Source organism: Dipodomys merriami, unplaced genomic scaffold, assembly GCF_024711535.1.
Source record: "Dipodomys merriami isolate MVZ:Mamm:240054 unplaced genomic scaffold, mDipMer1.0.p SCAF_2158, whole genome shotgun sequence".
Lineage (NCBI taxonomy): Eukaryota > Metazoa > Chordata > Mammalia > Rodentia > Heteromyidae > Dipodomys > Dipodomys merriami.
Window position 1 is genome coordinate 1 of NW_027203558.1, and position 69,257 is coordinate 69,257.

General features: G+C 39.8%; 1 non-coding gene across 1 annotated transcript; it reads right to left on the reverse strand.

Annotated features, from left to right (window-relative positions):
- Positions 1–40,453: 40,453 nt before the first annotated feature.
- LOC138834466 (small nucleolar RNA SNORA8) lies at positions 40,454–40,591 on the reverse strand. Its single transcript, XR_011374131.1, has one exon. It is a non-coding gene; the product is annotated as a small nucleolar RNA SNORA8 (small nucleolar RNA).
- Positions 40,592–69,257: the final 28,666 nt, after the last annotated feature.

Sequence of the window (69,257 nt, forward strand, 5' to 3'; positions counted from 1 at the left end):
TTTCTTTCAACACTTTATAAATATATTTTCTTTTTGTGTGTTAGTCATCATTCACCTCTGATATTGTCAAGAATGACTGTATTCCTTTTAGACACTGTACATCAAATTAGTGCCATATTTAATTCCAATTTTTAAAACTTCTATATTTTTTAGATCATGTGCCAATTCATAGGTTTTTTTTTTCTCTATCCTTCTTGTGGTGGTCATATTTCACATTTTGAGGGATCATCTTGAGCATTCCTTAAGCCTTTATCCATTTACATCCATCCTTCCATTAAGGCCTATTAAAATGCAAAGCTGATTAAGAAACATTTTATGGTAATAAGTAAGTATTTTATGTGGTAGGAAGTAGTCGATGTTCAGAAATGTTCATGCTGGAAGTTCGTTTTTACATATGAAGGAAACATATGGATATCTATGACCATACTTTTATATCTAGAAATTTAATAACAAAAATGATTAACATCGGGTATTTTATTGTGAGAACTTAGTCAAATCTTATGAGAGCCAAATCATTCATTTACTATTTTTTGAGTAATTTTACTCCTTTTAACATTCACCTGGATGCTGTGCTTTTCATAGATCTACTAATGTGTTATGTATTCCATATGATGTAATGACTATGTTGTGACTGTTTATGAGAGCACTATTTAATAGAAAATCTAAATAATATTGTTAATGAGGCAGAATATGAAAATACAGAAAACATATTTGTTTACTTCATTGTTACCCAGATATGTAGTAAATATTACCAAAATAAGCTAAACACACACTTTCAGACTCATACTTACTGTTGTCTTGCTAGGTTATTAGCTTCTTAGAACTGTTTTCTTGTCTTTATTGCTGGAACCAGAAGTGTGTTCTGATGTATTAGAAAAACTTTGTATGTGTAATTACCAAGTTAATATGGAGGCAAATCTTTCTACTTTGATTATATTTTCTCTCATTTTATACATAACACAGAAAGTACCAACCACAATCTGTAATACAAAAGCATACATGTAGAAGAATGAAAGTCTAGCTTTGGTGTTCTCATGACTCAGGGATAATAAATTGATAGAATGTGCCCTTAGAGAATCTGGTGTCATTTGATAATGTGGCTGTGGAATTTAGCTGGGAGGAGTGGCAGGAATTAGATATTTCTCAGAGTACCCTGTATAGAGATGTGATGCTAGAAACCTATAGCATGCTGGTGTCCTTAGGTGAGCCAAAAATAACACATTAACTTGAAAAGTTAAGTGGGGCTTGACCTCTGGGCGTTGGTGCAGTGCCTCAGCTCTTCAGTTCAAGGTGAGCACTCTATCATTTGAGCAACAGCTCCTCTTCAAGCTTTCTGGTGGTTAATTTGGAGATAAGTATCTCACAGCTTTCTTACTAGGGCTGGCTTTGTATGGCAATCCTCAGATCTCAGCCTAATGAGTAGCAAGGAATATAGGCGTGAACCATTGGTGCCTGGAAAATGATTTGTTTTCAGTAGCTATGTGAATATTTATCGAAATTTCAATGCTATTTGGATGTAAAATTCCAGTCTGTGGGAATGTCATTTGTTTGGAATGAAAGCTTCAGGTAGATTATGTACATTCTGAGGCAATTTTATTTTCATTGTTCAAGAATAAAAAAAAGCAGTTTGACAAAAGTTCCAAACTGATAGGTATCCCATTGAATTTGTAGATAGCCTTGGGAAGTATTGCCATTTTCACGATGTTAATCTTCTAAATCCAGGAGCATGGGTGGTTTTGCCATTTTCTAAGTTCTGTTTTGATTTCGTTTTTCAAGATTTTAAAGTTTTCATCATAGAGGTCCTTCACTTCTTTGGTTAAGTTTATTCCTAGGTATTTTATTTTTTGTGGGGCTATTACAAATGGAGTTGATTTCCTAATTTCAGTCACACTTTTCTCATTGTTGAAATACTGAAAAGCCATTGATTGTGGGGGGTTAATTTTATACCCTGCTACTTTGCCAAAGTTTTGAATCAGCTTGAGTAATTTGGGAGTGGAGTCTATGGGATTCTTTAAATACAAGATCATGTCATCTGCAAAGAGGGAGAGTTTTATTTCTTCTTTCCCTATTTGGATCTCCTTTATGTCTACATCTTGTCTTATTGCTGTAGCTAGGCATTCTAATACTAGATTGAAGAGAAGTGGAGAGAGTGGACATCCTTGTCTTGTTCCTGAGTTCAGAGGAAATGGTTTTAGTTTTTCACCATTAAGTATAATGCTGGCTATAGGTTTGTCATAAACAGCCTTTATTGTATTGAGGAATGTTCCATGGATTCCTAATTTTTCCAAAACCTTCATCATAAAGGGGTGTTGGATCAAATGCTTTTTCTGCATCTATTGAGATAACCATGTGGTTCTTATCCTTGCTCCTGTTTATGTGATGAATAATATTAATTGATTTGCATATATTGAACCAGCTTTGTATCCCTGGAATGAATCCTGTTTGATCGTGTTTTATGATTTTTTGGATGAATTGTTGAAGTCGATTGGCAAAAATTTTGGTGAGAAGTTTTCATCAATGTTCATCAAAGAAATGGGTTCATAGTTCTCTTTCTTTGATGAATCCCTATCAAAATTCCAACCTTATCCTGCAAGGAAATAGAAGAGGCAATCCAAAAATTCACATGGAACAATAAAAGACCCAAATAGAAAAAACGCTCCTCAATGGAAAGAACACTGGTGGAGGAATATCAATACCAAATTTCAAACTCTACTATAAAGCCATAGTAATCAAAACAGCTTGGTACTGGCATAAGAACAGAACTCAGGACCAAAGGAATAGAATTGAAAACCCAGAAAAGAACCTATAGACCTATAGCCAACTAATATTCGATAAGGGAGCTAAAATAATAGAATGGAAGAAAGACAGCCTCTTCAATTAATGGTGCTGGAAAAATTGGTTAACTACATGTAGAAAACTAAAGCTAGATCCTTATATATCACCCTGCACCAGAATCAACTCCAAATGGCTCAAAGACCTCGGAGTCAAAGCAGACACTCTGAAAACATTACAGGATGGAATAGGAGAAACCCTAGGTCTCCTTGGAGCAGGCGGAAATTTTCTTAATAGAGACCCGGAAGCACAACAAATCAAAGAAAGGTTGGACAAATGGGATTGCATGAAGTTGTAGAGCTTCTGCATGGCAAAGGACATAGCTAGCAAGATCAATAGAAAGCCCACGAATTGGAAGAAGATCTTCACTAGCCATACAATGGACAAAGGTCTCATATCTTAAATATACTTGGAACTCAAAAAATTAAATCCCCCAACAACAAATCCTCAAAGAAACAACTGCCCAATAAATAAGTGGGCTAAAGACTTGAAGAGAAACTTCTCTGAAGAAGAAGTAAGGATGGCCAATAGACACATGAAGAAATGCTCAACCTCCCTTGCCACAAAAGAAATGCAAATCAAAACAACATTGAGATACCACCTCATCCCAGTTAGAATGGCAAAAATCAAGAACTCTAACAACAACAGATGCTGGAGGGGATGTGGACAGAAGGGAACCTTACTTCATTGTTGGTGGGAGTGTAAACTTGTTCAACCACTTTGGACAGCAGTATGGAGGTTCCTCAAAAGACTTCAAATAGAGCTCCCCTATGAACCAGCAATCCCACTTTTGGGGGATTGTTTACAAACAAATGTTTGTAAACAAATGATTACAAACAAGACCACACTAAAGCTACCAGCACAACTAAGTTTATTGCAGCATTATTTACCATAGCTAAGATATGGAACCAACCCAGATGGAACCAACCAGCTGCCCCTCAGTAGATGAATGGATCAAGAAAATGTGGTATATATACACAATGGAATTCTATGCCTCCATCAGAAAGAATGACATTGCCCAATTTTTAGGAAATGGAAAGGCTTGGAAAACATTATATTAAGTGAAGTAAGCCAGGCCCAAAGAAACTTAGGTCCCATGGTATCCCTTACTTGCAATATCTAGTATATGTATGAGTCAAGCAGAAAAGGTCAGATAATGTGATGTTAAGAAAATGAACCCATAGATATGTATTTAAATGTTTTTTTTCTTTCATGCATTTGTTTCTAACGCATTTATAAGATTATTTCTTTGTTGCTTTGTATGTCCGTCCCCTACAGTATAACCCCTGTTTCCACTATATTTGATGTCGGTATTATTTATGGAGGAGATGGGGAAAAACAAGTCGTTTAAGGATACAGGTTGATCCGTTGCAACAATGAGAAGTACAAGTTGTCATGTCGAAAACGAATTTTCAACTTTGGTGTGGGGGGGAGGGGCGTGCGGGGGGAGAATTGGGTGGGAGCGCTGGGGGAGGCTCAGAAGGTATGTGAAGTGTAAACAAAGGAGGAGGCTGCAATGCATGATAAGAAATGTACTCATTATCTTGCCCATGTCATTGTAACTCCTCTGTACAGTTTGTTCACAAAATATTTTAAAAAATTAATTAAAAAATTCCAAAATTTCTTCCGTAAAGAGAAGACTGTCTTCCCAAACTTGAGATGATTATTGTGGGTGGATATTCAATCTAGAAAATACACACATACATACATACATACATACAAACATACATAACTATTTATCACTATTGGAAATATGAACTGGAAATCACTAGTTTAGAGGGAGTACTTATTTATAATCCAAACCTAGTACTAGATGCAGTGGTTCATGCCTGTAATTCTTAGGAGTCTGAAATCTGAGGCTTTCAGTTTGAAGCAAAAACTGCCAGTGAAATCTCCAAGAGATTCTTATGTCAAGATAACCACTCTTAAACTGGAAGTGGAGTTAGGACTCAAACTAATAGAATGCTAACCTTGAGAAACAGAATTGCGTTCAAGTCACACAACCTGCAAAATTAAATCAAGCCTCGTGGAAAGTCAACCATGGAGCCAGGGAGAAATGAAAGAAGATTTGGGACCAACCTTGTTAACAGGATATCTGAAATCTTAGAACAATTTTGACACAGCATGAGCAATAGGTCTTCACTCTTATTAACAGGGCACACCGGTCCTAAACCTCAATTGATTATCAAGCTGGAGCAAGATGAAAAGCCATATATGGCAGAAGCCTCAGACAAGAATTTACCAGGTGAGTTAAAGCATCTTGCATAGTGATCTTGGATCCATAACCAAATTGATAAATTCATCTTGCTCTGTACTGACCAATAATATTCCTAGTTCCCCTGAGTCCCATGTGTGGCAGAGAACTAGGTGATGCTTGTATTAGACTTGTGAATCAAAAATGCTTGTAGATGCCCACTGAACTGTGTATGGCAGTAAAGGTAAAGTTAGCAATTCTTTCTCTTTGTGGAAATTATTTTGAAAAAAGAAAATTAGAAATGTCAAAAATGCGATTTAGTTTTCTTTGAAACTAGGACTAGGCAGGTATAGCAAATGACTATGCCAAGGCTGCTATCCTCTGATAAGGATAAGGAAGGTAGAGGCCAAGATACAGAACCAAAGCTTTCAGTCTAGAGAGAATGATTAACTAGGTGGTGAGCTGATGTGGCTTTAATTCATGAGTCTGAGGGTTTAAAAGTCTGATGAGCCGGGCGCTGGTGGTTCACGCCTGTAATCCTAGCTACTCAGGAGGCTGAGATCTGAGGATTGCGGTTCAAAGCCAGCCCGGGCAGGAGAGACTGTGAGACTCCTATCTCCAATAAACCACCAGAAAACTGGAAGTGGCGCTGTAGCTCAAGTGGTAGAGTACTCGCCTTGAGCTGAAGAACTGAGGGACAGCACCCAGGCCCAGAGTTCAAGCCCCACGACCGACCAAAAATAAATAAATTAATTAATTAAAAAAAAATAAAAGTCTGATGAGTTTCTGTCTAAGATGGAGGGGAACAAATTTTAAAATTTCCAAAGATACTTAAAATAATTCACAGTGAGAACTTATAACTGAAGAAATGTGGTTATAAAACCTTATTCTTAGGTGAAAGACAAAGGTTTGTATAAAAATGTTACAATCTCCAAAGTTAGAAAATACTCTTCTCCTAATGTTTGAGAAGTAAAGTAGCACAATATAAAATTGTTTTAAGAAAATAAGATCAATCAAAACAATTTTTGGGAAAAAAAGAGGAATGCTAAATATTAAAATATACAGGTTAAAAGTCTAGCAGTAAATAGTTTAGTAAATTGTGTAAATAATTCCTTTGACATAAAAAAGAAGAAAAACCTGAAACACAGAAAAAAAAATTCCATCATAAACTACCAGTTTTACTCTTTTTTTATTGTGAAAATACTCTACAGAGAACTTACAACTACATGGGCAAGGTAATGAGTACATTTCTTATCAAGCATTTTTGCCTCCTCCTTTGTTTCCCGTTACCATCCCTTCCCATCATTCCCCCCACCCTCCCCCCTCGCCAAAGTTGTAAAGTTCGTTTTTCGACATAACGTCTTGTACATCTCATTGTTGGAATGGGTCCACCTTCCCCTCCACAAATTATACCTACATCAAATACAGTAAAAACAGGGGTTATACCGTGGGGGAGGGACATAAAAGCAACAAAGAAATATCTTATAAATATAGTTAGAAACTATAGCAAGAAAGAAACAAAAACATTTGGGTCCTTATCTTAGGGTTCATTTTGCCTAACATCAACTTATTGACCATTTCTGCTTGTCTCAGACATATATTAGTTATTGCAAATAAGGGGAACAATGGGACCTATGTTTCTTTGGGCCTGGCTTCCTTCATTTAATATAATTTTCCCAAGTCTTTCCATTTCCTAACAAATGGAGCCATATCATTCTTTCCAATGAATACATGGAATTCCATTGTGTATATATACCACATTTTCTTGATCCATTCATCTACTGAGGGGCATTTGTGTTGGTTCCTTATCTCAGTTATGGTAAATAATGCTGCAATAAAGATAATTGTGCTGGTAGCCTTAGTATGGTCTTGTTTGTGATCATTTGCGTAAATACCTAGATATGGGATTACTGGGTTATAGGGGAGCTCTATGTGGAGTCTTTTGAGGAGTGTCCATTCTACTTTCCAAGTGGTTGAACAAGTTTACACTCCCACCAACAATGCAGTAGGGTTTCCTTCTGTCCATATCCCCTCTAGCATCTTATTAGAGTTCTTGATTATAGTAGCTCAGTGGTAGTGTATTTGCCTTGCATGCCTAAGGCTCTGGGTTCGATTCTTCAGCACCACATAAGCAGAAACAATTGGGAGTGGTGTTGTGGCTCACGTGGTAGAAAGCTAGCATTGAGCTGAAGAGCTGAAGGACAACACCAGGACTGGAGTTCAGGCTCCACGACAAAAAAGGAACAGCATTACTTTCTTAATCAATACATTGTGATGAAAGAAATTTATTTCTCAAAAATCAATTCTACTTTAATATTTTAAAATTTGTAACAGTTAAGATGGGAAAAATGTCTTTTCATTAAGGAGTATTTGGATCTTATGTATGCTTTTTTTCTTCTTTATATGACTCATTTTAGATATTAAAAAAATGGAGCATATGACTGAGACTTACCAGGAAGGTCCAGATGAATGTCTGTATGACGTAGTTGTCACAAATAGACAATAGAGCAAAGAGTGAGATTAGTGACAACTTCTAACTTGACCTCAAAACAGAAGACAGATCTGAATAGGAATGATGAGAACTCCTTAAGAATGAGGACGGATGAGTTCATTCAGTGTCAGAACACGCTCTCCTACAATGAGTCTGGTAGTGAATGTGAGAAATCATTTAGTAAGGATTTATACCTTACAAAACCTGAGAGGAAATATCCAGAGAAGCCTGATGAGTATTAAGCAATATGCAAAATCAATCTCTAAGACGTCAGAACTAAGTTCTGACCAACCTCAAACAACACCAGAAGAGAAACCCTATGAATATGAAGAATGTAGGGAATTTTCCACTCAAAAGTCAGGTCTCAGGAGGCATCACAGAACTGACACAGAACAGAAGTTTGATGAATGCAACAAATGTGGAAAATCATTCAGAATGAAGTCATACATCACTTTGCATCAGAGAATACACACAGGAGAGAAATCTTATGTACGTGACAAATGTGGAAAGTATTTCAGACAGAAGTCAGACCTTACTGTACATCAGAGAACTCATACAGGAGAGAAACCTTATGAATGTAACAAACGTAGAAATTTTTTTTTTACCTGTAATGCACACCTTCATCTTCATCAGAGAACAAACACAGGAGAAAAACTATTTGAATGTAACAAATGTGGAAAGTATTACAGACAGAAGTCAGACCTTACTGTCCATCAGAAAATACACACACTTATGAGTGTAACAAATGTGGAAAGTATTTCAGATCAAAATCACACCTTACTCTCCATCAGAGAAAACATACAGGGGAGAAAGCTTATGAATGTAATGTGTGTGAAAAGTCTTTCACCTATAAGTCATACCTTACTGTTCATCAGAGAACACACACAGGAGAGAAACCTTATAAATGTAACAAATGTGGAAAGTATTTCAGACTTAGATCATGCCTTACTCTCCATCAGCGAACACACACAGGAGAAAAACCTTATGAATGTAATGTGTGTGAAAAGTCTTTCACCCATAAGTCACACCTTACTGTTCATCAGAGAACACACACAGGAGAGAAACCTTATAAATGTAACCAATATGGAAAGTATTTCACAGTAAAGTCACAGCTTACTGCTCATCAGAGAATACACACAAGAGAGAAACATTATGAATGTACAAAATGTGGAAAATATTTCAGACGTAAGTCACAACTTACTGTCCATCAGAGAACACACACAGGAGAGAAATCTTATGAATGTAATGTGTGTGGAAAGTCTTTCACCCATAAGTCATACAGTACTGTTCATCAGAGAACACACACAGGAGAGCAACCTTATAAATGTAACAAATGTGGAAAGTATTTCAGACTTAGATCGTACCTTACACTCAATCAGAGAATACACACAGAAGAAAAACGTTATGAATGTAATGTGTGTGAAAAGTCTTTTACCCATAAGTCACACCTTACTGTTCATCAGAGAACACACACAGGAGAGAAACCTTATAAATGTAACCACTGTGGAAAGTATTTCAGAGTAAAGTCACAACTTACTGCTCATCAGAGAATACACACAGGAGAGAAAAATTATGAATCTACAAAATGTGGAAAATATTTCAGACATAAGTCACACCTTATTGTTCACCAGAGAACACACAGGAGAGAAACCTTATGAATATATCAAATGTGGAAGTATTTCACATTTAGATCATCAGAGAACACACAAAGGAGAGAAACCTTATGAATGTAACAAATGTGGAAAGTATTTCAGATTTAATTCATAACTTAATCTCCATCAGAGAACACACACAGGAGAAAAACCTTAAGAATGTAACAAATGTGGAAAGTCCTTCATTTGGAGTTCATACCTCAGGAAGCATAAGAGAATCCACACACATGAGGAACCTAAGGAATGTGATAACTATGGAAAGTCTCACCTGAAAGAAAAATAAATTTGCATGATAGAACCAAAACCTGATAGAAGCCTTGTGAATGTAGCAAATGAGCAACCTTTTAGCCAGAAGACATACCTCATGGTTCCAAATTGAATGAACACGGGAACAAAATCTTATTAATAAAAAAATATGGAAAGTTTTCAAGAAGTCATAGTTAAATTTTCAACAGAAAGCACACAGGAGAAAAACATTATGAATGAAACAAGTATCAACAGGTGGACCTGTTGCAACAATGAGAAGTACAAGTTGTCATGTCCAAAACGAGCTTTACAACGTCGGTGCGGGGAGGGGAGAGGAATGGGATTCGGTGGGGTGGGGAGGGGGAAGGCTGGGAAGGGATGTGAAGGGTAAACAAAGGAGGAGGCTGCAATGCTTGGTAAGAAATGTATGCATTATCCTGCCCATGTAATTGTAACCCCTCTGTACAGTATGTTCACAAATAAAATAAAATAAAATAAAATAAAATAAAATAAAATAAGAAACAAGTATCAAAAAGGTCCTTCACTTAGTAACATGCATGAATGAGTGTTTATAGAGCACACAGAAGAAAGACAAGGAATGAATAATACCAATGTAGAAAACCCCATTTCGACAGCATAGCACAGTGTTCATCAGAGAACTGAATCACATAGGAGAAAAGAAAACTAACAGGTCTAACAAATATGCAATTTTTAATGTGAAGTCAGTCCTCAGTACATCCAAGAACATAATAAGGAGAGAAAATATGAGTATAATAAATGTAGACCAATATTTAGCCAGAAGTTTCAGAGGTTTCTCTATAGATTTCAGAGACCTAGAGACAAGATAGAATGTCAACTGAACATTAGAGGACGTCTTTCAAGCAGAAATGAACCTTCAGCCAGCATTAGAGCACTCACACAAAAAAGAAACCCAACATAGGGAAACCTTTGGCAGAAATCTCTGTAAATTATACAGAAATCCTTCATGTCAGAATTAAGCTAGGTGTAAGGGGAAACCACTCACTGAGCCAATATTTCTCATCCTCTCATTGTGTAGAGTAGGGATGATGCCCCTTCATATTATTCAGGGGTTGGACCAAAGGAATGGGTATCAATTATTTACAGGCTTGACAAAGAATTAAGATAGTGAAATTGTTGACTTGTGTCTTTTATATTAATAAATGGATGTTCAAGGAAATTTTATAAACATTTCTCAGAAATATGAGCTCTGGAACTTGGAGATTGAACTCAGATCATCCAGAGAGTTTTGTTAGTGCTAGATGGGGAAGTACTGTCATGCTTTAATCCAAGGACATGAGAGCATCAATTTCTCCACTGCTCCCCAAAAGTCTTCCAGTATATGTGTGGTCTATGTATGCATTATAACACTGTCACTATTACTATTACTAGAAATTGTAAAACTTTTATTATTACTAGTTTCTTTGGTGGAAAAATGAAGACATGATTCTTAAGCATTTGGATTTGGATGAGTAATGCCAAAATGATTTTACTACATGCTGTTTATATTTAATTACTACTGAGTCTCTTGTGAATTTTTCACTTGTTGACCATGCTACTGTTCTTCTCAGTAATAAAACACTAGTGTGGATATTGTGGAGAGTCTGTGTTTTCTCACTGTTATGGAAGGTGAAAGTGAATTTCTCAAGAGGAGAATATTGCTTTTTCTAGTTCCAAATTTCTAGTTCTATAACAAATTATGTTATGGTTTTGCTAAATTTAATTCTGTAGCAATTAAAAAAACTAGACTAATGGAAAAAATGATGGACAAAAGCTAGCTCGAATACTTACAGATATCCATGGGATTATAGAGCTAAGCAGAAAGAGGAAGGACTGTGCTATATATTTGGCAGGGTAAAATACAGACAAAAACGATCCTTGTGGTCCCTGGGGTAACATGACAGGGGTGTCTGTGCGGAGGGAACTAGTCAAGGTGCTCTGAGGGAAGCTGAGTGAAGAGGTGGTGGGGCGTGAATATTGCTTTCAGAATAAATTTCTTTGCCTGTTTTTTGGGTCCCATAAACATCCCCCCTTACCTGACCAGGATAGGGGCCATTATGTCATGCTATATGTCTGTTCATGTCTTGATTCCTGTTTAGTACAAGTTCCTTGTTGTTGGAAATTTTTTGTTGTGAACTATGTGGTTCTACCATGATTAGGAAAAATATTACTGCTAAAATTCCAAAAGTTTTAAATGGCAAATTTTAGCATTTAATGTGCTCTATAATCTGTGCACAAACATCTCTGTCTTTCTATATGTAAAATATGTAAATAGTAATGGTTCCAAAGTTACCAACTTTTCTGCTTGCTAAAAATCTTTTGTCAGTGGAAGCTGTTGTTTAATCTGAATTGCTTTGTGACATGACTATAAGCCAAAATTTTAAAAAAAGGCAGTTTTAAAAAACCATGGGAAAGGAGTTAGAAAAGCTGGTTTCCTTTCCAAGTCAATGAAATTGGTAATTAAGTTGGCTGTGATTTATGTTATTTCTTATGTCTATCTATGCTAAGATTAAATATTGTACCTCTTACCATGACTGGTAAACTAAGGCTCAGGTTTTAATTCTCTGTTTTGTCCCCTGTGCAATGATCAATTCCCTATAAGATCAAGGGACCACAATGCATCAAGATGCAGTTTGCTCCTATGCATTGGGAATACCCATGTAACAGAACAAAGTTGTCACAGCTGCCTAAACCAGTGACACCAGCCTGCAAAAGCCAGTGTGGTCTTTCACCAGTGTTCTTTAACCAATGCATATAGAATTTTGCAGGTAACCAGCAAGAGATGGGACAGTCCATACACACTGGGAGATGCCACTACCTTGCCTAGACTCCAGCCATGCTGAAACACACATGATGAAAAGACTGCGAATTTGGGGTACAAAAAGAATAAAAAAACAAGCCAGTTAAGAAATTTGTTTCTGTAATGTTAATCACCACCATCTTACACCATAAGGGGTGTGTGAACAAAAAATCTAAGTTGACTTATCTCTAAAGGGCAAGAGATACTAAGTCTAGATTCTTGGTACAGAGCTATTGCATTAAAATAAACTGCTGATTTCCTAAATGTAACTCACACTGTAGAAAAAAATGGGCAGTTTAAACCTTCAGCCAAGAGGTAAATAGGGGATTATTATAGGAAGATGGCTACAAATTCAATACGATACCTATCAAAATTCCAAACTCATTCTTCAAGGAAATAGAAAAGGCAATCCAAAAATTCATATGGAACAAAAAAAGAACCCGAATAGCAAAAACGCTCCTCAATGCAAAGAACACTGCTGGTGGAATATCAATACCAAATTTCAAATTCTATTATAAAGACATAGTAATCAAAACAGCTTGGTTCTGGCATGAGAACAGACCTGAGGACCAATGGAATAGAATTGAAAACCCAGAAATGAACCTACAGACCTATAGCCAACTAATCTTTGATAAGGGAGCTAAAATAATAGAATGGAAGAAAGACAGCCTCTTCAATAAATGGTGCTGGAAAAATTGGTTAACTACATGTAGAAAACTAAAGCTAGATCCTTATATATCACCCTGCACCAGAATCAACTCCAAATGGCTCAAAGACCTCGGAGTCAAAGCAGACACTCTGAAAACATTACAGGATGGAATAGGAGAAATCCTAGGTCTCCTTGGAGCAGGTGGAAATTTTCTTAATAGCGTCCCAGAAACAACAAATCAAAGAAAGGTTGGACAAATGGGATTGCATGAATTTGCAGAGCTTCTGCGTGGCAAAGGACATAGTTAGCAAGATCAATAGAAAGCCCACGGACTGGGAGAAGATCTTCACTAGCCATACAATGGACAAGGGTCTCATATCTAAAATATACTTGGAACTCAAAAAATTAAATCCCCCAATAACAAATCCTCAAAGAAACAACTGCCCAATAAATAAGTGGGCGAAAGATTTGAAGAGAAACTTCTCTGAAGAAGAAAGAAGGATAGCCAATAGACGCATGAAGAAATGCTAAACCTCCCTAGCCATAAAAGAAATGCAAATCAAAACAACATTGAGATACCACCTCATCCCAGTTAGAATGGCAAAAATCAAGAACTCTAACAACAACAGATTCTGGAGGGGATGTGGACAGAAGGGAACATTACTTCATTGTTGGTAGGAGTGTAAACTTGTTCAACCACTTTGGAAAGCAGTATGGAGGTTCCTCAAAGGACTTCACATAGAGCTCCCCTATGACCCAGCAATCCCACTTTTGGGCATTTTCCCAAATGTTTACAAACAAGACCACACTAAAGCTACCAGCACAACTATGTTTATTGCAGCATTATTTACCATAGCTAAGATATGGAACCAACCCAGAACCCCCTCAAGAAAATGTGGTATATATATACAATGGAATTCTATGCCTCCATCAGAAAGAATGACATTGCCCCATTTGTTAGGAAATGGAAAGGCTTAGAAAAAATTATATTAAGTGAAGTAAGCCAGGCCCACAGAAACATAGGTCCCATGGTTTCCCTTATTTGCAATATCTAGTATATGAATTAGTCAAGCAGAAAATATCAGATAATGTGATGTTAGGAAAATGAAAGCATAGATATGTATTTAAATGATTTTTTTCTTTCATGCATTTGTTTCTAATGCATTTATAAGATTATTTCTTTGTTGCTTTGTATGTCTATCCCCCACAGTATAACCCCTGCTTTCACTATATTTGATGTTGGTATAATTTGTGGAGGAGATGGGGAAAAACAAGTGATTTAAGGATACAGGTGGACCCGTTGCAACTATGAGAAATAGAAGTTGTCATGTCGAAAATGAACTTTAAAACTTTGGTGCGGGTGTGTGTGTTTGGGGGGGGCAGGGGGAGGCTGGGAAGGGATGTGAAGGGTAAACAAAAGAGGAGGCTGCAATGCTTGATAAGAAATATACTCATTATCTTGCCCATGTAATTGTAACCCCTCTGTACAGTATGTTCACAAAAAATGAAAATTAAAATAAAAAAAGAGGTAAAGAGTGTTGCCCAGTGTTTCAATGAGGAATTTAAATTCAAAGTAAACTGACTTTTCAAAAAAGTTTACAAATGTCCTCCCCATTGTCAGAAATTTTTGACATTGTGGGGAATGGCAGGTCTCCCAGACAAAGTAAAGTTTAAAAGGAAAAATTATACTAAAAGTTGATTTCAAAGTAGAAAATAAAAATTAGGATTACCAAAAGGATTGTTTAACCTACTTTGCCATTATAGGTTTTTTATAACAGTTTCCAAAAGTCCCACAAAAAGGACAGAGGACACGTTTGTCAGATGTAATGTTGGCCCTGAATAAATTCCAGGTAAGACCATGCTTTTAAATCTCCTTACGGTGCCCATCTTTGGTGCTTTTACTTAGGGTAAATGTGGCCATAAGTAAAGCCAATTAAGCTGAAAAGTGGTGTGAAGCCAGGCTGTGCAGAGAAAGGTGCCTGTGAGATTGTCATCTCAAATCTCCCAGCAGAGTGCTCAAAAGCGAAGTTGGTTGGGATTTCTTGATCTGGAGAGCTGAGGGACAATACTCAAACCCTGAGTTCAAGTCCAGCAAGCAATGAAGGAAACTACTAAACAAGTATTTATGCCACCACGGAGAAAGGCATTCCTGGAACCCTGGGAATGTTGGAACATGCAGAGGTAGTAAGCCACTGCTCTTTGGATGGCAGAGATGGTATCAGATCCTGGAGTCACTTCTGCATGGCCCTTCAAAGCTTGATCAGAGTCCAGAAGTCATGGGAAGATAATTTGTCGGCATGCCTAATGCCCATGTCTGTCTGACTTGGCAGGGACTTGCCAGTCATCTATGGTACTGGGTTTTAAAAGCTAAAGTTGTAAAATGTGAGGAATAATTGAAATCCCAAACGCCCTGTATCTGCTTCAAAGTCCTAAATGGCAGTGACTTTTGAGCTGGCCCAGCCACATTCATTTATATGTTAAGGAAAAGTGGTTGTGACCTGAGACTAGGTCCCTAGTGAGATTTGTCTAAAGGCCTACAGGGGCAGGCATTTTTGGGACCACTACAGATCAGGCTCCTCAGTCAACCAGAAAAACGCGTTTACAAACCAAATTGTTAAACAAGATATACTGCTATAGCCCAAGAAAGGGTCTGTATATTTGTTAAAGGTTAAATGCTATATGACTTTTAACAGGCTGCACAGAGGCAAGGGCCAGTACTTAGAATGTCAATCAGTTGTAATTTAAAATAACTACTGGGTTTTAAATTGTTAGTTAATTATTAACAAGTTATAGGTATCCTCAATCTCATTGATCTCCTTGTTTCTTGAATTGGAAATATAAAGGGCTTTTATGGCAAAGACTCCTTTTGCCACAGTTCAAAGCCATCCTGGGCACAAAGAATCTGTCTAAAACTCTATTTCCCAGCTAATCAGCCAAGAGCCAGTCTGGAGATATAGCTCAAGAGAATCTCACCTCCAAGGAACTCTTTGGTGATAGAGCATTAGTCTTGAGCAGAAGTGCTCAGGAAAAGTGCCCAGACCTTGAGTTCAAACCCAGTCAATGCCAACTACGACAACCTATCCCAGCAACAGACATTGAGACCACCCAGGACAATTTTAGTCCTGAAAATGGAAAACTATGGAGAGGAGTAAGAAGAGATTACTTCCTAAATGGAGTTACTTTATGCTTGCTCTTTCAAAATTAATCAGAGCTGGGAGATGAAGAGAAATAGTTGCTCACCCACCTAATATCCATACATGTCTAACTTGTTAGTGGGTAGAAAGTTACAGTCTTGCTTTGTTCGCTGCTATTTGTATTTATAGTAGCCTCTGACAGGTACTGCCAAGCAGTCCATTATGTTCTCTGCTACCTGGCTGCCCAAACACACACACACACATACACACACACACACACACACACACACACACACACACACACAAATGGGACTATCTACATCCGCCTTCTCCGTTTGAAATAGAAAACAGCTGGAAATTCAAGGAATGAATGGAACCAAATGAAAGAGAGGCCCTGTCTGGCAAAAGAAGTTTTGAGGTTTACTGGTGTTTTGGTTAGGTCTCACCCACCCAGGAACTATCTAAGGATTAGGATTTGCTAGAGAACTTTACCTATGTTCCACTAGCTCAGAAAGTAGAAAGCTATACAAACAGGAGAAACCATTGAGTCCGGAGCTCCCATTTCCTGTGTTAGAAGAAGCAATATTCTTTTTCTTTCTTCCTGGTTTATCCTGGTACACTAAAACAAATCCATGCCAGAACTTCCACTTTGTGAGATTCTTGAGTCCAAGTTAGAAAAAGACACATACTTACTTCATTCCTAACTTCCAGGCTAACTCACCAAAGTTGTTACCAGAAACTTCAGGGTAGCTAACTAATTAACAATTCAGGCAAGATGCAAACGTAAGTAAGTATGATAAAAAAAATGATTGGAAGAGAATGTGATAAAGAAAGAGAGCAGGCAGGAAGCATGTCTATGCCACTGGCAAGACAGCATTTCATCCTAAATCTGCCATCTTGAACAGTCTTCAGCTGTCTTCCTATGTCTTGTTCTGTCTTCCTCCTTACGAGTTTGGCCTCAGGTTAAATTGAGAATTGGATGGCTTTCTGATTTATGGGTCTCTTTTGTGTTTTGTGTGAGGTTGAAATGCCAAAGATTTACTGTCTTACTTTCTCATTCTTTTGTCCTTCTTACTTCCCCGTTTTTCTTTCTTTTGCAGCCTCCTGCCCCCATTTTGTCGTCAGGCAGGTTGGGTGTATCAACTTATCTTGGCTGCAAGTTGTGTGGGTCAAAATTCCCTATCAACCTCATATGCGTGTGAAGCCCTGAATTGCTTTTTATGAGTGGAACTGGATTTTTTTGCCTGTCCTGGGGCTTGAACTCAGGGCCTAGATGCTGTCCCTGAGCTTCTTTTTGCTCAAGGCTAGCATTCTACACATGAGCCACAGCACCACTTCTGGCTTTTTCTGTTTATGTGGTATGGATGAATGGAACCCAGGGTTTCATGCATGCTATGCAAGCACTCTACCACGAAGCCACCTTGCCAGCCTGTGCCTGGAATTTCTGTGTGGAGAGTTGGAAGCTGAGGATCCAACATGATGGTGACACCATCACCTTTTCAAGAGTAGGACACCTTATTTTCAGTTGAAAGCCATTTGTATATTTTTTTAATCTTTCTGTGACCAGTAGAAATTGACAGAAACAAAGCTGTGACATTTTGAGTGTAACTTGTAAAAAAATATGGCAGCTTCTAGTTTTGCTCTTGAATGCTAATGGTCAGAATGTAAAGGCTTTTGGTTAGAAGGCTAAATGAAGAGAGAAGAGATGTAGAGAGAAGAAGAAAGGTAGAGGGAGGGAAGAAGGAAGGGAGGGGAATGGAAGAGGAGGAGGAGGAAAAGGAAAGTAAGAAAAGGAGGAGAAGGAGGGGGAGAAGAGGAAAAAAGAGAAGTCATGCCACCATAGTCAAATTGGCCAGCAACACAGCAGACCCTAGAAGATGTGACCTCAGCAGATGCTAAACTGAGCAGCTAACGACAACTCAAAAGTCAGAACCATGAGAACTGATGTTTCCTGCTGTTGTTTTAACTCACTAAATTTTGCTTGGGCTTGTTACATGGTAGTGGAAAATGTAACTGTCCTTTCTAAATGTAAAACCATGTTAAGCCATGGGAGTGACAATAAAACCAAAAATTCTAACTGCCTTCCATGAGCCTAAAGTCCAAGTGAAGCATCACACACACACAAATACACACACACTTACACACACACACACACACACACACACACAAGTGTTTTCCTTTTTGACAGTTCAAACTCAGGGCCTTGCACATGGTAGGCAGGCATTCAAGCACATGACAAGCCCTTTTGGGCAATGGTTATATTTGGGATCCTCCTACTTCATGATTCTTACTCTTCCTAACATGATGGATGTGCACTAATGTACCATGGTTCTTCCACTGAGATAGAGTCCCTGAACATTTCTATGTTGGCTGGCCTCTACCTTGTATGCTCCATTCTCAGGCTCCTGCATGTAAAACTATGTGATAAGTTCTGACAGGGGTGGCATAACTAAGAATGCTTCCTGCCTTCCATGAGCTTAAAATCCCAGGGGAGACATCACACACACACACACACACACACACACACACACACACACACACACACACACACACACACACTCAAAAAGAGAGAGAGAGAGAGAGAGAAACAGAAACACATACATATACAAAATAACTTGAACATTAGAATTGGAGATCCAGACAGTTCTTTTCCTTTCTTTCTTTTTTTTGCAATTTTTTATTGTGATTATATAAATTTCACAAATTTCACAGTATTGTGGGATAGTGATACTTAGTTAAAGTCACAAACACATTTGGATATTTGTAACATACAGAATTTGCAGGCCAACCAGAATTATCTATATATTTGATGGCTTGGGCAGCCATGTACCAGATGATTTCAGACATGTAATATATCCCACCAGCCTGATGTTCACCACCCCTTTTAGATGTTAGGAAGTTATTAGAGTAGGAAGAATACAATAAAGGACAAGTTGGCTTCCTTACAGACTTATAGAAAGAAACTGCCAAATCTTTTAATAGCCAGGAAATTGAAGGACTAGTTTTGAAAGTTGAAGTTCTGAAATTTGCACCTATTTTGCTGATGTGTTTTTCATGAGCTGAGACCACATCTTCAGCTTCTGTATATTAAGAAACATTTTGGCTGTGTTTTATGTAATAAACCTACCCAGAACGTATTGTCTCTAATGATTAAGAGTTGCTAGGTGATGAGCAGGTGTGTAGATAGGAATTCAACATGATATCCCCCAGATAAATTCTCTAGACACTAACCTACATTTGGAGTCTTCTTTACTCTCATGTCCCTGTCCTAGTTTTCTGCACTTTATCCTATTACACTAAAATAAATGGTTGCTGAACTACTTTGTTAGAGTCTCTCTCTCTCTCTCTCTCTCTCTCTCTCTCTCTCTCTCTCTCTCTCTCTCTCTCTCTCTCTCTCTCTCTCTCTCTCTCTCTCTCTCTCTCTCTCTCTCTCTCTCTCTCTCAGCTATTAATACAGATTTGGGGGGGGAGGTCCTGGATCTCAAATTCTTGTTAATTGCATAGACACTGGGAAGCTGAGGGATGTCTTTATCCCATTCCTACTTTACTACTTCCTGATGAAAAATGAAAGGAGCATGCTTGTTACAGAAACCAGGACTTGTGGTGATGTCAGTACATGGAACTTGATGAGGAACTCTTGTTACTACTATGAGGACCAACAGGGAGATGAGTTTCTAGAAGATTAGTATGTGATGTCTCTATCATATTTGCTCAATATATTAGAATGAGAAAATAAAGAATACAACACTTAGATGGGCAGCAACCTTGAAACCCAGGGAAGATTTTTCTCATATTCAGAGTTCACCAGGTGTAGTTTATGTTTCTTCAGGAAGTAGTGAATATATTACTTCTAGATGTGTTTTAGTAAAGCTTAGCACCTAGTTGGCTTTAATGCTATTGTCTTTTGTTTTGTTTTGTGCTGGTACTCAAGCTTGAGCTTAGAGCCCGCACACCATCCCTTAGCATTTTTGCTCCAGGCTGTCACTCTTAACACCTGAGCGACAGCTTGATTTCTGGCTTTTTCATGGTTAATTGAAGATAAGAGTCTCACTGACTTCTCTGCCCGGCTAGTTTTGAGCCTTGGTCCTCAGATCTCAGCCTCTGAGTGTGTGGCATTACAGATGTGAGCCACTGGCCCTCAGCTGTAATGCTGTGTAATGGATTCAAGTCCATGGCCAAATAAACCCTGAAGTATCTAGCTATTAACGATTCTGTGAATTTTCTAAAAAGGTGTCATTGAATAAAGTGAGTTTTTCAAAAGCATTAGTCTCAGGAATGAGTATAGCTCAATAGAGAAGAGGAAGAGGCTTCATTACTTACGTCTGTTTGAGTCCTAATGTTTAGCCTATTCTGTCACTCGTATCCTGCAGGAAACCTTTATAACTAGCACATTACTTTAACTTGCAATTTTCCCATTATTTTTCTTTTACTTCTTCCAATTATTATTCTTTCCTGAAATTAGGTGTCTAATAAATCCAGATATTTCTATTCAACCATGTATGATATTATGAAGTATGTACTTAGATATTATAATCATTTCCTTAAGCCTTTGAAGACTCTGGAGTGATGAGTGTCTTGATTTTTTGTTTGTTTTTGTTTTTGTTTTTGTCAGTTGTGGGGCTTGAACTCATGGCTGGGGTGTTGTCCCTGAGCTTTTTCACTCAAGGCTAGCTGGCACTCTAGCACTTTGAGCCACAATGCCACTTTCAGTTTTCTTCTGGTTTATTGCAGATAAAAGTGTCACAAACTTTCCTGCCCAGGCTGATCCTCAGATCTCAGCCCCCTGAGTGGCTAGGATAACAGGAACTGTGAGCCACTGATCCCCAGCTCATAAGTGTTTTTTATGCTAATGAATGACTTCTGGGAGGGGTTCAAGTCTTCTAAAGGCTCCCTCTTCCAAATTTAGAAGTCCCAAATTATGTTCGATATGCCAAGTAAAGAGAAATGAAGAAGACCAGAGAAAAGATACTTATTATATAGCAGCCATGAGAAGAAAGCACTTAAGTGTATCATCAGGCATCTTTAGGAGGAAAAGAGGTTGGCTTCAGGTTAAAAAGAGAACTAGTGGCAGGGGTATGCAGAATTAACCCAAGACTTGAGTCACCAGCAAGGTCTCTGGAGAAGTTCTGGAGAATTGTTATCTCATTCTCATTGGGGAATCTTGCTTTTGGGTGTCTTGTGGAGTAGTTTGCCTTCCACACGACACTTAACAGTGAATGTTCTATTTCCTAGATTGCAAGGTGGGCATGGTAAAGTGACTGCAGCAGGGAATAACTCCGATCATAGTGCACAGATACAAAGTTGAGGGAGTTTAGTTAATTCAGATGTTCCAGCAAAGGCATCTTTCAAGTTGCCTATTTCACTTTCAGCTTCATACTTTGAACTCTGGAGGTGGGAGGAGTTGAACATAGAGTCAATTACTAATAGCCTATGACTTAGTGAACCCTGCCTCTTTAATTTACAGAGTGTTTGCTAGGGAGATTCTAGATGGCTGTGTGGATGTTCCTGGATGGGAGCATACTGAAAAATGATATGGAAGCTCCCGACCCTTCTACTATAGCTTGCCTCATGCACTCCATATTAAATTTGGCTGTTCATTTGTCATATCCTTTCTTATAAATATGTAATCATAAGTGAGGTGTATACTCAAGTACTGTGGGTTGCTCTAGCAAAGCAGCCAAACTTGATAAATCAATGAAACCACAATTTATAGTTGTTTGGCTGAAATTAGTTATCATAACCTGAGGATTGCAAATAGCGTTGTGTGTGTGTGTGTGTGTGTGTGTGTGTGTGTGTGTGTGTGTGTGTGTGTGTGTATTGGTGCATATATGTACATGTATATGTATATATATGTATATATATAATATATATAGTTTCTTTTGGGGGGTTGACTAAATCCTCAACCTGGAGATCTGACACTATCTCTAGATCAATATGATCAGCAGTGAAGCCAATGAAAGGACAGCTAGTGGAATTCAGCAGCTGAATTACTTGATTGGTGTCTAGTGACCAAAAATAAATGAACCCACCAGGCATGTAGGGAGGCTATGAATAAAGAGTAGAGAATAGGAACAACAGCATTTTGAGGTTTCTTCTTTTTTTTATTTTGTTTTCATCAGTCATTGGGGCTTGAACTATGGGCATGGGCACTGTCACTGAGTTCTTCAGCTTAAGGCTAGTGCCCTATCACTTAAGCCACAGCGCCACTTCTGGTTTTCTGGTGGTTAATTGGAGATAAGAGCCTGACAACTGCCCTGCCTTATAGGATTGAGGCGGTGCATGAGCTTTTTTTCTTAAGCCTTAAAATGTGAGACTCTATTTAGATTTTTTAAAAAATTTTGGTCCCCAAGACTTGTTTTCAGTTATTTTTCCTTGGAAACATTGGCTATTCTAGCCAATGATTACAGTTTTCTAAAGTAGTTTATTTTCACCTTTGTTCTTTCTCAGTTGATGTGTGTGTGTGAGTGTGTGTGTGTGTGTGTGTGTGTGTGTGTGTGTGTGTGTGTGTGTGTGTGTGTGTGTATTGGGGCTCAAAATCATGGACTTCTACTATTGTTTGGCTTTTATTCTTTAGCTTAGATTTTTTTCACTCAAGGCTGGTGCCACATCACTTGAGCTGAATCTCCACTTCTGGTCTTCTGGTGGTTAATTAAACATAAGAGTCTCAGATTTATCTGCCCGGTGAAGCTTTGAACTTCATCCCTCTGATCCTGAGTATCTGGGATTATAGGCATGAGCTACCAGAGATCATCTTCATTTGCTTTTATTAGCTGATTTCTCTAGTTACTATACAAACAAAACAACTGGCCCCACCTTCTTTTTAGTTTCTGTCTATTCTTTTGTTCTCCTAGTATTATTGCATTGCTTTATTTTTCTCACTTCTTTCTGATGTTCTCTGAATGATTTCTATTTTGCCATAAGTAGATTCAATATCTCAGAGTTACTTTTCTTGTCATTTCAGTTTTCTTATGCAATCAGGAATGTATTATTTAATTAAGGAATTTATGGGAGAAACGTAAGTTAAACAGATGCTAAAAGCAAAAAGAATAATGAAAAACTCTCACTAAAATGATGTGTAGAGCATCTTGCCAAAGCGTGTTGATGGAGTATGATTTGGTTAGCACTCAGGTGAAGGTCCTTCCCTGAGCCATGAATCTCCACTTTCGTGCTTTCAGTCACATTCATAGTTTGTCATTGATACATTAGAATATGGAAAATAGAAAACTCATGCCTTATATATATATTTTAAATTTAATTTTATTTTATTTGTGAACATACTGTACTGAGGAGTTACAATTACATGGGCAGGATAATGCGTACATTTCTTACCAAGCATTGCAGCCTCCTCCTTTGTTTACCCTTCACATCCCTTCCCAGCATCCCCCCTCCCCCCAAATCCCAATCCTAATCCTTCTCCTTCCACCTCTTCCCCCCCCCCGCACCGACTTTGTAAAGTTCGTTTTGGACATGACAACTTGTACTTCTCATTGTTGCAACAGGTCCACCTGTATCCTTAAACAACTGGTTTTCCCCCATCTCCTCCACAAGTTATACTGACATCAAATATAGTGAAAGCAGGGGTTATACTGTGGGGGATGGACATACAAAACAACAAAGAGATAATCTTATAAATGCGTTAGAAACACATGCATAAAATAAAAACAATATTAAAATACATATCTAAAGGTTCATTTTCCTGACATCACATTATCTGACCTTTTCCACTTGACTCATACATCTAATAGATATTACAAATAAGGGAAACCATGGGACCTATGTTTCTTTGGGCCTGGCTTGCTTCACTTAGTATAATTTTTTCCATTTCCTAACAAATGGGGCAATGTCATTCTCTCTGATGGAGGCATAGAATTCCATTTTGTATATATACCACATTTTCTTGATCCATTCATCTACTGAGGGGCATCTGGGTTGGTTCCATATCTTAACTATGGTAAATAATGCTGCAATAAACATAGTTGTGCTGGTAGCTTTAGTGTGGTCTTGTTTGTAAACATTTGGGTAAATCCCAAACGTGGGATTGCTGGGTCATAGGGGAGTTCTATGTGAAGTCTTTTGAGGAACCTCCATACTGCTTTCCAAAGTGGTTGAACAAGTTTACATTCCCACCAACAATGAAGTAAGGTTCCTTTCTGTCCACATCCCCTCCAGCATCTGTTGTTGTTAGAGTTCTTGATTTTTGCCATTCTAACTGGAGTGAGGTGATATCTCAATGTTGTTTTGATTTGCATTTCTTTTATGGCTAGGGATGTTGAACATTTCTTCATGTGTCTATTGACCATCCTTCTTTCTTCTTCAGAGAAGTTTCTCTTTAAGTCTTTCGCCCACTTATTTATTTGGAAGTTGTTTCTTTGAGGATTTGTTGTTGCGGAGTTTAATTTTTTGAGTTCCAAGTATATTTTAGATATGAGACCATGTCTGTTGTATGGCTAGTAAAGATCTTCTCCCAATCCGTGGGCTTTCTATTGATCTTGCTAGCTATGTCCTTTGCCCTGCAGAAGCTCTGCAACTTTATGCAATCCCATTTGTCCAACCTTTCTTTGATTTGTTGTGTTTCCGGGTCTCTATTCAGAAAATTTCAGCCTGAGCCAAGGAGACCTGGGGTTTCTCCTATTCCACAAATCTATAGAATATTTACTTTTGGCAAGATTTTTCGGTTTCAGTTTCTTTAAATGTTATCATCTTACAATAGGCACGTGACAATTCAGAGAAGTGGGGCAAAGCAGGTGTTATTATTTGAATTTATGAGATTCATTCACTGATATTTAAAGAGATGAATGGATCTTATTAAGATCAAAAGATAACATGCTACAATCAGGTCTCAAATTCAGGTTTCCTAGTCTAGAGTTCTGTAACGTTTAAATATTCATTGTTCTTGAGTTAAGGGAGACCTTGTAGGGGGATTTTTGAAATATTTTTTTATTATCTTTAAGTAGTGTACGAAGGACTTGTCAGTTCACAAAACTTGATCACAGTCAGCTCTTTAAACTGGAAAACTCCTTGGCACAAACTATATATGCCAATATGTTAATTTTTTAAAATGTTAGCTGTTCTTGAAAGTTAATTCTTTTTTTGGGGGGGAAGGTCCTGTCGTGTGGCCTGAACTCTGGACCTGGGCACTGTCCCTCATCTCTTCAGCTCAAGGCTAGCACTCTACCACTTGAGCCACAGTACCACTTCCGGCTTTTTCTTTTTGCTTATGTGGTGCTGAGGAATTGACACCAGGGCCTCATGCATGCAAGGCAAGTGCTCTACCACTGAGCCACCTTTCCAGCCCCGAAAGTGAATTGTTTTCTGAACTATATATTCAGATTTATTCTAATGACTTCTAAAAAGAGTACTGTAGTTTTATTCACCTCCAAAGAAGAAGGTAATACATGACAAGAAGCCAATGTGCTGAGTATACAAACCTTGAAGACATTAGCCATCAGAACATAAGAAGGGAGACCATTTTTATGTGTCATGTTTTAAACCCTGTTTTAGAACTTGCTTCTCCCTCCAACATGTTTTAATAAAAACCATCATTAGTTGCCATTTCTTTATATCTCAAGTGAAAAAAATATCTGAAGACCACTATGTCTGGAGATACTTTATTTGCCTCAAAGCATGGCTAATACTTTCTTTTCTCATAATACCATCATTTGAATTCAGGGCCTGGTACTGACAAGACAGTGTCCTTACTGCTGGAGCATACCATTTTTCAATGGTTACCTCAAGTCTAGACTCTCATTTTCCACCCAGGTATGTGTTTGAGCTGAGATTTTACTTTAGGATTCCTATTGTTGCTGGAATTACAAGTATTTTCCACTACAGCCCACTTCCTTAGAAAACTGTTCTGTCAGGCTGGCCTAGAACTGCAATCCTCCCTATTACAGTCTCCTAAAAGATATGGCCACCAAGCCTGACTTTCACACAGATTCATCTTTTTTTGTTGTTGTTGTTAGTCATGGGGCTTGAACTCTGGGCTTGGGTGCTGTCCCTGAGGTCTTCAACTCAAGGCAAGCGCTCTACCACTTGAGCCACAGGAGCACTTCCAGTTTTCCAGTCGTTTATTGGAGATAAGAGTCTCACAGACATTCCTGGCCAGGCAGACTTTGAACTGTGATCCTCAGATCTCAGCCTCCTGAGTAGCTAGGATTACAGGTGTGAGCCACCGGCGCCCAACCATGATTCATCATTTTTTTGTGTCAGAATTGGGGCTTGAACTCAGGGCCAAGGCACTCTCCCTTAGCTTGACCACTCAAGAATAGTACTCTGCCATTTGAGCCTCAGCTCCACTTGTGGGTTTTTGGTGATTATTTGGAGATATAGAGTTTTATGGACTTTCCTGCCTGGCTGGATTTGAACCTAAATCCTCAGATCTCAGCGTCCCTGATTAGCTAGGATTATGGGCATGAGCCACTGGCACCCAACTCTACAAGTACATTTTTATTTTTTTAATTAAATTTATTTATTTTATTTACATGGTGATGTACAGAGGAGTTAGTTACATAAGTAAAGTAATGAGTACATTTCTTTCAAACAGTGTTATTCTCTCTCTTGTTTTCTCCTGCTTTCCCTCCTCCCAAGTTGTAAAGTTCATTTCCAACATAGCATCTAATGTTGCATTGGTTTACCCTTGTCCCACTGTTTCTATGGTTCCCTTCCCTTCACAAAATCAGGTAAACTTATATACAAGACAAAGGGTAATGAAATCAAAGACAGTGACCATATGGAATAAACCAAAGGGGGGGAAAATGAATGAAAAAAGAAATAACTGCAAACCGTACACTAAAATGACAAACAAAACAAAACCCTCATTTCCATATCTTGGAGTTCATTTTGATTAGCATCATTTTTTATAGTCATATGTACATAGCTATTGAGCTATTGCGACCCTCTGCTAGGATTATCCTAGATACACACTAACTATTAAAAATGAGAGAAACCATGGAGCCTATGTTCTTTGGGTCTGACTTAGTTCACTTCATATGATTGCTTCCATGTCTTTCCATTTGGAAATGGAAATGGAGCGATGCCATTTTTTATGATGGAAGCATAGAATTCCATTGTGTATATATACTACATTTTCTTGATCCATGAATCTACTGAGGGGCATCTTGGTTGATTCAGTATCTGAGCAATGGTAAATAATGATGTAGTAAACATAGGTGCTGTTTATGGTCTTTTGGGTAAATGTCCAGGAGTGGGATTGCTGGATCATAGGGGAGCTCCATGTTTAGTATTTTAAGAAACCTCCATACTGCTTTCCAGAGTGGTTGAACAAGTTTACATTCCCACCAACAGTGTAGTAGTGTTCTCTTTTGGCCACACCCTCTCCAGGATCTGTTCAAATTAGTTTTCTTGATAATGGTCCATGCTAACTGGGGTGAGGTAGAATCTCAATGTAGTTTTGATTTGCATTTCTTTCATGGCCAGAGATGTTGAACATTTTTTCATGTGTCTATTGCCCATTTTTATTTCCCCTTCAGAGAAGTTCTTCTTAATTCTTTAGTCCACTTATTAATGGGGTGGTTGTTTTTTGAGGATTTGTTTTGGGGGTATGTTTGGATCTCTGAGTATATTTTAGATATGAGGTCCTTTTCTGTTGTATAGCTAGTGAAGATTTTTTTTTTAATCCCTGGATTCCAGTGTTTGATTGTGGAATTATGGTTACCTGCAATAGGCATTCCTATAGTACAATACTTACCAGGGGTTTTTCAGTCCTTTCCAGGGCAGTTTCAGTGTTTGCTAAATAGATTGGAGGAAGGATACATTTTAACCACATAGGGTATTTAGAAATAGAAAAGGAGAAGCTCCCTCTGGGATGTGGGGATTACAGATGTGCAACACCAAAGCCTGCTAAATTACTTTATAGATAACTCTTATCTGGCATATGGAAATAGATTTGCCCTCTAGGTTAACAATATATATCTGGCTTTCCTAAGCAAAGTTATGAACATTCAAGTACTAAATATTCTATCCACAGACTTCAAGAATTCTACTTATTATTTTTGTAACATCATGTAAACATTTTGAGAAACTAAATGTTACTTTATACCAATAGTCCTCTCAAGTGAGCCTGAGATTTAAATTCTAGGCTGGGGTGAATCCCTCTTGTAGGCCACAAGACCCTGCTGCTTCTGAGACTAGCATCATCTTTCACTGATGCCTGGGCTTTGCCTCCACCACTAGCTGGGGTTTACTCTGTGCATGAAGAACAATCTCCTTTGCCCTGGTGAGCCTTCACCAGACAGTCCCCGACGAGCTGCATGCACTGGCTCTGAAGGATGGCGACACTGCTGCAGGCCTGAGGACCCAGTTTTTCCCCATCCATGTCCTCTGTGCTGGTCACATGGGCACTATAGAGAGCCAAGGCAGCACAGAGCAGCCAGGAGTAGTTGTGGATATATGGCTGGATGAGCCTCTGGTGGCCACTGATCTGGATGGTCACCATGGGATAGGCTGTGATGCTATGGGTAGGAAAATGGCTGCAAAGGCAAGACATTATTATGATTTGTCACTCCAAACAGGAACCCAGGCTTGGCTGCCACTGAACATTAATACCTCTAAGTTGTTGTTATTGAAAATTTAAGGGGAGATATGGATTTGCACCTTGGAAACAAAGAACCAACACTGGCATACCATTTCTGGATTTCATAACCCCATAGAAAACTGCCTGTGGAAATCAGGCTAAGTAAAAACTCCTTATTGTGAATTTTGCAAGATGTGCAAATAGTGTTTTGGTAATATGAGATAATGCTCATAACTTAGAGGTAAATATAAAGTACACAGCACAAAATGATTTAAGATATTAAATTTGTTTAAAATCTTTTAACAAGCTAGGTGTAGCAGCATAAGCCTGTAATCCCAGCACTTGGGAGACTAGGGTGAAAGGAATTATGTTCTTGGAAGGCTCAAGCGGGAGGATTTTGAGTTCAAGGTTGAACTGGGCAACATAATGAGACCTTCTCTTAAAAAAGCAAAGCAAAGGGCTGGGAATGTGGCTCAGTGGTAGAGCACTTGCCTTGCATGCCTGAGGCCCTAGGTTCGATTCCTCAGCACCACATAAGCAAAAAGAAAAAAGCTGGAAGTGGTGCTGTGGTTCAAGTGATAGAGTGCGAGCCTTAAGCTGAAGAGCTGAGGGACAGTGCTCAGGCCCAGAGTTCAGGCCCCACAACCGTACCCCCCCCAAAAAAAGCAAAGCAAAACAAAAAAAACTTTATGGAGGAAAAAGACTCAAATAAACTTAAGAACATATAACAAAATCTTCCTAATTGCTGAATCTGGGTATTGGGACAGTGAACTGGTCTCTCTAGTTTTGGCTAGGTTTAAATTTTTTTAAAAACAAAAACTTACTTTAATAAAGGAAGGGCTTAGTGTATAACTAAGTGGTAGAATACATGTGTAGCATGTGAGGCCCTGGGTATGAGTCTTATCATTGGGGGAAAAAAAGAAACCACAGAGCTATATTTTTTAATTATTATTATTTTTTGCAGTATTTGGTATTTGAACCCAGAGCTTCATGCTTGCTGGGCTTTTCCATTTGAGCCATATCCCCAGATCTCTTTTCTTTAGTTTTTCTCACATCTTTTGCTGATGTGATCTTCCTACCTAAAAACCTCTTACATAACTGTGATCACAAATGTGTACCATGATACCAACCTTATTGTTGGAGATGCAATCTCATTAGCTTTTTGCCCGAGTTAGCCTCAAATCATGATCCTCTTTTCCTCTGTCTCCTGATAGACTTTGTGTGACCATGCGTGGCCTAATACTAAAGTTCGTATTATTTGTTGATTCTTGGCTCTTGAGAGCAGGGACTTTCTTTTTGGTTCACTGTTCTTTCTTCTAGCTCCTTGTCCCAAGCCTGGTATACAGAAAATATAAGATGAATAGTTGTATGAATGAATGATTCAGGATTTGTATTCCAGGAGTCAATGTCCCTGGCTGTTCTCTAATTTGTGAGACTCTTGTCTGAGGCCTGCTTACCCAAATTACAGGCTTCTGGAAGAAGGATGGGGCAGCTTCGAACATATTTGCATGTTAAACACAATTTTTCACTAGCAACTGGTGCAGTGCGGGTATGTGGATTATAGGAGACCCCAGAAAAAGTGAACTGACAGTGGAGGTCAGAACTTGGCTTTTTAAAAAAAATCTAGTGCATGTGCGTGCATGTGTGTGTGTGTGTGTGTATGTGTGTGTGTGTGTGTGTGTGTGTGTGTGTGTGTATGTGTGTGTGTGTGTGTGTGTGTGTGTGTGTGTGTGTGCACATATGTGTGCTGGTCATGGGGTTTGAATTCAAGACCTGGGCTTTTTTCCTTTCTTTCGTTTTTCTTTTTGTCAGCCATGGGGCTTGAACTATGGGCCTGGGGCACTGTCTCAGTTCCTTTTGCTCAATGCTATCCCTCTATCACTTGAGCCACAGCACCGCTTCTGGCTTTTTCTTGAAAAATTGAGGTAAGAGTCTCACGGACTTTCCTCCTGGGCTGGCTTTGAACCATGATCTTCAGATCTCATCCTCCTTGAGTAACTAGGATTGTAGATGTGAGCCACCAGCAGCCAGCACAGGCCTGGGCCTTTTTGCTCAAAGCTAGTACTCTACCACTTGAGCCATAGTTCTAGATTTTTTTGGAATTAAGAGTCTCATGGACTTCCCTGCCAGGTCTGGCTTCCAACCATGATCCTCAGATCTTAGTCTCCAGAGTAGTTAGGATTACAGGCATGAGCCACTGGTGCCTGAACAGCAGGCTTCTTACTAAGCAAAGATATACATCAAGAAGATGTGAAGTGTGTGCAAGTCATCTGAGACATACCCATAGGAATATTTCCTTGCTGCATAGCATCCATATCAAAGATCAAAATCATCACACACATTGCAGTTCATTCTTCGGCCTATGATCAAACCCTGGCAGTGGTCACAGGTAAACTCCATGTTGAACATTTTATGGTCATCTCCATGGCCTTCAGGCTTCACTCCACCTAGACAGAAATGATCAGTGTGAAGTGGATGGAACAGAATGCTTGGAGAAAGGCCACAAAAATCAATCCAAACACTACAGCTGCTCCCATCTATTGTTCAGGAGGGCAGAGTCCACACATATCTTCTGGGGACCAGTTAGCTCTGTCCTGATAACTGAGTGCATAAATGACATTTTCATGAAATGATAACCCCTTAACAACTTAATAATAACAATACAATTATTAAAAAAATTATATTCTCAGCAAAGAGGTGCTGGACAATGTCATACTGCAAAAATCAGTTCCTAGCATGATTGCTGTTTGGCAAACAAAAGCCCCCGGGTAGATTTGTGAGATTTCTCCCATGACTCTCTTTTGACATGAGTTAAGCATCTGTTGGTGCCTCTGCTAGCAAGCACTGCAGAATGATCAGAAGACAATGTGACAAGGGAGTAAGAGGGAATTAAAGGCACGAGACAGGCTGCTCTTGCCTCTTCCTTACTCCATGGCATCTCCAACTTGATTTGGACTCTGCTATATACATCATATTTTATCGCCTCTATTCTCACTACCATGAACCTGGCCCTGACTCCAATGCCTTTGCGACTACTGAGACTGATTCCTAAGTGAGACTGACACAGACATGCTTTCCTCCTTGAGACCTTGTTAATGTCTCCCTCATTCTCTGCAGACTTCAAATGACTAAACCTAGCATCTTGGGATCTCACAACCTGAGCTCTGCTGGTCTTAATCCATCACTTAGTCGGACAGTCACTCAAGTGTGTCTACCTAAATTCCTTCTAGATGCTCACTTCTGTACTTGGCTTGTTCTACCCTCTGTAGCATTTAGTTCATATCACCTGACTGTGACTTTCTCCAAAAACCAGTACTTATCCCATCTCCTCCATGACAGAAATAGTATAGAAGTGCTGCTATACTACCAAGTTTTTCTAGAATAAGTCTGCACTACTTATTTATTACTCAACACATCACTCTTATACTAACAGTACATCAGGGCAGGGGCTGTATCTTTTACTATAAGATCAACAGACAAGAAGCCACAATGTTCAACATTGTCAGTGTACTTTGCTTCAGTGCATACAAGTCAAATGTACTAAAGAATTTTTTTTGTGTATATATACCACAGATTCTTTTTATTTATTGTGAAAATACTGTACAGAGGGGTGACAATTACATGGACAAGATAGTGAGTACATTTATTTTATTTTATTTTATTTTATATGTGAACATACTGTACAGAGGGGTTACAATTACATGGGCAGGATAATGCATACATTTCTTACCAAGCATTGCAGCCTCCTTCTTTGTTTACAATTAACATCCCTTCCCAGCCTTCCCCTCCCCCACCCAATCCCAATCCTTCTCCTTCCCCCCTATCCCCCCCACCACACCGACGTTGTAAAGCTCGTTTTGGACATGACAACTTGTACTTCTCATTGTTGCAACAGGTCCACCTGTATCCTTAAACAACTGGTTTTTCCCCATCTCCTCCACAAGTTATACTGACATCAAATATAGTGAAAGCAGGGTTTATACTGTGGGGGAGGGACATACAATGCAACAAAGAGATAATCTTATAAATGCATTGGAAACACATGCATGATAGAAAAAAACATTAAAATACATATCTAAAGGTTCATTTTCCTGACATCACATTATCTGACCTTTTCCGCTTGACTCATACATATACTAGATATTGCAAATAAAGGAAACCATGGGACCTATGTTTCTTTGGGCCTGGCTTACTTCACTTAATATAATTTTTTCCAAGTTTTTCCAATTCCTAACAAATGGGGCAATGTCATTCTTTCTGATGGATGCATAAAATACCATTGTGTATATATACCACATTTTCTTGATCCATTCATCTACTGAGGGGCATCTGGATTGGTTCCATATCTTAGCTATGGTAAATAATGCTGCAATAAACATAGTTGTGCTGGTAGCTTTAGTGTGGTCTTGTTTGTAAACATTTGGGAAAATGACCAAAAGTGGGATTGCTGGGTCGTAGGGGAGCTCTATGTGAAGTCTTTTGAGGAACCTCCATACTGCTTTCCAAAGTGGTTGAACAAGTTTACATTCTCACCAACAATGAAGTAAGGTTCCTTTCTGTCCACATCCCCTCCAGCATCTGTTGTTGTTAGAGTTCTTGATTTTTGCCATTCTAACTGGAGTGAGGAGATATCTCAAAGTTGTTTTGATTTGCATTTCTTTTATGGCTAGGGATGTTGAACATTTCTTCATGTGTCTATTGGCCATGCTTCTTTCTTCTTCAGAGAAGTTTCTCTTTCAGTCTTTCGCCCACATATTTATTGGGCAGTTTTTCCTTTGAGGATTTGTTGTTGGAGGGTTTAATTTTTTGAGTTCCAAGTATATATTAGATATGAGACCCTTGTCCATTGTATGGCCCTGCAGAAGCTCTGCCACTTTATGCAATCCCATTTGTCCAACATTTCTTTGATTTGTTGTGTTTCCAGGTCTCTATTCAGAAAATTTCGGCCTGAACCAAGGAGACATGGGGTTTCTCCTATTCCATCCTGTAATGTTTTCAGAGTGTCTGCTTTGAGTTCAAGGTCTTTGATCCATTTGCAGTTGATTCTGGTGCAGGGTGATATATAAGGATCTAGCTTTAGTTTTCTACATGTAGTTAACCAATTTTGCCAGCACCATTTACTGAAGAGGCTGTCTTTCTTCCATTCTATTGTTTTAGCTCCTTTATCGAAGATTAGATGGCTATAGGTCTGTAGGTTCATTTCTGGGTTTTCAATTCTATTCCATTGGTCCTGAAGTCTGTTCTTATGCCAATACCCAGCTGTTTTGATTACTATGGCTTTATAGTAGAGTATGAAATTTGGTACTGATATTCCTCCAGCAGTGTTATTTCCGTTGAGTAGCATTTTTGCTATTTGGGGTCTTTATTGTTCCATATGAATTTTTGGATTGCCTCTTCTATTTCCTTGAAGAATGAGGTTGGAATTTTGATAGGTATTGCTTTGAATTTGAAGATAGCCTTGGGAAGTATTGCCATTTTCACGATGTTATTCTTTCCAATCCAGGAGAATGGGAAGTTTTGCCATTTTTTAAGTTCTGTGTTGATTTACTTTTCCAAGGTTTTAAAGTTTTCATCATAGAAGTCCTTCACTTCTTTGGTTAAGTTAATTCCTAGGTATTTTATTTTTTGTGGGGCTATTACAAATGGATTTGATTTCCTAATTTCAGCCACACTTTTCTCATTGTTGGCATACAGAAAAGCCATTGATTATGGGGGGTTAATTTTATAACCTGCTACTATGCCAAAGTTTTGAATCAACTTGAGTAATTTGGGAGTGGAGTCTATGGGATTCTTTAAATACAAGATCATGTCATCTGCAAAGAGGGAGAGTTTTATTTCTTCTTTCCTTCTTTGGATCACATTTATGTCTGCATCTTGTCTTATTGCTGTGGCTAGGCATTCTAATACTAGATTGCAGAGAAGTGGAGAGATTGACATCCTTGTCTTGTTCCTGAGTTAAGAGGAAATGGCTGTAGTTTTTCACCATTGAGTATAATGCTGGCTGTAGGTTTGTCATATACAGCCTTTATTGTATTGAGGAATGTTCCATGGATTCCTAATTTTTCCAAAACCTTCATCATAAAGGGGTGTTGGATCTTGTCGAATGCTTTTTCTGCATCTATTGAGATAACCATGTGGTTCTTATCCTTGCTCCTGTTTATGTGATGAATAGTATTAATTGATTTGCATATATTGAACCAGCTTTGCATCCTTGAAATGAATCCTGTTTGATCGTGCTGTATGATTTATGGATGAATTGTTGAAGTCGATTGGCCAAAATTTTGTTGAGAAGTTTTGCATCAAAGTTCATCAAAGAAATTGGTCTATAGTTCTCTTTCTTTGATGAGTCCCTGCCTGGTTTTGGGATGAGGGTTATGATGGCTTCATAGAATGTGTTCGGTAGTGAGCTTTCTCTTTCAATTTCATTGAAGAGCTGGAGGAGTATTGGTGTGAGCAGGCCTTGTAAAATTCCGCTGTAAAACCATCTGGTCCTGGACTTTTCTTAGCTGGGAGGTCTCTTATTGCTTTTTCTATTTCAATGCTTGATATCGGCCTGTTAAGATAGTTTAACTCATCTTGATTTAGTTTTGTCATATCAATATTTGCTAGGAAAAGCTCCATTTCTTTCAAGTTCTCAAACTTATTAGCATAAAGTTTTGAGAAGTATTCCCTTATAATGTTCTGAATCTTGGTTGTTTCCGTGGTGATGTTTTCATTCTCCTCTCTTAGTTTATTAATTTGTGTGTGTTCTCTTCTTTTTCTTATAAGACTTGCAAAGGGTCTGTCCATTTTGTTAAGTTTTTCGAAGAACCAACTCTTTGTTTTATTGATTCTTTCTATAGCTTTTTTGGATTCTAATTCATTTAATTCTGATTTAATTTTAATCATTTCTTTCCGTCTACTGGATTGGGGTTTATCTTGCTGCTCTTTTTCAAGGAGGTTAAGATGTGTCATTAAATTGTTAGATTCAGATCTCTCCAATTTGTTGATGTAGGAGCTCAGAGCTTTAAACTTGCCTCTGAGTACTGCCTTTGCTGTGTCCCAGAGGAGCTGGTAATTTGTGTGTTCATTTTTGTTGAATAGCAAGAACATTTAAATTTCCTTTCTAATCTCTTCCATGACCCACTCATGATTCAGCAGTATGTTGTTCAGCCTCTATGTGATACCGGACTTTCTTTGGTGGCTTTTGCTGTTGAGTTCTAATTTTATTCCTTTGTGGTCAGAGAGAATGCAAGGTATAACTTCAATGTTTCTGAATTTAGACAAGTTTGCTTTGTTGCCTAAAATGTGTTCTATTTTAGAAAACGTTCCATGTGCTGCTGAAGAAAACGTGTATTCTGATGCTGCTGGGTGAAATGTGCAGTAAATGTCTGTTAAGTCTAGTTGATCTATGCAGCTGTTTAGATCTGCGGTTTCTCTGTTGAGTTTTTGCTGAGTTGATCTATCTAGTGGGGAGAGTGGTGTGTTAAAAACCCCAACATTTAATGTCTTTGGATCTATATGGGATTTGAGGGAAAGTAGTGTTTCTTTGATAAATTTGGGTGCTCCCTTGTTTGGCGAATAGATATTTAGAATTGTAATATCCTCCTGAAGGAGAGATCCTTTAATTAGTATGTAGCGACCTTCTTTATCTCTTCTCACGAATTTTAATTTGAAGTCTATTTTATCTGATATTAGGATTGCAACTCCCGCCTGTTTATGGGGGCCGTTTGCTTGGTAGATTTTGTTCCAGCCTTTAACATTGAAAATGTGTTTGATTTTACGGGCAAGATGTGACTCCTGCAGGCAGCAGATAGAAGGGTCTTGTTTTTTAATCCAAGTAGACAGTCTATGTCGCTTAATTGGAGAGTTCAGTCCGATAACGTTAAAAGATAGGACTGAGAGGTATTTGGGAGTTCCTGCCATGTTATCCACCTTCTTGGGGGCTGCGAAAACTGGGTTCTTCCTATGGTTCTTGGATTCTCAGTTTGGGTGCAGTTTCTTGGCCTTTATTGTGGTCTTGTTGGTTTTCTATGTGTAGGACATCTTTAAGAATCTTTTGTATGGCTGGTTTGGTGGAGATGTATTGTTTCAATTTTTCTTTGCTATGGAAGGTTTTTATTTGGCCTTCAGTTATGAAGGAGAGTTTAGCTGGGTACAGTATTCTTGGTTGATAGTTGTTTGTTATTAGGGCATGGCATACATCATTCCAGGCTCTTCTTGCTTTGATTGTCTCTGCTGAGAAATCTGAGGTGATTCTAATTGATTTCCCTTTATAAGTGGTTAACTGTTTCTCCTTGACAGCTTTAAGGATCTTTTCCTTGGTTTGAGTTGATCCTGTGTGGATTATAATGTGACGGTCAGATGTCCTATCCTGGTCTGGTCTATTTGGGGTTCTAAAAGCTTCTTGTATCTGAAAAGTGCTATCTTTTTGTATGTTTGGGAAGTTCTCTGCTAAGATCCTGTTAAACAAATTTCGTAGACCATTAACTTCTATTTCTAGGTGCTCCTCTACACCCATTATCCTTAATTTAGGCCTTCTGATGGTGTCTTCCAGGTGTTGGATAGATCTATCATATTTCTTGGACTTGTCTTGGATGGTTGTATGTTCTTTCTCTATAATATCTAGGCTGTCTTCAATCCCTGAGATTCGATCTTCTGCATGGTCTAACCTGCTGTCAATACTCTCTACTTTGTTTTTTTTTTAAATCTCTTTTCCTTCTAAATGGTCAGCTTTGATGGCTTCAAATTCTTTGTTGAAGCTCTGTTTTAGGTCTTGTATGAATTTCTTTACTTCCTTAATTTGGTGTTCAGTGTTTGTTCTCAAATCACTTAGTTGATTGGTTATGGTTTCTTTGGACTCCTATTCCTTCTGTTGGGTTCCATTCAGCATTCCCTTTGTGGTCTCCCTGACTTCCTTCAGCTCTTTGTTAATGGATTCCATGAATGCCTTTAGTGATCTTTGTGTGTTCTCTACCTGGTCTCTCAATTCCTGTATTACTCTTTGATTAGCTTCCTCGCGTTCGTGGGATTCCTGCAGTTCTCTTTGAGTGTTCTCAGCCTGCTCACGCTATTCATCCCTTTCTCTTTGAGTATTCTCAAGCTGCTCACACAAATCCTCTATCAGTTTTTGAGTAGCTTCCTCACACTTATGATATTCCTGTATAAACTTTTGGGATGCCTCCTCTCTCTCCCTATCATGCTCATACAGAGTCCTTTGTAAGTTGTCAAACTTTTCATTTGTCATGTTTGCCAGCAGTGTTTGTAGAGCTATTTGGGAACTCTCCTCTGGAACATTTATTATCTGTTCTTTCCCCTGATTATCAAGATTGGGAATTAAGATACCAGGATTTGCCATTTTTCTTGTGTTTTTCCGGCTTACTCTGACCATTTGAGATGAAAATAGCACCAGTTTTGTGCTAGAACCCTATCTTAAGACAACCATAAACCAGAGTTTGCATTTGTACAGTCAATAGTCTACAGATACAATCTATTTCAACAGATACATCTATTCAACATCAAACAACTATATGTTAATGGGCTTTGAACCACAGAGAAGTATTTGGAAACCAGAAATTATTAGGGTTAGGGAGAGATGTGGGTAAAAAATAGGAATAGATTGGTGTGGGGAGGCACAGGGAGAGTTAACTATGTCCTAATCTCAATGTAGGAAATAGGTTGGGTAGGATGCATGTAGAGAGAGAGAGAAAAAGAAGAAAGGGAAAGGGAAATGAAAAGAGACCAAAAAAAATAGAAACGTAAAAATTAATATTATTATGGAGAAAAAAAAGACAAGCTATTTAGAGAGGAATGTGAATATATTGAGAGAAGGGGAGGGACATAGAGGAGTTGTGAAAAAATTAACAAAATGCTTAAAATATTATATAGGTATAAAGAGGTAGTACTGCTATTAAGGAATTTAAGTCTCAGAGGTTTTGAATTGAGTAATAAATTTGTGGATTAAGTGTGTACACAATGGGGGATAGGGTCTACTTGTTAAGTAAGGGTTTATCTGAGGATGTGCAGGACAAGAGTTAAGTCACGTAAAGCAGAACAAAAGAGAGGAAAAGGTGAAAAGAATAAAAAAAGGGAGAAATAAAGATCAGAAGGTCAGTAGAGCTAAACAAAAAACAAAAAGATAATTAAAAAAAGAAAGAAAAAGAGAAAGAAGACAAGAAAAGATAGGAAAACGCACATTCACGTATTCCTAAAATAAAAATTATAAGAGAAAAAAAAGTTTCTGGAAAACAATTTTATTCAAAAAAGGAAAAAATTAAAGATTAATAAAAGTTTTAGAAAAAAACAATTATAAATATATAAGGTACCAAAAAAAGAAGAAGAAGAAGAAAAAAAAAAGTTCTTTGATTTTTTTTTTTATTTTTTTGGGAGGGGTGGGAAGAATCCTGTATCTCCTTTTTGTCTGTAACCAGCCTCTTGTTGGAGTCTCTGGTCAGCTTGAGGTCCTGTGGCTTTATTGTTTTCTTAAGTCAGTTTGTTCGAACAGGCAGAAAAATGCTCTGTTTTACCCAAGATTTTGAGATCCCCCTCCCTGGTTAGTTTTCTGAGAGGGTGATCTGCTTTGAGAATCACAAAAGAGGGGGATGCAGTGATGAGACTAGGTTCTGGGTAGAGTTGAGGCCTTTCAACAAACAGTTGCTTTTCCCTCGGGCTATTTTGTGAAAAACTCACAGCGCCCAGCCTGGAGCCATTCTCAGGGTTTCTGTATTTCAATTGATTGTGGAGGCTGCTAGAGGGAGGGGCAGCCTCTGGCTCTGGTTATCCAGAGCGGAAAGCCACTCTTATGGCTGGCGCCTGAGCTGGGTGACTTTTCCCTGGATGGAGCTGAGTCTGGCAGGTCACTTTGCCGTTAAGTTCTTGTGACCTGCTCAATGACTCATTTTATTCCAAGGCCTGAGTTGGAGCTAGCAGCTCCTCTGAGCTTTGTCGGTATCCAAGATGGAGATCACTGTTGCTGGGGGGGAAGGGGTGGCCTTCCCTCCTCTGCTCCCTGAGATGGAGTGAGGATGTCAGGCTTGTACTCACGCCGAGTCTTGGATCCTGGGTCGTCTCTGGTCTGCAAACTGCAGGATGAAGATGTCCGCCCCTTTTCAGTTCTTGCTGGTGTTGAGTAGAATCTGCTCCCCCACTGCGTCTGGCTCCTTCGTCCCGGACTCTCTGTGGCTCAGGTATGGGTGCCCTGCAGTTGCCGCCGCGACCCTGCTACCACCGTGGCGGCTGCTGGCAAGCGCTCAGATGTGTCTCCTTGCCTTGGCTTCCCCTCTCTTGCCTAACTCTCTGTCCTGTGATGGCACACTTGGTGTGATTCTCTGGCTTAGGACTGTTCACTGGAACTCTAAAACTGCTTTCTATGCAAGAGCTTGTTCAGATTCCAGCTTCTCCTCTGCCATCTTCCCCCTAAAAATTTTTTAAAGTTTACATATATTCATACATACATACATATATACACATACATATATGTGTGTATGTATATTTTTTATTTGAAGTCAATAAATTTTTATTTAATCATTTTTACATGTTGTAATTCCTTCACTGCCCATCAAACTGATGCTCAAGATTTCTCTTGAAATCTAAGGGAGCCCTTTTTGAAGCAAACAATTTTCAAGCCAGCCATTTCACTGCTCGGGAGGCCAAAATCTAGTGGCTATGTTCAAATGGCCAACCAAAAGCAGAAACTCTGATCAGCCCTGCCACAAATCTTTTATTGGGGCTTCTTTTAGCACTATTACAGAATTACTGATGACACACCTAAATTCTTTGAAATGTCATTTTGCAAGCAAATTTTGGGATCACTTTTTAAGTCCAACAGCTTGATTCAACTGCTGAATGCCTGCCTAGAGAAAGAAAAGCATTTGCTGAAAAGATCAGTTATCCTAAGTATTATCAATATGAATTGTCAAACTGCATATATTGTATCAATAGAAATACCAGGTTTACCATGGACAAAGCCAAGAAAACCAACGATGCCAGATATTGAGTTTCTATTGCACTGTCCTTTGAACATATCAGCAGGAGGTATTGCTGAATGCAAATACCATACAGTGTAATGTAAGTGTGTGTGTGTGTGTATATATATATATATATATATATATATATATATATATATATATATATATATATATGTCGTGGGGTTTGAACTCTGGGCCTGGGCACTCTCCCTGAGCCTCTCTGTGCTCAAAGATAGCCTTCTACAACTTGAGCCACAGCACCACTTCCAGCTTTTTCTGTTTTTCTGAGGAATCGAACCCAGGGCTTCATGCATGAGAGGCAAGCACTCTATCCTTAAGCCACATTCCCAGCCCCAATGTGAAGTTTTTAAGTGGCAAGATCACATAAGATAATAACAATTATTACTATTGAGTATGGCATACTCATTTCTATGAAGTTTACCTAGGAAGCAAGTTTTGCAAAGATCCATGTCACTGCATTAAAGACACCGGTAGCAGTGCTAGGGGAGCAATCTCATGACTTCCATCACAAGAGATGTCCATATTTAGCATGTCACAGTAGCGAGCAATGAACATGGGCATCTGTAAATTCTAGTCCAACCAGACTAGGAAGGGGGACCTGAGCTGATCCTGATCCATCCCTCCCAGCCACCCCTCACCCATTGAAGACTTTAGGAAGAACTATTTCTAGGTGGTGGAGCAAGGCAGAGGCACCATGGTCTTCTACAACCAGAACGTGGATAAAGAGGACAGACCACACACATGATCCCAGTGGCCCATGAGCTCAACCTTTGTTGTGGAAGTAGAGGAATCAGGATGGATTTCTCAGGGACTGTCCCCCAACAGAAATCCATGTTTCTCCTGCAAAAGTTCTGACTCTGTCACGTGCACATTGATTTGTATAACACACCAGATAGGGAGCTGTGTGTCATACACACACATGCACACACACACACACACTCAGCCATCATGGGTTTGTGTCACCTAGCTACCCACCCTGGAAATGATCATCCCACCTAAACTCAGCAGACGAAGCAAAGCCTATTCCCTGTCGGTGGATTGACTACATCTCCCTTTTGAGCTCTCCTAATGAGTGATCCAAGCGGTGAAGACAAATGCAAATTTTCCTGCAGATAAACAGTCATTGAACATTCTGAAATAGAATGGTCTCCAACATGACAACAGTCCTGGGGTTTGAACTCAGGACCCTGAGCGTGCTGTCCCAGAGCTTCTTTTTTGCTCAAGGCTGAGCATTCTACCACTTTAGCCACAGCACCACTCCTGGCTTCTGTGTGTGTGTGTGTGTGTATGTGTTATAATGAGGAATTGAACTCAGGGCTTCATGAATGCTAGGAAAGCACTGTACCACTGTACCACATTCTGTGCCCTAGGGTAATGTTTTGTTTTGTTGTTTTAAATTTTCATTGTAAATGCATTGAACAGGGGAGTTACAGTTAATAAGAGAAGTAATGAGAGCCAGTCACCTGTGGCTCATGCCTGTCATTCCAGCTACTCAGGAGGAGGCTGACATCTAGAGGATCATGGGCAAACTGGAAGTCCTGCCATATTTGTGGTTCAGTGTGGTACTGAGCACCAGCCTGGATCTGAAGAAGCTAGGGGACAGTGCCCAGGACCCAGAGTAAAAATGGTAGAATGCTAATCTTGAGCACAAAAAGCCCAGGGCCATAGTGTGTTTTGAACTCAGGGCCCTGGATTACTGTACCTGAGGTTCTTCAGCTCTAGCCTGGACACTACTACATTGAGCCTTAAATATAGCACAACTTCTGGTTTGTTGGTAGTTTCATGAGCGATCATAATCTCAAGGACTCTCCTTGCCCTAAGGCTGGTGATCCTATCAGATCTCAGCCTCCTCCTGAGTAACCATACTTGTCGAGGCTGCATTGAATTATGCATCTTCCTGATTTCCTTGTCATGTCCAAAACGAGCTTTACAACATCGGTGTGGGGGGGGGAGTGGAGGGGAAGGAGAAGGATTGGGATTGGGGAGGAGGGGGGAGGCTGGGAAGGGACGTGAAGGGTAAACAAAAGGAGGAGGCTGCAATGCTTGGTAAGAAATGTACACATTATCCTGCCCATGTAATTGTAACCCCTCTGTACACTATGTTCACAAATAAAATTAAATTAAAAAAAAAAAGAAAAAAAAAGAAAAGGGACAGAGTCTGACTGAGGAGAAGCTCGCCCGAGAGGAACCTCTGGTTTCCAGCTTCCAACACATCCTGGAAACAGGCGAGTTTCCAGGATCCTCTTCCCTCCAGAATACCCCCAAATCCTGAAATTGAAATCCTTCCCCTAAGAGCCCTGGCCTTGGTCCAATCAAACCTCTTTCCATAATCCTGTATTTTTTTTGGTTTAATTTCTTCTCCCTTGTCCTGTTTTTCTTCTTTTTTTAAATTTCTCCCTACAGATTATTGTCCCCAGGAATAAGGACCCAGCCTGTTGGTGGAAGCCCTTTATTCTGGGTGTATAATGTTCCAGGTTGGAATTAAAAAATCGCTCTCGAAGGAGGCTGTGGTCATAATTCACGTGTCCAAAATGAGTGTTTTTTTTTGGGGGGGTGGGTCACTTGGGGAAGAAGAAAGACAGAATGATGTGGGACAGGAAGCAGTGGGATTTCTTTCTTCTCTGCTCACTTCCTTCCTCACAGGTAGACTTCCCTTCACAGGCAGAAACTTGTCCAGGAATCTGCTTCCCACCCCCATACACCCCATTCCAGCAGAATAGTCCTCTGGGAAGTTGAACAATCCTTGCTTTCCAGAAGTTTTTTGTTTTTTGCTTTTTTTTTTTCCTCTCCTACGAGGTCATCTATCTTGACTTCCAGCTTTGCTACTTCCTCCTCCTCATCCTCCTCCTCCCCTTCTCCTGAAATTTGTGCTCCCACAATACTTAACCTAGTGATCCAGTAAACCACATCCTAAACATATCATTCTTACTTGGATGATTGACTCAATGTCCCCTGCCCAGACCATTCCAATGGGATGATTGGACAAACTGAATTCTAGAAAAGAACCTTAGAGTAGTTATTATTATTATTATTATTATTATTATTATTATTATTATTATTATTCAGAATAACTCCAGGCTCACGACTGCCATCCTAGCTACTCAGGAGGCTGAAATCTGGAGGATCGTGGTTCAAAGCCTGATTTCTCTCCTTACCCAACCATCAGAACCTAGGAATGCAGAGGATTGGGTTAGACTCAAACTACACCCTTTGGTCCATTCGTTGTTCAGTCCAAGGTGGGGATGGAGTAAGAATTATTTCTTATTAGCCCATGAAACAGGAGGAAATCACAGTGTGTGCTTTTCCTGGGTCCATCCCCAGACTCACAGGGATGCCCACCCCAAAAATATTAGCCGTAATTCAACATGGGTCCCCAAGAACTCAGGCTCACTCGACATCAGTGGTAGAGATTTTAACTCTGGTCATGCGAGTGGTGGCACAAGAAACCAATAAAGGCGCTGGAAGGGTTGGGAGAGAGAGCGGGGAAACTTCCACCAGGTCCAGGCACAAGAGGGTTTAGAACCAAACTTCTGCTGGGCCAGATGAAGGTGTGTACAGTGAGCACAGGGCAGAGAGAGAGGAAATAGTAGAGGTGAGCAAGGGGGTGTGTGGGTGGAGAGGACTCAGAACTGACCTCAGGGTCTTGGGGGTGGAGAACTTGTCATAGTCTGAGTGAAAGGTGATGGGGCAAAGGAGGAAGTGAGTTCAGAGGAAGAAGTGAGCTCAGTGGGTGAGGAAGTGACTTCAGAGGAAGAGACAGTGGCCTTAGAGGCAGAGGAAGTGAGCTCAGAGGAAGAAGTGAGTGAAGCCCCGGGGGGGCTGGTCAGTCTGAAGGAGGCATGATGGGGCAGAGGAGGAAGTTCCCCAGATGGTTAGGAAGTGAGTGCAGAGGAAGAGAAGTGGCCTCTGAGGAAAAGGAAGAGGAAATGGCCTCAGAAGAAGAGGAAGTGGCCTCAGAGGGAGAAAGTGACTGTGGGACCTGTGGGGGACCCATCATTGTCTGCAGGAGGCATGATGAGGCAGAAGAGGAAGCTCTTCAAATGCTTAGGAAGTGACCTCAGAGGAAGAGGTAGTACATTCAGAGAAATAGGAAGTGAGCTCTGAGGAAAAGGAAGCACACTAAGAGGAAGAGGAAGTGAGCTCAGAAGAAGAGGAAGTGACCTCAGCAGAAGGGAAAATGATCTCAGAGGAATAAGAAATCACCTCTGATGCTTAGGAAGTCACCTCAGATGCTTAGGAAGTTACCTCAGAGCCTGAGATTCTTTGCCTACTCAATGATTGATGGTGACAGGTGTTTCTTTACTGGTTTGGGGCTGGTGATCTCTGGTAAGGCTACAGTGCTTCCTACTTAGCAATGGAGAACGTTGTGTCCCTCCTGGGGAAAATTCCTGTACATCCTCCCCAGCTGTGTGATTTCAGTCTGTGATCCCCCCTTCAGGGGTCAGTTTTCAAAGATTGTCCATAGGCTGCCCCAGGTGATTGAAGTCCAGACTCGAACTCCCTCCCTGGACACACATCATGATGAACTAATGTGCAGAATTGGAAGACAATGAGAGAGAGAGAGAGAGAGAGAGAGAGAGAGAGAGAGAGAGAGAGAGAGAGAGAGAGAGAGAGAGAGAGAGAGAGAGAGAGAGAGAGAGAGGAGAGGGAGAGGGAGAGGGAGAGGGAGAGGGAGAGAGGGAGAGAGAGAGGGGGAGGGAGAGAGGGAATAATTTTCTGATGGAGGAAATGACACAGACAGACAGCCAATATTCACTTGGATTCCTTCAAGAAAAACTGTGATCCTCGTATGGACTAGAGTATTTGGGGTGACTTGGTTTGTTTTTTGTTGTTGTTGTTGTTTGTAAATGACATGTGTGGGATTAGAACTCAGGGCCTGGGGGTGCTGTCCATGAATTTTTTGTTTGGTTCCAGACTGGCCTTCAATCACCTGAGCCATACAGCTCCATCTTCCAGTTTGGGGTTATTAATGGTCGGGCATGGGGGGGGGGGTCAAGTCTCAATAGACATTTCCTGCTAGAGCTGAGTTTGTCCTTCAGCAGCTTCTATTCCCTTCAAGATGGGCAAAAGAGAAAGAGAAAATAGGAATGGTTGCTACTATTACATAAGAAAATGACTTTTTTAAGAAGTCGGCCTGTGTCTTGAAAGTTTGGTGTCTTTCTGTTCTCTATAGGCAGAAAGTTTTGCCCTTCCTTGTGAGGAATGTCAGAGGAATTGAACCTACACACCCAACTTAGTGAATATTTGGGGAAATTGAGACTGTAGCCTCATCAAAATGAGGCCTTAGGAATACCAGGAGCCTTCAACATGGGAAGACTTCCTCCATGTCCCACTACAAATAGCCCTCAACCCACAATGCAGGTGCTAGGCTTCGACTCTGTCAACGGAAGAGGACATTGGGAGGCCTCTTCTTTATTTCATAGGATACACACTGAGTTCTCACACTTATCTTCATTCCTCTAACTTAACTTCACTTGACCCCACCACACCTATTTCAAGTCCCCACTTCCATTTGTTTACTTGGTTGAATTTTTATTCTTTCTAAGGAATTACACTCTTTACTATAAGCCTTGAATCTACAGTACTTCCATAATACATGTGTGCGTTGACTTGCATGCCACCCAGCACATCAAATAATCCATGCACACTCTGTATTATATGGGGTATACTACACCAGAACACCAATGCATTCCCTGCATGGCTCGAAAAGTAAATCATTTTCTCAACACAAACAAGAAGATCTGTAATTGCACAGAGGACAATCTCAAATGCAAATGAGCATACTTCCAGAGATCATCTCTTCAGTCCTTTCTAAATCTGAGAAAGTCTGATCAGCAAAAGCATTGACATACATAATAAGGTCAATAAATAATGTAATATTTGCTTATGTGATACAGTAGTAATGTAACATTTGTAATAAAAGATGCTGAAATCTGGCTGTTTATTTGTATTTGGCTCACAAATACACTGACTGGTGTCAAGTTGAGGTTGACAGGTGAGTGTTACGTGACATCCTTCAGGAATCAATAGGAAACAAGGCCCAAGAGAGACAGTACTTGGTCATTTGTCCTAATGGCCACTTAACAAGGTTTACCTAAGGTCAGATAACAATTAGACTGATCCTAAGAAGATTTTTCTGGAAGGACTCCATTGGAGAAAGTTGGGATGAAATTCACACAGAGGAAAGCCAGGGAAAGAAATATTAAACTGAAATCCCTTCCATGTGAAATTCTAATCCTGTTGCTGGATAGACATCAAAAGTTGGACTATACACTGAAATTTTCCATGGTGTGGATTTCAAAGGTCGGAGAATGTACTGAAAATCTACATGTAGACATGAAATACATTCTGAATGAGAACAGTTTCTTAGTGAAGAGTGTGTTAGTTCTGCCTGCGATGAGAAAGAGTAATTAAGTAATACCACGACCACTACCTTTAGGACAGCATTTGCAAAAGACTTCATCCTAAACGAAGAGGTCACTGAGGATCTGAACTTATTCTGCGGAGCATAATTTGGGTCTATATTGTGTAGCTTATTTTCCATAAGTCCTACTTGAGCTAATGTTTGTACTCTATTGTAACCCAGAAAATCATTTGAAAGCAGATGTCTAATAAAGAACTAGAAATGGCAATAAAAGACATGAAGAAATGCCAAAAAGAAAAACAAAAAACAGACAAGAATCCAATATATATACATATACATATATATATATATATCAAATAAAGCATCTGGGTGGGTAGAGGAGGGAGGGGTGAGAATGTTCGAAGGGTAACATTGATAAAAATGTATTCTATTCACAAACTGTTTTATAAAAATAATGCATCCTTTGTGCAACTACTTTATGATCATAAATATGTAGAAATACATAAAAAATAAAGCAATATGAAATAAGGAACTCCTTTGTGAGTCTTGATGACTTTACCACAATCCTAGGGTAAGAGAGTTGGTAGGATTTGTGTCTCACCCTTACAGGATTTGAAACTAGGGTGCTCTTCTCTGCTTGCATTAATTGCGTTGGTGCATAAAAAAGTACTGAACAACATGTTAGATGACCGCAAGCCATTGGGAAATGCAATAGTTAATGTAGATACATATATATTTACATTTATTTATATATCGTTATATGTAAATAAATATATAAAGGTTATATATATATATATATATATATATATATATATATATATATATATATATATATATAAACCTTTATTCCAACAAGAACACAGGGAATTTTCATGGAAGGGTCAATCAGAAAATAGGATTAAGCAAGAAGGAAGAAGGAAGTAGTTCAAGGCTGACACTGACCTTATCTTGACTTCAAAAGATGCTGCCTTTTCCAGGTGTAACAAAGGTGTCCCAAAGACACCAGGTGTCTTTAGTGTATCTGGAACACTTTAGGCATCCATCAAAAAGAAAGGAAAATGATTTATTCAGTGCGAATAGCATAGCTAGATTTGCACTGGGTGAAAGATGAATTATTTTTGTGTTCAGAACCAAAGCATCTGAAAAACAAGCATAGGACTAACCTCAGAACAAAGTCATTATCTCATGAACATTTTGAAAAAATGTCCATGTTTCTGTTTCTGAGAAGCTTATGAACATCAAATACTTTTTTTTGTTTGTTTGTTTTTTGGGTCCGGTCGTGGGGCCTGAACACTGGGCTTGGACACTGTTCCTCAGCTCTTCAGCTCAAGGCTAGCGCTCTAACACTTGAGCCACAGCACCACTTCCAGGTTTTTTCCTTTTGCTTATGTGGTGCTGAGGAATGGAATCCAGGGCCTCATGCATGCAAAGCAAGTGCTGTACCACTGAGCCACCTTCCCATCCCCTCAAATACATTTTATCTCCAGGCTACCAGACCTCCAGTGGGACTGATTGATATTTAAAAATATCTATAAATGATAAATGGAGCGGCTGGGAAACTGGCTTAGTGGTAGAATGCTGGCCTAGCATGCATGACGCCCTGGGTTTGATTTCTCAGTATACAACATTCACAGAAAAAGTCAGAAGTGGTGCTGTGACTGAATTGGTAAAGCCTTGAGCAAAAGAAGCTCAAGGACAGTGCCTAGGCTCTGAGTTCAAGCCCCAGGACTGTCAAAAAAAGATAAATACTTTTGTCAATTCGTGGTACAACTATTTTCTTTAGTTTAGATATCAGGGACTGTGAGAAGGTAAAAAATATTGAGATAAATGGGCCTTGGGCCACCAGAAATATGTTTGTGTTCCACCCATCTATTGCATGAAGAAATTTGATGCAAAAATAAAAATAAAAAAACAAAAAACTTTTGATCAGTCAAGATGGAGAAATCATACCACCGAATTCATACAGAAATCTGTCCAGATCCATTGTGTAGCCATAACATGCAACTTTCTGTCTTTTCTGAGAGTGTTTTCTCCTGGTTTCCTTCTGCTCCACATGAACAACCATACTGGATGAATGAATAGCATGGGAAGAACAAATCAATAGGACCATATTCCTGAATCAGGTTAAGAATTGCCATTTGTGCCTTTTTCCTGTGCTTTTCTTTCTTCAGCAAGAAATGTAGTCTGAGAGAAGCATGGTAGGCCTGCAATTTATGTTATACATGATTTGTTGATGATTGGATGTCAACCCATGATTGGATTGAAGTGGGAGGCTGCTATCTTGGATTGCAGAGCAATGTTCTTTGGGTTCCACCAAGGTCATAGAGACAAGCTACACCCTCCTTTCCCCACCCCCCTGCCCTTGCAAGGTAGAAAGGAGATCCATGGATGTAGATAACCAATCTCCTGACCTAACTAGGACAGAAGGAGGAGTAAGAGCCATGCCTGTCCTTGCAACCCCTGCCTCCCATTGTTCTCCTTAAACCACCGTGAAGGTCACTGGGCTCCACTTTATTTTCCTCTAAGCTAATCCAATTAGTCTGAGAATCCCAGTCACTGCCCATCCACCCCCTTTCCGCCAGTGAGGGACAGTCAGAGAACAATTTCAGGAGGACAAATGGTCATTATGAATCAGGCCTGTGGATCAATGGTATAAAAGGAGGGAATCTATTCATATTCTCTCCACCACACCTGTCCTGCTCTGAGCTTCTGTAGGACAAGGACAACCAGCATCAACATGATGAAGGCTCTGCACTTACCCTGCTGTTTGGTGAGGCCTGTGCAGGCCAAAGATCTCAGGTCCAGCCATCAGAGGGATCCCTGAATGGGCATGTTCATCTTGCATGGCCCGTGTGTGTGTGTGTGTGTGTGTGTGTGTGTGTGTGTAAAATGTGCCAGTTTTGTGTGTGTATGTGCATTTGTGTGTAAGAGAGAGAGATTCTGTTTGATAACATGTGGATTCAATGTGTCTTCATAATCAGGAAAATGCCTTTGCACCTTTCAACTCCCTGTCGTGTGACAAAGGTGTCCTCTTCAATCCAAAAGCTAAGGCAACAGTATCGTTATTAGACTGGATCACATGTCGTGCCTACATGGAATCCTTAACTCACTCTCCACATGCAATGGTTCCCAAGCATGTCTCTCTCGGTCCTGGTGTCACAGTGTGGGAGACTCCACACAAATTGGCAAGGCCTGGCCTCATTTTCTTCTCTTGCCCAGTCAGGAATGGCTTCTTTGGTGCTGGATAAAGGGAACTGAGCGGAATCAGGAGAGTGCTGGCCTTTTGCCTTTGGGACATGGGTCATTTACGTGACTGGCAAGTGGCACACCCTAGCCATCTTTGTGGACAAGCCAGAGAAGATCCAGGAGGGCAGACCCTTGAGAGGCCTGCTCTGACATATTAAGGCTCCTGAAGGTGGTAAATACATGACCGTGGACTTTTATAACAAGTAAGCAAAACCTTCTCTCTCATTCCCTGCCTCCATGCCTCTCCAGAATTGATTGACAGAGCCTGTGGCTTCTCACATATCTGGGACATTTGATCCTGCATGCAGACAGGGACATATTTAGATAATGACATCATTGCTGGTTTCAATCCATGAATGGATAGTATGAGCTCTGTGGAGACCACACTGTCTGGAAGAGCATTCTAGAAGAATCCTCTTCCCTTGACACTAGCACAAAACTATGCAACTAACAGCCAAAGCCCTGGTGGCTCATGCCTGTAATCCCAGATGCTCAGGAGGTGGGATCTCAGAGAGTGAGGTCTGAAACCAGCCCAGGCAAGCATATCCATTAGGAACATAACTATCAAAAACCAGAATGTAGAGCTGTGGTTCGAGTGCTACACCACCAGCCTTGAGAAAAACACAAGACCTGAGGATGAGTTCTCTGGTTCTGAGTTCAAACCACAAGACTTGCACAAAAATGACAAAGAATGGTGATGAAAAGAATCAGAACAAGTACCATAAGTTATTCAAAGCATTTCCCCCGGTTGATGTCCTCCTTGGCTACTCGAAAGGTCTGGAAGAAGTAGCTCGGATTTGTGGATAGGAAATAAAGACTTGGTTGTTGTTCTGTTGTTGTTTTCTTGTTATCTTACAGGCAAACTGGGGAGTGACAAAAATACACTGTTGTGGGTGAGCTGAGGGAGGATGGGGTCTATGTAGGAGAGTGTGAGTACAACGCGGTATAGACAGAAAACTGGACTCAAAGCAGGAGTGTGCACATGGTTGGGAGATTCATGGAGGTCACTTCAGGTGTTACATCAATAGCTTTGAATTCTAGAAACATCCAAGAGTCGGACATTGTCAGAATTAAGAAAATACAATCGACATCCAAGTTGCTCAGTTCTTCCTAGAAAATTTTATTATTTTATTATTTATTTTATTATTATATTTATTTTTAAATATTTTAACCATTCTATTTTATTATTTATTATTTTATTATTCATTTTCAAAAATGGCCTCTGAGTGGTTACACATGGGAGTCACCATTTATGAGAGCGGCAAATACATCAGATCTTGATAGATGTCTCCACATTTGGGTGTATGTGTGGGCAGGGGGTGTGGATAGCTTTGGCAGTGGGACACAATTTTTTAAAGCATGCTGCATGTGTATTTAAAAAAAAATCTGAAAACTATATAAACAGGTGATACAGATGTGATCAGCCCCAGCTCCTGACTCTTAAGTTATCAGCACATATATTTATTCATTGTAATAGGTTTTTCTTTTGATTGTGTGTTGGTGCAAATCAATTCCCTTTCAACAGAGTGAAGGGGGAGGAGATGGATGAATTAGCATTGTAAGGAAATGTCCATGAATTAAATTCGGGGGGGGGGGATATGTTCAACAATTGCTTTAACTAGTTGGTCAGGTATTATTACATCTCATTGGAAAAATGTGATTTGATGTCCATATGTTCAACATTGATCGAGACTCACTGTGTTCATAAAATTGCTTTGTTTTAATTAATTAATTTTAATTAATTTTAATTAAAATATACATCATAATAAAGTCTATTAGAGGTCTGATAGACAAATGATCGAAGGAAAAGTGCTCCAATTTACTGAATCTCTGATATAAAAGTCAGAATGTCAATAGAAGGAGAGCATACCTGCACCTACTGAATTTTTATCAGTTTAACCTGTGACATGTGGGAGCACAGATTCAGGAAGATTCAGCCTTGAATGGTGTTTTGGGGAGCATGGAGAATTCAGAAATTTATCTATGGGGCCCATCACCACCCCAAGAAATCAAGATATTTGAACTTCAAGGAAGTGCATGAGATGGATTGATTAGGTTCAAAGTTATTGATTATTGACCACCAGCTTAATCCAGAAGGAGAGGAGAGAACAGTCTATTCCACACAGGACTAGGGAAAAGTGAAATGAGGTGAGGGAACTCAAGTGGACTCACCCTGGGTTCTTTCTCTTCCATAGTAGACTCTGGTACGAACACCTTCGAGCTTGTGAAGCAAAGCAAAGGCAATAACATCTTCTACAACGTGAATGTGGACAATGAAGGACAGATAACACACATGATCCTGGTGGCAGGTGGGTATAAGTGTGGGGGAGGACACCTATCCACCTGGGCCAGGGGAAGAATGGGGGCTGGACTGGGATAGGGCAGAGTAGCCCATGGTTGATCACCTTAGCCCTGTACTGTTGAGTGGAGGAGTCAGAATGTTTTTCTGTATAGCAGAAACGTCACTTTGGAAACACCTGTATCTGTCACACATTTAGTCCATCCCATTCCCATAGCTCCCTGTGAAATAGCCTGGGCCACCCATGCAGGAATAATTGGGCTGTCAGCTAGGGACCCACATGGCAAATTCTCATTTAATTTGACTGAAGCAGATTTAGTCCTTTCCTGGGGGAAGTGGGCTCATTTCCATGTTGAACTCGCCTAACATGTTCTCAACAGAGTGAACCGTAATGTAAATTTCCCGGCAGGTGTACACCAATGAGCCCCTCAAATATGTTGTCAATCCCCATGATATCTTGATCTCTGACCAAACATTTCAGTTTGATACTGAGGTGTCCATTATACTCAGGGAGAGCATCATATTGAGCATCTGGCTGAATGAATTATAAAGATGTGATTTCTAGTTTTGATTGATTTATTTTTTCAGCTGCTACAGAGCTAACATGGTTAAGTGAAGTTCAAATCATTTGGTCCTCTCCTTTTGTGAGGACAGGGCAAGAACACAGAAAACGTGGATGGTCATGCAGATGGGGATAAAAGGAAACTATAGAGTATGGAGTCCATATAGGAAATCTCAGCTGGACAGGGATTACAGGGGGCTCACGGCATTCACATAGTGACTCAGATGATTGAGATATAAGGATCATGGTTCAAAGCCAACCTGGGGCAGGAGTGACCATGTGACTCTATCTCCAATGAGTCACCAATAAAAGCCAAAACTAGAGCTGTGGCTCAAGTGGCATAAGACTAGCCTTTAACAACAACAACAACAAAGCTCAAACCGCTAGATTAAGCCCTAGGACTAGAACCACGATATAAATAAAAGTAATATATAAAATAATAAATAAATAAATAAAAATTAATTAAATTAAAGTAATAATATAAATAAAAATTAATTAAATTAAATAAAAATAAAATAAAAACAACAACCAACAAAGAAAAACAACTCAGTTCCACTATCACTTGATCACTGAGGCAGTGTTGAGAACACAGATGATTAACTGTCCAGGTCCTTGCTCAAAGAGTCACTGTAAAAACCTGAACAGTGGAGGGCTGGCAAAAAGATTAATGTCCATCTACCTTGCCAATGTCACTGCTACAGGAGTGTGGGGAACCAATTTGCTCTTCCTGGTGCTGCTGGGGACAGGGAGGAAATTGGGGGCCAATGAATGGAAACAGCCCAGTGGGAGGCAACATGCCTTTCATGCCTGTCATCCCAGCTAAGCCAAAAGGCTGAGTTCTGAAGTATCCTGGTTCTAATCCAGCCTGGGCAGGAAAAGTTTGTGAGACTCTTATCGCCAATGAACCACTAAAAATTCAGAATTGGCAACATATGTGTGTGTGTGTGTGTGTGTGTGTGTGTGTGTGTGTAAAATTCAAAGTGGTAGAGGGCCAGCCTTGAGCTGAAGAGCTCAGGAACAGCACCCATGCCTAGAGTTCAAACCCCATGACTGACAAAAAAAATTCAGAATATAACCAGACTCCTGCCACTAATCCTAGCTACTCAGTATAGAAGAGTTTGAACTCAGCTCCAAGAGACTGGGATGGCCCATTAATCACCCAAAACCCAGGAGTGGTGCTGTGGTTTACATAGTAGAGTGGTTCTAGCCTTCAACGCAGAGCCTTAGGGAGAATTCCCAGGCCCTGAGTACAAGCTCAGGACTGGAAAAACCCACAATGAAACAAGGACAGAATACTTGAGTGTTTCAGCATTAGGGCAAAAAAAGGCAACCTTCAAAACTGTAAGGATACCTTCATTTCTGTAGATTCCATATGAAATGTGAGGCCAGGTGGCTCTTTTTAAATTTTATTTTTAAATTTTCCTGTAACCACCATGAGATTTCCAGACCCATCAGATCCTACGGAAGTGGAGTATTGGGTGTATGACTTATTTGGTTTAAGCATTTTGGTGAACTCAACCTCCAGCCCAGGGTTGGGCTGGAATAGCAATTATTTCATATTAAAGTATGCCCACTCCTTATGCATATAAACTGAGCTATGTCCTGTTAATTGTGGGTTGGGGGATGTTTAGAGGTAAACAGATGAAGTCTCCCCACTGTGGAGTTGTATGTTCTAGGCATCTGGTGTTCCTAAGGCCTTTTTTTATGTCATTCAAGAGGCTCCAGCCTCTACATTCCTGGACTTACCCATGTCCATCCTTCCTATAGTTACCAGCAGTAGGGGAAAATATTTTTGCTTTTTGTCAGTCATGGGGCTCGAACTCTGGGCCTGTGCACAATCCCTGAGCTCTTCAGCTCAAGGCTAGAGCTCTAGCCACATATATAGCACCATTTCTGGTTTTCTGGTGGTATCACTGGAGATCAAAGCCTCATGGACATTCCTGCCTGGGCTGGCTTTGAACCTTTGAGATCCTCCAGATCTCAGCCTCCTGAGTAGCTAAGATGAGAGGCATGAGCCACTGGTGCCAGGCTGGCATTCTTTATTCTTGACACAGGACAGGGCTCAGTTCTGCTGAAAGGAAACCACCACATGGTTCAGGCAGAAGAGAGTTTATTGGGGGGGGGCAATCCAACCACTAGCCTGCACCAGATGTAAGCCATGCTGAGAGGTGGAGCTAATAGAGGAGACAGACTATATCTGGGAAAGAGGAAGAAGAGGTGTGGCCAAAACCAGATGTTGAAGAGATATGAGAAAGGAAGTAACCTCAGAGGAAGTGGAAGTAAGCCTAGAACCTGGAAATCCTTTGCTGATTCAGTCAAGTGATTGATAGCTACTGGTAATTACTGGGCAGGTGAATTCTGGTGAGCCTCCATTCTGTACAAGGACAAGTAGGGGAATAGAGAGGTTCTGTGGGCAGAACTAACAGCACCTTTACTTTGCCTTCCTGTATCACAATCTGTGACCAAAGCTACATTCTTGGGAAATGTGGGGTACAACATCAGTCACGGTCTTCAAGATTATTTTCTTTCCTAATGTTGAAACACTCAAGGACTCTGTAGTTGTCTCTGTGTGTTTTCAGGTCCTGAGTTGGTACCCAGGACATGTGCATCCTCCCTCAGGTTTTGTGTTCAAGGCTAGCACTCTACTACTTCTGGGTTTGGGGATGATTCATTGGAGATGAGAATCTCATGGACTTTCCTGCCCCCAGTCTGACTTCAAACCATGATATTTAGATCTTAGCCTTCTGGGTAGCTAGGACCAGGAGTGTGAGTGAGCCTGGAGTTATTCTAAATAATAGTTATTATTATTATTTTTATAATTAATAGTATAGTTCTCTTATAGATTTAGTTTTCCATGATTCAATTGAAGTGGCTTATTCTGAGCCAGGGGACATTGATTTGAGTCTTCACAGTCAGAATTGGATTCTGGGAAACTGTTATTGAATCACTGAGTTAAGTCACAATAGCACAAATTTCCGAAGAAAAGGAAGAAGGCAATGAAAAACATCGAATCCAGATAACGACTTTCCAGGAAAGAGGAAAAGATGTATCAAAGTTTAGGATGGATTGTTGTCTTAGAGCTGATTCCATTTGAATGAGGAAGATGGATGTGCATGCATTTTTGAAGATGCTACTACCTATTGGGAGGGAGCAGTGGGCAATCAAATGCACCTGAGACCCTGTGAATGGCTTCATAGTGCAGATTACACATGGAAAACAAAGCGCCTACAGAAGGAGAACATGGCCAGGGCAAATTTATTTCTAACAGGACCAAATCTGTGCCTGGGGCCTGGTCTTCCTAGGACAAGGAGATGGTTTCCTCAAACTTCTATCCAAGATGCATTTTTGGGTGGTAATGGCTGATGGGTAGTTTCTACTGGAAATTCCATGTGTATCTTCATGCCCAAATGATTTCTGAGGATCTGCCCTATGGCTAAGAGAGTGCGCCAATATGACATCCTCCACTAACTCTGAAAGTCCCCCGAAGTTCATCATCTTCCATGCTTCAGATCAAACATGACTGACTGTGTCCTTCTCCTCGCAATTATGTGGAGGCCGAAGTCATCAGGGAAGATTTCTGTGATAAATGTTTTTTCTCACTCATGCAATTGTTTCTAATATATTTATAAGATGATTTCTATGCTGCTGTGTATGTCCCTCCCACACGGTATAACCCCTGCTTTCACTTGATGTTGGTATAATTTGTGGAAGGGAAGAGCAAAAACAAATCATTTCACTAAGGATACAGGTGGACCCATTGCAACAATGAGATGTACAAGTCGTTATTTCAAAAAAAGAATTTTACCACTTTGGTGGGGGGGGGAGGAAGGATCGGGTGGGGAGAGGTGGAGGGAGTATGGGAATGGATGAGAAGGGGAAACAAAGAGGAGGCAACAATGCTTGATAAGAAATGTACTCGTTAGAAAGAATGACATTTCCCCATTTGTTAGGAAATGGAAAGGCTTGGAAAAAATTATATTAAGTGAAGTAAGCCAGGCCCAAAGAAACATAGGTCCTATGGTTTTCCTTATTTGCAATATCTAGTATAGGTATGAGTCAAGCGAAAAAGGTCAGATAACGTGATGTTAGGAAAGTGAACCCTTAAATATGTATTTTAATGTTTTCGTTTCTTTCATGCATGTGTTTCTAACGCATTTATAAGATTATTTCTTTGTTGCTTTGTATGTCCCTCCCCCACAGTGTAACCCCCGCTTTCACTATATTTGATGTCAGTATAACATGTGGAGGAGATGGGGACAAACAAGTCGTTTAAGGATTCAGGTGGACCTGTTGCAACAATGAGAAGTACAAAATGTCATGTCAAAACCAGCTTTACAATGTCGGTGTGGGGGGGGAGGGGGGTATGATTGGGTGGGGGGGAGGGGGGAGGCTGGGAAGGGATGTGAAGGGTAAACAAAGGAGGAGGCTGCAATGCTTGGTAAGAAATGTATGCATTATCCTGCCCATGTAATTGTAACCCCTCTGTACAGTATATTCTCAAATAAAATAAAATAAAATAAAATAAAAATAAATAAAAAAGAAATGTACTCGTTATCTTGCCCATGTAATTGTAACTTCTCTGTACCGTATTCTCACAAAAAAAAAAAAACAAAAAAAACAAAAACATAGACTAAGCCAGGCACCAGATGGCTGAGGCCTGTCATCCTAGCTACTCTGGAGGCTGATATCTGAGGATCACATGTTCAAAGTCAGGCCAGGCTTATCTCCAGTGAACCACCAGAAAACCAAAATAGTGCCATGGCTCAAGTGGTAGAGCACCAACCTTGAGTTGACAGTTTCCAGGCCCAGAGTTCAAACCCCACGACCACCACCACCAACAACAACAACAAAAATCAAAACAAAAAAAAGAGACTACGATAGTCTCCTTCAAGAGAGACTCTGTTAACCATGGAACTCCACTTATCCAATGAAAAATATAGTAGAATTAAAGTAGCAAATGGGTTGGGCCAGGTTTGTGTCTACTCACTTCAGGGAAGCTCAGTACTCATCTGTGAAAAAGTGCAAGGAAGGAAAAAACACAACAAGATCAAGGGAGATGTTCAATATGACAAAGTTTATGCACTCACACTTGAGTACAGTGCAACTGTAGACAAAGAACATACTGAGTCAGGATCTTAGATAGTGATTTCATTTCATGGTTTTTTTGGGGGGGTATTCTATAGGAAACAGCCCTGGGCCTCACCTGGAGATGGAATAATTTGGATGCTGGAAAATAGGATGTTGTTCTCCTTGGCGAGCTCCTCCACCTTCTTTAACTACCCTGGTCTCAGGGCCTCTAATCTCCCTGCATGGCATAGAGAGGAAATGAGAAATGGTGTGCACTGGAACGTGGCCTAGATTTCCATGTGTCCCCGAGCCACATGGGGCTGTCTCCCCACCCACTGCATGTCCCCAGCTGGCCCTCTGAGGATCAAGCTGGGTTCCCTATGGAGTGAAGGTGTGGTGACATTGATGGAAGTGAACATTTTGGGGTACACACACTTTTAGGGTCTTTAGGATCACTCATCTGTGGCACCCCAATAAAGTTACTTGTGGGAACTTTGCTCAAGTTCCCCACCAGGTGCCCCCAGGGGGCTCAGAGCGAGGGGGCTCCCGTGCTGCGCCCCCTTGTCCCTGGACCACAGCCACCTCCAGAGTTGCCAACACTGCGGGCATTCATGTGGCCGATTGCTACCAGAGCCCTTGCGGGCTGTCCTAGTCCTCCCCAGAGATTCCCCAGTACTAGATAGGAAATGTACTCATTACCTCACCCATGTAACTTTAACCCCTCTGTACAGTATCTTTACAACAAAAAAAATTAAAAAGAAAAGAGAAAAAGAAATCACAGATACTTTCAGGCCAGGGCATTTACCAATATTTATTAATTAAGCCCATGTCTTTTCCAGTCCTTGTTAGCCTTCTTCTATCTCAATAGAACTTTATAATGCAAAGACATTACCCATATGCCAAGAAAGATTAAAGCATTAAAGAATTAAAGTCACTTATACACAAGATTTGGCCAGTATAGACTTTGAAACAAGAGAACCCAATATCATTTGCTCAACCAGTAAAAATGATTTATTTTTTTTACAAAAAACAGTATTAATAGGAAACTAGCTAAATAAAAGTGTGCATATGCATCATTAAAAATCTACTTTCAAAAGACAAACAAAAAATCATACTACAAATTTAGTAAAAGGAGGAATTTGAAACTGTACAAAATTAATATTGCAACTTTATTTCAAAGTATGTCTGAAATAGATTCATGGCTCAAATGGAAAGGCCTTCTGTTCAAACCTCAGTGCCATAAAATGAAAATAAAACATAAAACAAAAACCAAACACAATGACTTTCTATGAAGATTTCTTTTTAACAAAGAAGAAGTGTATTATCCCATTAGCAGTTATTGATTTCTGGATGATACGACTGTGATTTTTATTTATATAATGTTTTTCAGTATTTCCCTAGCTGTCTAAAACAAGGATAAATGCATTTCATTCTACACTGTTTTAAGAAAATCTCATACACAACAGTTGCTTAATTTTTTAAAAAGTACCCTTCAGGAATTACATGTTACCCAAAAAATAAATAAGTAAGTAAAAATAAAAAAATAAACAAAGAATTTGTTGCTACAAAACTGGATTGAAAGAAGCACTATACTGAGAAGACTCCAAGACAATTTTTGATGTGTGATGGAAAAGGGGAAGAGGATGAGATTACTATCTCAGTAGCAGAGCACAAATACTTGGAACTATAAGCTATGAGGATACATCTACCAGTGTTCCCTTCTCATAATGAAGTGTGAAAAATTAGCCTTATGGAAATTTGTTTGAAAGCTGGTGAACAGGAAATGGACTTAGCACATAAAAACAAGAGGTAAGTAAGAAAAGAGGTCAGTGAAAGAAAACCAACTCCTAATGTTCCAACTCCTAATGCACTCTCAGAATAACTGGAGTTCTGCAACCATCTTGAAATTAACTGAATTGTGATTATTTGCACAGAAAGCTTGAAGACATTAACAAAATGCCAGAATCATGTAAGTAGGGTATTTGTGTACCATATTTATTCAGAACCTTTTGAAATTTGAAATTTTGATTCTGGATTTGTGTTTTGGGAGAGGAAAGAATTGAATAAATGCTTCGAATGTGTTTTTCTTTTGTTATTTCAAAGGATAACATTACAAATGGTTTCACTTTTGTGTAAAGAATCTGCGCAGTACACCTTCTAGGAATAAAGCTAAAAAGTTGACTTTTTTGGCGGGGGGAACAAATTATCAAAAGTTTTTTGTAGTGCTGTGGATATTTGACTTTTTTTAATTGCTTAGATATAAAATGTCTTAGAACTTTAGAAAAAAACGATGCATACAATTCTTAGGCTTCGGTGAGTGACAGGAAACATTTTAGAAGAAAACTGTTTCCACTCATTTTGGAACTTTGTCAAACAAGTCTCCTGAGTACAAAGGAAGTACAAGGGAATAGTCCAGGAAGGAAAATGTCCTTGCAAGCAGTATCATGCCCAAACAGCAGCATCATGAAAGAATTCTGCAATTATCTTAGAAGAAAACCCTGAACTGGATGAGATCACCCTTACATGTGCCTAGGCCAAGAACTGAACAAGGTTGAATGAAAATCTTCAGAAAAGGAAGCGAATCTCATTTGGGAACCTAATGGTAAGAGGGCCTGCCCACTTCCCCTGGTAAGGACACATTGCTATGGAAACCTCTTAACCCTTCAGATTCAGTAACTGACATCAGAAGATTATCCCCTTGTCTGGGGTAAAACTAACAGAGAAGCTGGGAAGGTTAAGGGAGGAGTTGATGGAGGGTTAAAAGGAGAAATTGTTTGGCTTGTATCAAAGAGTTAAAGAAGGAAGGCTAGTAACAGAAATTCAAAACACCATGTCCTGGGAGCTAGTCAAACTTTTTAGCTAAAGTTTAAACCATCAGAGATCCCAGCCTCCCTCCCTGTTGTGAAAGAAACTACCCTTTGTAAGCTCTTGTCTCAGAGAAAAGAACTAGTTTCATCCCATTACTAGCAACAGAATGCTTTTATTTTGTGAATCTAAAGTCCTGACTTTAGCTTTACATATTAAGTCAGCCCTCTCCAAACTGTGCAGCACCATGGAAGTGCTTAATATATTATATACATTATATATTATATAGAGATATAGATATAGTGTCTTCATGGGTCTGGGGTGTGATTTGGCTAAAATAAGTGCTAAAACTCCCGTGTAGCCAAGTTTGGGAATTACTGAACTTCAGCAGTGAGGCGAGGTGGCACGGGATATGTTTAAAAGAAAATGCAATATTACCTCTCTGGACCTTTTTAAAACTAAGAATGAGCTAGTTTGCAACAAGCAAAACTAAGACAATAGGCTGCTGGGTACACAAAAACAGACAGCACGTCCTGACAACACCTTCTTTGAGCTTTATCTCTTTGTTGCTTTGTATGTCCCTCCCCCACAGTATAACCCCTGCTTTCACTATATTTGATGTCAGTATAACTTGTGGAGGAGATGGGGAAAAACCAGTTGTTTAAGGATTCAGGTGGACCTGTTGCAACAATGAGAAGTACAAGTTGTCATCTCCAAAACGAGCTTTACAAGTCGGTGGGGGTGGGAGGGAAGGGGGGGAAGGAGAAGGATTGGGATTGGTGGGGGAGGGGGGAGGCTGGGAAGGGATGTGAAGGGTAAACAAAGGAGGAGGATGCAATGCTTGGTAAGAAATGTACGCATTATCCTGCCCATGTAATTGTAACCACTCAGTACAGTATGTCCACAATTAAAATTAAATTAAATTAAAAAAAAAAGAAAGATCGTACCAATGGGAGCCTTTTCTCCTCCAGGGAACAAACATCTTTCTCACCCAAAACGCCAAAACTTCAACATCGATTGTAGGAGAAAAGGAGCCACGAATGCCAGGACTCCCAACTAGGAAGAAAGGAGCCAGCAGCTCCAGAAGGAAACCAATCCTCGCAATCGCCCATCATCCATTTATATGGGGCCGGGGTAGGGGTCGGGGTGGGGGTGGCAACTGGGGTCCCCAGGGCTTTTGTCCGGAAAGCCCACACCTGCTCCTTCTCCCGTCCCAACCCCACACATTGTCTGTGGTGCCCCAACAAAGTTACTTGGGGGAACTTTGCTCAGGTTACCCACCCGGTGCCCCGACAGTCTCAGGGGGAGTGGGGTGAGGCCGCTGCTGCTAGCGAGACGCCCTGGCTCCCAGGCCGTGCCCCTGGGTCCCTGGACCACTGCCACCTCCCAGGTCGCCAACACCTTGGGCGTTTGTGGGGCCAATCCAGACCTGATCCCTGGCGGGCTGCCCTCCTCCTCCTCAGAGGTTCCCCAGGCTTGGGGCCGGCCAGGCTCCCCGCCTTGGCCCCCTGGCGAGCCCCAACTGGATCCCTTTCTGCAATTCAGCCCGCATGGCCAGTGCCGCCCAAGCAGGGTGGTCACGGGAGCCCCTGCCTCCCTGACCCCAAGGCCGACCACCTACCCACCCTATGGGTGCCATGCCCGGTCCCCCAGCGCGTGGCCACTCCGGCCAGCAGCCGGGCACGCGTGCCCTAGCCCAATATGTCTGGCACAGCACAAGCACAGAAGAGCCCTCCCTGCTAGCCCCCGACACCGGCACTCACCGCTTGCGCTCCTTGTCGCTTAGGCGCCACCTTTGACTAGCCGCCTCAGCCCGGTGCCCTCTCCTCAGACCGAGGCCGGCCGCACTCAAGAAACCTGCGCCTGGTGGGCTTGGAGAGCACCCACACGCAGGGCGTGCTTGCGTCCCCGGACCTAACGCCTGCACCTGAGCCGCGGGAGAGGCTGGGCTGCATGCACAGAGGCAGCCCTGGAGATAGAGCATGTGCAGTGTGTGCCCCTTGCCTGTAGGCCAATCCCCCTACCCTCCTTGAGCAGTGGGCGAGATCCTGCTGGAGGCAGGGAGCTGGATGGAGCTGGGCCAGCGCCAGCCTTCACTGAGAGGCACTTTTGCCCAGGTAGCACACCTGGAGTTTTCTTCCCTGGTTCCTATGTCAATGAATGTGTTATACTTTTATGGAGTACATTGAAAGGGATACAGAGTATTCTCTGCGAATAGGGGGCCCATTACATTTGGATTTTGGACTTCTTTGGGCACATTTTATCTGCCCTGTGTTCTAATAGGTTAATAGATTACGTATGCATAAACATCATGCAGTACCTAAAACCGTAAACCCTAATAAGGCAAGGAATAATAGATAATATACTTATTTCTAACTCCGCCCATTTTAGATTTCCGTCCAGTACTGTGAGGAAGGAGAAAATACATGCTTACTGGGGAGATCGTGAATACTTTACAAAGGCTGAAGTGGCACAGCATCAAAGAAAATGTCAGCCTCTGAAAGGAGCAAGTCTAACCTGATTATTAATTACAGCAAAGGGTTAAAACGGTGGCTGCAAAGACAGTTAAAGCTCATCTGGAAGTAAACTTTAACACTTATCCCAAGATTTGAGCAATAGTTCATGAATAACTTAAGAGCATTTAAAATGGTGGTCAGAGAAATCGAAAGTGCCTTAATTACAGAAAATAAAAAGACTAGACTTGAATGCGATAGTACATATTTTAGATGAGAAGCAATAGAATCTGAAATTCAAGTGTGGTTATCAGGAATGGATAACAGTACAAAGTTTCTGGAGATAATAAAGCACAAGATGACTTCTAGCTCTTTCTGGGAACTTATTGTGAGAGACACCTACCTCATTAGTTTGATTATTATCCTTGTAAATATTTATCAGTACATTAATGAAACTTACAAAATATATACCACTACCAATTTGAAAGAAATGTATAGGGAAAGATGCCTGGACTGTATTAAACGAACTCCTTTTGTAGAATGCAAATGCTCCATAATAAACTTTCTGTTAGTGTTATCATCAATGTTTCTGACCCTTAATGTGCCCATCTATAACATGGGATCATAATATTTACCTGTACAATGGTTCACTTTACGGTCAACTTTGGCTACAAATGGCACCCAGATAACGAAATATTATTAATTCTACAGGTTTCAATGAAGACGTATTTAAATAGGTAGCATTGTGAGAATATAGCACATTACCTTCCATAGTGTCAGTGGAAGGAAGGCCTAATATAAGCAAGGTAAGAAGGAACTCTGTCAGTTATAGATTACAGATCTTCCTTAGTTTTCAGGGCCCAGATGTTGGATTTGTTAAGGCTTCACAATCATAATGGATAGTGATGATGTATATTTTTAACATACACATGTATAACATATATCTGTTAAAATTATATTGGATATAATTGTATCACATAACTATATCATATATGCATGTACATATGTGTATGTATATGTGTTTGCATATTGAAAAATATAGCAGATTCAAATTAGAGTCGTTCTTACTGAGGTTCCACATCACCAAAGTAAAACCTGAATTATTTACTGAACTTCCAAAAAATATGGATAGAAATAATAGCTAAAGCTGTTTTTTTTGGTCAGCTGGGGGCTTGAACTCTGGGCCTGGGCACTGTGCCTGAGCTCTTCAGCTCAAGGCAAACGTTCCCCACTTGAGCCACAGCACCACTTCTGGTTTTCTGGTAGTTTATTGGAGATAAGAGTCTCATGGGCTTTCTTGCCTTGGCTCACTCTGAACCAAGATCCTCAGATCACAGCCTCCTGAGTAGCTAGGATTACAGGCATGAGCCACTGGTACCTGTCTAATAGCCAAACCTTAAGCCAACAAGATTTGATTATAAAGAGGTAACGTGAAAGAAGTAATTTTTATTTGTTGAATTTGTTCCTTATCCCTCCTTTTCTCTGTCTCTCTCTCTTTGCCTGTTTAGTTCATTGGATGAGCTGGATGCTGCTTAGTTCATGAGCCACTAAAAAAAGCCAATCAGATTTCTGAAATCCAAATGAAAGTTTGTTTTTTGACCTATATATATATATATATATATATATATATATATATATATATATATACATATATATGTATATATATGTATATATATATATATATACCCAATATATGTAGTATATTATAATTACGTTGTGTTGTTTCTGTTTCTCTACAGATTTCTGGCTAATATACCTTGGAAGGTTATGAAAATAATATAAATTAATTATCATCTAAAAGCAATTATGATTTTTAACTTGGTAGGTTATAAAAAAATTAAAGTGAGTAAAGAATCTCATATATAATGTGGTCTGGATAAATAGCAGCTATTACTATCCATGAATGAATACCAAAAACAAAAGCTAAAGGAGTAGAAAAGGTGAATAATAGCACTTTAAAATAATTTTCTACGTTTTGTGGGTAATCATAAATATATGTAAAAAGGAGGTTTAAGAGAAGAAAAAATTTGTTTATAGCTCTGATGCACAAAATAGTTGTATATATCATATTTTAATTCCTTGCAAATAAATGTGCTAATGATCCATTAATTACAGAGAGCTGTACTTTTAAAATATAATAGAAAGCAGAGGTTTAAAATCACATCTGAAAATTATATTCCAATTTGCATAACAGTTCATTTCACTCTACTTGCTAATAGAAAGGAGAAATCTAGGGAAAACTTCCTTCTGAACTGATCTCCAATGTCACCAGGTAGTTACATGATATAGCACTTAACTAATATCAATGTTTTCATTCAGTGTCTTCTGGGGAAGCCAATAGCTATGGTGAGTGTGTAAAATTGGTTAAAACATTCTATTTAACCTACATATATTTCAATATGTTTGTTGTATACTAGGCAACATCCTCAATCCTCAGGGATTTGTCAAAAAGCTAAAAATAAGAATAGGAATATAAGCATAATTTAAGGCAGAATGTGTTATCAGGATGATAAACGACTTGGCCAGTCGTGCCACCCTCTGGTAGCTCACACTTGACCTACTTCTCCTAATCATGATTCTACTGTAATTCCCAACTTTGCATAGTTTGGTTTAGTGAAAGCCCAACCAAATGCTTGTACACACCAAAATCCTTTAAAAATATTTCTAATTGGTGAAGTATTTAATAACCTAACATTCTCAGTCCACTGGCTCTTTGGTTCTGAGTTTATATAAGATACTGAAGGACAGAGGGAGCAAGACAGAATTCATACAGATCTAAAACCTGTGCTCTTTTTTTTTTGCTTTCTTTGTTGTACTGACTTTTTTGTTTAGAGGGGATTTTACTTAAACTATAAGAATTGAAGGATTGACTCCCAGGTCAAGCACAACACTAGGTGCATGCTCACAAGCTTGTCAGCAGGCAGGTCATTCCCAATTTGGCCTAAATGAAAATCCCCTCACCCCAGGCAGGGCATCTGATCATTTGCATTTTCAGTACTCACCAATGACAAAGCTATGATGGAATTGAGTTGTGTGTGTGTGTGCGTGTGTGTGTTTGTGCATGCGTGCATGCGTGTTGCCAGTACTGCACTGGGTAACTTCCCTGAGCGTTTTTCTTTTTGCCTAAGGTGAGCATTCTACCCACTTGAGCTTCACAGCTCCATTTTTGGCTTTTTGGTGATTCACTGGAGAACAGAGACTCATGCACTTTCTTGCCCTGGGCTGGCTTTGAACCAAAATCTTCATATCTCAGCCTCCTGTTAAGCTGGGATGACAGGCATGAGCCTCCGGTTTCCACCTGAATGTTCTTATTTCCTCCAACCTCTGGGGTATCCTTTACCTTTTGTGCATTTCAGCACACATTTTCTGTGTTTTTTAGCCTCCCTCAAATGAAAGGATGAAATGAAGTGAACTTTTCCTTTACCATGTTATCCCTGGTTACCTATGAGAAAAACCCACATCAAAAAGCTAAATCCCATCTTTGCAAATGGTTCAACCAAGGCTCAATATTCTACCACCCCCCTGTGTATGACAGACACTCCAGTATAAAACTCAGGAGCTTGGTGCTAGGTGTTTAGTCAAAGCTCCAGTTATTTTCATGTTGGAGAACTTTACATTTGAGAGGCTCAATTCCCACCAATCTGTGAGGAAATTTAGATTTATTTTCATGCCTTGAGAACGTGGTGGGAGAGTTCAACACAGAAATGAGCTCACTCCACATCATGGAAAGAAGTGTGTATAAATCAAATTTAATAAGAATTTCCAATGTGGGTTCCTATCTGTCAGCCGCAATATCACTGTGTGAGTGGCACAGGCCACTGCCTAGCGAGCTGTAGCAATGGGTGTTTGCCATGGAGCCAGGTATCTTGAAAAAGACCCACGGAGGTGTTTCTGGTCTACAGAAAACTGATTCTGCACCCATTGTGCACCCTGAGGCCTCCTGCATGCACAGAGTTCTGTAAAGTGAGGCACTGTCCGTTCTTCTCCATCCCCAGCACAGCCTCTGATTCACCTGCCACCAGGATTATGAATGTGATATTTCCTTCCTTGTCCACATTCCTGTTGTAGAAGACGATGACATTTGCAGCAGAACTTGGCAATAGTTTTCACCAAAGTCTGCCATGGAAGAAGTAATCATGGTCCGTGCACTAGAGTTCCACCATCTCATTTCATAGTCCCCTGCCCAGTGTGGAGTGAACCATTCTCCACTCCTTCTGGATGAATCCTGGGTTAAGGAACCTGGTTTCTAATCAATCCCATGAACTTTCTTGTAGTTCAATCACTTGGAGTTTGGGTGAAGAATTCCACCCGCTCCATAAAGTGCACAGAAAACCAATTCCTGAATTCTCCCCTATCCCCAAACCATCATAGAAAAGTATTTCCACGAATCTTCACATTCATTTGTTCTAGGTCTAATTGAGTGCATGTCAATATGTGAACGTTTGCTCTTCTATTGATATTTTGTCTTCTATAGCTAAGGTTTCAGAAAATGAGACCAGTTTCCCTCGAAAGTTGAACTGTTGAGTACAAATGTACTCTTTAAAAAACATACATTTTTATTATTTTTTTTCTTTTTCTTTCCACCCCCCAACAATATAACCCCTGTTTTCACTGTATTTGATTCTGGTGTCCTGTATCTTGTATATACATTTTTGTAATTTGGGAAGGGGAAGGGATATAACTAAATGCTTAAATAAGGATACATGTTGACTCATTATGACAATGAGATATACAAGACACTATACTGAAAACGAACTTTATTATCTTTAAAAAATGTATTTATCTCATTTTAAATGTATTTTTATCTTTTTAGAAAACATGATCTTTAAAAATATTTTACTATCTTTGAAAATATATTTTCATTATCTTTTTATATATTTTAAATTATCTTTTATCTTTATATTTTATTATCTTTAAATGTATCTTCAATTATTTTTCTACGTTACAATATTTTAATTTATTTTTACTATAGAGTTGAGGGGTAACCATTTCATACATCAGATAATCAGAACTATATTTCTTATCTTTTAATTTTTAAATATATTGTGTTATTTATAAGTGGTTTGATAGAGGAGTGGCCATTCAATAAAGCAATTTGTGAATATAATACAACTGGATCCACATGAAAAATACATGCTCTTTTTTTTGGACTGCCCTGGGTCTTGAATTCAGGGCCTGGGCACTGTCCCTGAACTTCTTCAGCTCAAGACTAGCACACTATCACTTGAGCCACGGTGCCACTTCTGTTTTTTTCTGTGTCTGTAGTATACTGAGGAATCAAACCTTGGGCTTCATGTATGCAAGGAAAGCACCCTACCACTGACCCACATTCCCTCCCTGAAAACATATGCTTTTAATTTTTTTCCAATTATTCCAAAGCACAACAATACCTGACTTCCTAGATTCAGCATGTTGCACAGATTTTATTTTCCAATTCAATCCATATAAATTGCTTTTGGATGTCTATAAAATTCTTGTATTCATAAACCGCTTTTGTAGAATAGCAACTGTTTGGTACAACCACTGAATGTTCATAAAATATTATTTTTTAAAAAATTCAGGTATTCCCCAGAGGAATTGGGATTACAGATCGGCCAGACTCTCATCTGTCTGTCCTGTTCAGACAATGTTAGAGTAAATTATTAAAACAAGTATTAGACTGTGATTATAAATTAATTAAGTAATTAGTTAATTAATTAACCCAAGATCGAGTTTGAGTGCTGGGAACTGCTTCTAACCACTAAAGCCATTCCCACCCCACACCCCAATGAAGTGACATTGATCAGGAAAGATCTTTTGTATTGGTCAACTGCGTGGATAAATCCCAACTCTTGTGTGCCACCAACCACTGACAGATCATTTTTTAATGCAATAATAAAAATAAAATACACTGAAGACTTTTTTAATGTGTAATTTCTGAATTTCCTAGGAAGAAGCAAGCACCTAC